The sequence below is a fragment of the Aedes aegypti genome, chromosome 2, assembly GCF_002204515.2.
Source record: "Aedes aegypti strain LVP_AGWG chromosome 2, AaegL5.0 Primary Assembly, whole genome shotgun sequence".
NCBI lineage: Eukaryota > Metazoa > Arthropoda > Insecta > Diptera > Culicidae > Aedes > Aedes aegypti.
The window spans coordinates 45,714,056-45,772,929 of record NC_035108.1 but is presented as its reverse complement, the minus strand read 5'-3'; the positions used below and the strand labels follow the sequence as shown (position 1 = coordinate 45,772,929).

General features: G+C 38.4%; 2 protein-coding genes and 2 long non-coding RNA genes across 4 annotated transcripts; 1 reads left to right on the top strand and 3 right to left on the bottom strand.

The window, feature by feature from the left end:
• Nucleotides 1-6,197: 6,197 nt before the first annotated feature.
• On the bottom strand, nucleotides 6,198-7,115 carry LOC110675507. The gene is made up of 2 exons (XR_002499556.1): nucleotides 6,835-7,115; nucleotides 6,198-6,762 (listed from the first exon to the last, which is right to left on the bottom strand). It is a non-coding gene; the product is annotated as an uncharacterized LOC110675507 (long non-coding RNA).
• A 3,669-nt stretch (nucleotides 7,116-10,784) lies between these two features.
• On the bottom strand, nucleotides 10,785-22,880 carry LOC5570506 (cyclin-dependent kinase 4). Its single transcript, XM_001659144.2, has 5 exons — nucleotides 22,617-22,880; nucleotides 20,942-21,110; nucleotides 20,685-20,826; nucleotides 11,404-11,732; nucleotides 10,785-11,340 (listed from the first exon to the last, which is right to left on the bottom strand). The coding sequence occupies exons 1-5, from the start codon at nucleotides 22,708-22,710 to the stop codon at nucleotides 11,121-11,123; spliced, it is 954 nt and encodes a 317-aa protein (XP_001659194.1). The 5' UTR covers nucleotides 22,711-22,880; the 3' UTR covers nucleotides 10,785-11,120.
• A 5,530-nt stretch (nucleotides 22,881-28,410) lies between these two features.
• LOC5570507 (DIS3-like exonuclease 2) lies at nucleotides 28,411-58,328 on the top strand. Its single transcript, XM_001659145.2, has 4 exons — nucleotides 28,411-28,596; nucleotides 28,715-29,868; nucleotides 43,326-45,461; nucleotides 57,651-58,328. Exons 2-4 carry the CDS (start codon nucleotides 28,720-28,722, stop codon nucleotides 57,996-57,998), a joined length of 3,633 nt encoding a protein of 1,210 aa, XP_001659195.2. The 5' UTR covers nucleotides 28,411-28,596; nucleotides 28,715-28,719; the 3' UTR covers nucleotides 57,999-58,328.
• Nucleotides 58,164-58,581, bottom strand: LOC110675506. Its single transcript, XR_002499555.1, has 2 exons — nucleotides 58,496-58,581; nucleotides 58,164-58,431 (listed from the first exon to the last, which is right to left on the bottom strand). It is a non-coding gene; the product is annotated as an uncharacterized LOC110675506 (long non-coding RNA).
• Between the last annotated feature and the right edge of the window lie 293 nt (nucleotides 58,582-58,874).

Here is a 58,874-nt window from a genome sequence, read left to right as displayed (position 1 = left end):
TAGATAGGGTGCGAAAGTGAGATTATGGAAGAAATTAAAAAACAAAAATAGATTCATATATATTTTAATAAATGTATCTTCATCCAAGGAAGAATTTATTTGACACCTTACTATTTAATCTGTTCATGCATGTACCCCTAAACACGCTCATTATCAAATTATAATAGATAATCTTAATGAGTGATACCTGAATGGTTGTTGCGAAATATTATATTGAATGTATTTTGAAAAAAGATAATATGTGAAAACTTTTGGCGATGTATTTCAGTGATTGAAGAGTTGAAAAATAGTCAGGGTTTACTTGTATTTTTTTATATTTTCAAAATAGATTCAACATTTCAAGTTAAAAAAGAAGACAAAAAGCAAAAAGTGAGCCAACACTTTTTTGATGATCAAACAGTAGCCAGGATAATAGATTTGTTAAAACAAAACAATTGATGCATATGATATTGCATGATTCTTTTATGGATATTCAAGTAGAAGACATTAATTTTGGGATATTTAATTGAACCACTATGATTGACTACTGCACCCTTCAAATTCGACCATTTTTCGATATACTTATGATGGGACATTGATCATTGCTTCTACGTAAATTTAACGTAAACGATTAATAAAAAATAATTAAATTTCATTCCTGGACGAAATCCCTGAAAAAAAACTCCGGAAAAATTTCTGGAGAAAGCCCCGGAGGAAGCATAAAAGCAAATCGTCGAAGGAAAAAATCCTCTAGATGAGTTCCTCTCCCCGGAGGCAATCCTGGAGGAAACCCCGGATTAATTTCTGAAGCAAATTTTCGGGAAATACCTAGGTTATCCCCGGAAGAATTTCTGCACAAAATCCCAGAGGAATTCTTGGACGAAATCCCTGGAAGAATTATTATTGGAATTCTCCTGAGGAGTTCCTGGAGAAAATCCCCAGAGGATTTCTTGGAGGAAAAAAAATTAAAAAGGACCTCAAATTTGAAACATAAGGCAACTTTAAACAAAATGGTGATAAATTGTTCGCCACGTGGATTTTTTATTGTAAAGATGTTGGTAGCAAAAGAAGAAAATGTGAAAACTAATATCTAATAGTAACGCGAAAAAAAATCATGAATTTCAGGATCGAGAGGACTCCAAGGTAAAAAACCTAAAATTTAATTGAAAATAACATTTTATGCTGGAGCGAGAGGCCACCGTGGCTAAAAACATTTAATTCTGGAGCGAGAGGTCTTCGAAAGAGGAAAAAACGGAACGAGAGGACTCCCATACTGAGAAAACTAAAGCGAGATTACTGCGAATAAGAAAAATATTTGGATTGTAGTTGGTTTGGAGTTGATATGGAGTTGGAATTGAATTGGATTGAATTTAGATGGGATTTGGATTGGATTGGGATTTGATTTGGAGTGGAACTGGATTGGATATAGATTGGATTTGATTTGGATTTGGTTTAGGTTGTATTTGGATTGAATTTGAATTGGATTTGATTTAGTTTGGATTAGGAAATGTATTGGATTGCAATCGATTCGGATTTAGATTGGATTTGGATTGAATTTGGATTTGATTGGAATTGGTTTGGATTTGGATTGGATTTAGATTTGATTTGGATTTGATTTGGATTGGATTGTAACAGGATTTTAAATGAATTTTGATTGGATCGAAATTGAAATGGACTCGAATTTGATATGGATTGGATTTTGATGGAATTTAATTGGATTTGGATTGGTGTCGGATTGAAATGGATTCGGAATTAGATTGGATTTGGATTGGATTTGGACTGAATTTGGATTGAATTTGGATTTGGATTGGTGTTGGATTGAAATGGATTCGGATTGGCTTTTGATGGAATTTGGATTGGATCGATGTTGAAATAGTCTCGAATTTGACATGGATTGGGTTTTGATGAAATTTGGCATGGATTTCGATTGGATTTGAACTGGATTTGGATTGAAATTGATTTGGATTGGTGTTGGATTGAAAAGGATTCGAACTGGATTTTGATGGGATTTTGATTGGAATTTGATTGGAATTGGATTGGTTTTGGATTGGAATGGATTGGATTAGATTTGGATTTAGATTCGGATTGGGTTTGGATTGGATTGGATTTGATTTTGTTTGGACTAAATTTGGATTGGACTTGAGCCGGCTTAACTCGAAAGTAATGGATAAAGAACTTTTGTCTGACATAAAAATGAGATGGTTAGTGAGAGTAAACATCCCTGGAGGAATTTCTTAAGGAAATTTTAGGAGGAATTCCTGTAGTAAATCCCCGGAAGAATTTCTGGACGAAATCCCCAGAGGAATCCAAAAATCCAGAGAAAATCCCCGGAGAGATTCTTGAAATTTTCGAAAGAAATCCCCGGAGGAATATCTGGAGAAAATCCCCGGAGGAAATCCTGAAGAAATTCCTGGAGTAAATTTCCGAAAAAAATCTTGGTTCTCCTGGGAAATTCTGGAGGGAATCTCCGGATAAAATCTCTGAAAAAAAAACACGAAGGAATTTCTGGGGAAAATCCTCGGGGGATATCTTGGAAAAATCTCTGGAATAATTCCTGGAGAAAATCGCCAGAATATAAAAGGCCTCTAGAGGAGTTCCTGCAAGAAACCCCTGGAAGAAATCCAGGAATTCGGAGGAAGTTCCTGAGAAACTCCTGGAGAAAAACTTCAGATAAATTCTCTGGAAAATACCGAAGGAATCTCTGGAGAAAATCGCCGGAGGAATTTCTTAATAAAATCTTTGGAATTATTCCTGTAAGAAATCTCCGGAAGAATTTATGGAAGATATCCCCAGAGGAATTCTTGGACGAAATACCCTGAGGGATTACCATCCTCGGTAAAGTTCTTGACATTTCCAGAGGAATTTCTGGAGAACACCCCCGGAGGAAATCCTGAAGAAATTCCTGTAGTTAATTTCCGAAGAAACTCCTGATTCAAGTCTCCAGAGAATCTCCGGATAAATTCTTGAAAAAAAAAAAATAAAATACGAAGAAATTATTAGAGAAAATTTTCGGAGGAATTTCTTAATATCCCTGGAGGAATTAGTATTGGAAATCCACCGAGAAATCCTCTAGAAGAGTTCCTGCAAGAAATCCCAAGAAGAAATCTCCGGAGGAAGTTCTGGAGAAATTCTTGGAGAAAAACTCCAGATAAATTCTCTGGAAAAATCACCGAAGGAATATCTGGAGAAAATCCCTGGAGGAATTTCTAAGGGAAATCTCAGGAGGAATTCTGGACGAAATCCCCAGAGAAATTCTTAGACGAAATCCGCAGAGGAATTCTTGGACGAAATTCAGTAAGGGATCACCAGAGAAAATCCCCGGTAAAGTTGAAATTTTCGAAGGAAATCTCCGGAGGAATTTCTGGCGAAATTTCCAGAGACAACCCCCGGAGGAAATCGTAGAGTGAATTTCCGGAGAAATTCCTGGTTCAATTCTCTAGGGAAATTCTGGAGGAATCTCCGGATAAAATCTCTAAAAATATACGAAGAAATTTCTGGGGAAAATCCTCGGAGGAATTTCCTAATATCCCTGGAGGAATTGCTATTGGAAACCCCTGAGGAATTTCTGAAGAAATTCCCCGGAGAATATCTTGAAAGAAATCTCCAAAATAATTTCTGGAGCAAATCGCCAGAATATAAAGGAGAAAATCCCTGGAGAAATTTCTTAAGGAAATCTCAGGAGGAATTCCTGTAGGAAATCCTCGGAAGAATTTCTAGACGAAACCCCAGAGGAATTCTTGGACGATATCCCCTGAGGGATCACCGGAAAAAATCTCTGGAAAGATTCTTGAAATTTTCGAAGGAAATCCCCGGAGGAATATCTGGGAAAATCCCCGGAGGAAATCCTGAAGAAATTCCTGGAGTAAATTTCCGAAGAAATTCCTGGTACAACTCACCAGGGAAATTTTGGAGGAAATCTCCGGATAAAATCTCTGAAAAAAATAACACGAAGGAAATTCTGGGGAAAATCCTTACTTAACTTCTTAATATCCCTGAAGGAATTGCTATTGGAAATCCCCTGAGGAATTTCTGAAGAAATTCCCCGGAAGATATCTTTGAAAAAATCTCCGGAATAATTCCTGGAGCAAATCGCCAGAATATAAAAGGCCTCTCCTGCAAAGAAACCCTGAAAAAAAACCCCGGAGAAATTTCTTAATAAAATCTTCAAAATTATTTCTGTAGGAAATCCCCGGAAGAATTTTTGGATAAAATCCCCAGAAGAATTTTTGGATGAATTCCCCAGAAGAATTCTTGGACGAAATCCCCTGAGGGATCACCAGAGAAAATCCCCGGTAAAGTTCTTGAAATTTCCGGAGGAAACCCCGGAGGAATTTCTGGCGGAATTTCAAGAGAAAACCCCCGGAGAAAATCCTGAAGAAATTCCTATAGTAAATTTCCGGAAAAATTCCTGGTTCAATTCTCATGGGAATTTTTGGAGAAAATCTCCGGATAAAATTTCTGATAAAAAACACGAAGAAATTTCTAGAGAAAATCCTCGGAAAAATTTCTTAATATCTCTGGAGGAAATGCTATTGGGAATCCCCTGAGGAATTCATGAAGAAATTCCCCGGAGGATATCTTGGACAAAATCTCCGGAATAATTCCTAGAGCAAATGGCCAGAATATAAAAGGCCTCTAGAGGAGTTCCAGCAAGAAAACCCTGGAAGAAATCTCCGGAGGAATTCCTGGAGGAAGTTCCGGAGAAACTCCTGGAGAAAAACTCCAGATAATTTCTCTGGAAAATCACCGAAGGAATCTCTGGAGAAAATCCCCGGAGGAATTTCTTAATAAAACATTCGGAATTATTCCTGTAGGAAATCCCCGGAAGAATTTCTGGATAAAATCCCAGAGGAATTCTTGGACGAAATCTACTGAGGGATCACCAGAGAAAATCCCCGGAAAGGTTCTTGAAATTTCCAAAGGAAATCCCCGGAGGAATTTCTGGAGAAAACCCCCGGAGGAAATCCTGAAGAAATGCCGGGAGTAAATTTCCGAAGAAATTCCTGGTTCAACTCTCCAGGGAAATTCTGAAGGAATCTCCGGATAAAACCTTAAAAAAAAAATACAAAGGAATTTCTGGGGAAAATCCTTGGAGGAATTTCTTAACATCCCTGGAGGAATTGCTATTGGAAATCCCTGGAGGATATCTTGGAAAAAATCTCCAGATTTATTCCTGGAGCAAATCGCCAGAATATAAAAGCCCTCCAGAGGACTAGAGAAACCCCCCGGAAAAAGTCCCTATATCACTGAAAGAATTCCTGGGCTAAATTCCCGGAAGAATTCCTGGACGGATGTCTTTGAAAAAATCTCTGAAGGAAATCCAAGGAGGAATTACTGGAGTAAATCTCCTGAGAAACTCCTGGTGCAATTCCCAGAAAAATTCATGGAGATAAATTCCGGAGAAATTCCCTGAAAAATTTCCCAACGAATTGCTCGAGAAAATCCCGTTAGAAATTTCTTAATGAAATATCCAAAGAATCTGGACGAAATCCCTAGAAGAATTTCAGAACTAAATCCCCAGAGGGATTTCTGGACGAAATTCCCAGAGGAATTGCTTTTGGAAAGCCCCTGAAGAATTCCTGGAGAAAATCCTCGGAGGAATTCCTAGAGGTATTCCAGGATTCCTGGAGCATTTGGTCAGAGGAGTTTCCGGAGTAAATTATGGGAGAAACTGCTACTGAAAATCTCCTGAGGAATTCCTGACAGAATTCCCCGGAGGAATCCCTGGAGGAAATCTCAGGAGACATTCTTTGTGCAAATTCCCAGAAAAAATCCTGGAGAAAAACTCCGGAAAAATTCTCTAAAAATATCTCCGAAGAAATTTTTGAAGAAAAACCCCACAGAAATTGCTTAATGAAATCCCCGGTGAAATTCTTGGAGGAAGTCTTCGGATGAATTTATGGACGAAATCCCTGGAGGGATTCTTGGTAAAATTCACCGGAGGAAATCCTGGAGCTGATTCCCGGAAGAATTGATGGAGGCAATCTTCGGAGCAATTTATGGAGAACGTCCCCGGTGGTGCTTCTGGCGCAATCTCGCCCCTTGGTGCGGGCGCACTGAATGCATGTAGATGTGCCTTCCACAGTCTTGTTGGCGTTGATCACGATCTGCAGCAGTTGGATCTTGCTCGGGAGTGTCTCAAGGCGACACACAAGTTGAGGAATGTTTCCGAATATGCACCGCGACGCGATGGCCAGGCAGCTGTGAATGTACTCTTCGTTGAATGATTGGCCCATTTTGGTAGAGATTCCATTTCCGTTTGCAGCGTGCTGATGATTATCCTCATGCTGGTCATTCAGTGCACTCGAAAAGTGCCGGATTTTCAGGAACTCATTCAGCTGAAGATCAAGAGGTGCGACCAGTTGGCCTTTTCCTTAATTAAGGTACCCAAAAAAGGTACACCAAAAAGCGAAAAGAACACCGCATTCCGAGAGGCATCCGTTTCAGGTCGAAAGTCACTAGCTTGAACTCTCAACTCATCAATTGACGACAGCCGTGGAGTGACCGCTTGCTTTCGCATCATTTGGTCAGTTTTCCGGATTTGCATCTCGGAACGCGGAGTTCGGTTCAACCTTTGTGACCACAGCTAAAAAGTCGAAAGTGTGCCGCGAGTTTTTCGCATCGAACCACCAAACTGGATCCGCCTGGCCAATTCCGATCGATTAATCGACCGTCGGTGTGATGATGGTTTCCGTGTCGTCGCGTTTTCACAAGGTGTGATACGTTTTTATTTCGTGACGCCGCCTCGCTGGTCCTCCCGGAACACGAATTCCCCAATCAGATCTATTGCAGGAAAGGGAATAAATATTGTTAAAAAAACAGCAGCAATTAAATATTGTTCCAATTTTTACTTACCTCAAATGAGTAGGAATTAAAGACGGTGACTGCTTCAGCGAGAAACATCCGAACGGGTAAACAAACATTTGTCAAACCAGTTTTGGAACAGCACAAATCTTGGTCCAAATCTGACCAAAAATAGAACACGCAGCTAGCCTGTTCCAAAAAAATAGACCAGAAAACTGGTATAAAATAAAATTGGAACATTATTTGCAACACCGGTGCAAGCTCCAATTTTGAGCGTGGTCCAAAAATTTGGAACCAACGCGGGATTTGGACCACCGGTGAAGTTGCCCTTAGCCTGTCCAAAATACATAATTTACCCTAGAGTGCCTGTAAACAAGAGTGACGTCATGTTCCAGTTTTGACAGGTCTCCTGCTCGATTGGAACGCGGATTTGTATGGAAATGACAGTTCGCCGCTGTTCCAATTTTGACATTGACGCCACTCTTATCTAGATCCACTCTGATTTACCCTACCTTCTATCCCCCTTGCTAAACGTCCAGAACGCTTTCACGTGCGTATAGTGTATATATTTTTTTCTTCAGGGGCTTTACATAAAATACGTAAAACAATTTTAACGATTTTTCAACCCTTTCCCCCATGGCCAAATTTTTGAAAAATGAAAATTGAAGTCTTATTTTGCACGCTTGCTGGATTATATTATGCATCCGGTAGAAATAAAGACCAACACTTATTTAAAATTATTGTTTGCGTCGCAGCTAATAATGTGAATAGTGCGCTGTGTTCACAAACATCGTAAGAATGCAGCGCCACACTAAAAAACTGATTTCAAAATGCGGCGAGTTGAGGCGCGTCGCAAGTCTCACTGGCGCGATCCGGTTTGGTGGCGGTGTGACAATATCACAAAAAAGTTTGATAAATCATACTTTTTAATTCATTTAAACATCAATTAAACCAGCGTTTTATACAACTTTGGCGACCTGTATCTAAAAATTGTGACGTGCAGGGACATTTCTGAGAATGGCATCAGATTTAGTGACCCCAAATCTACTAGAGACATATAATTTAATCCTTGAGACACGCAAAAAAAAAATTGTTTCTTACGCTGTGTTATTGCAGAGCATATAAGAAACAGGGGTTAGAGGAAATACGTAAAATCGATGACACACGGCACAATGCATAATACCGTACCAGTGTCCGCCTTGTGCAATGATCGAGAAACGGTGGTGGCGGTGGAAGTAAATCGTTGCAGATAGAAAAAGTGATAGACCCGTTAGTGTGGAGGTAGTTTATGGTTGAGATGCGTTGATAAGTTGTTGAAAAACTTTAAACTCATGACGTGTGACAATGATTCGGTAGTTTTGAGCTAAAAGTGCTGCAGAGTGCAGAAAGTACATGATGGAAAATTACGGTATGTGCCGCAGACGCATAAATCATGAGTGATACTACACGGAGAAAACGGAAAACACATATTTGAGTTTTTTTAAACTTACTTTTGAGTTATTTTTCTCTCCCTATTTCATTCGCTCTTTCTATTGTTGTCAGAGAGCGAAGAGCAAAACAACCCAAAAAACCGAACCTTTGTGCGTTACCTCAAATTTGAGTAAGTGACATAGTACTGGAAGTTGAGTTATTTGATCTGCCGGTTGAGTGAAAAGAACTTAGCCAGTAGGTATTTTTTCGAATGGCTGCAAATGAAAACAACTTCTACCCCATCAACTCAAAATTAGGTTAACGCACGAACCCCCGGAATTGAGTGGAATGAACTCACTTTTGAGTACTTCATTTTCTCCGTGTAGAGTGCTTGTAAACAAGAGTGACGTCAATTTCTAATTTTGACAGGTCACAGGTCTCCTGCTCAATGGATCATTGAAGGTAGTTTTTGCAAGTGCTCACCGCATCAAAACAAAGGCGCTGCTGTATATATGATTTAACATTGTGACAGCATTGCTGTTCTGTCAAACACACAAGACTACGGTGGCGCTATCTATGCTTTCCATAGCGGCCGTTTTGGTTATTTTAATGATCCATTGGAACGCGGAGTTGTATGAAAATGACAGTTCACAACTGTTCCAATTTTGAAATGAACGCCACTCTTATCTGAATCCGCTCTGAGTGATACTAAGCGTGCATAGAAAAGATTGTTCTTAACACACGCTACTTTGTGCACTGATTTTAAAGTGTCTGTTTGTCTGTAGTTGCGCTTTTTAGCGATAAGCAACCTGTTAATGTTATCATAATTAAACTGGATCTTTTATGAAAGTTTATTCACTGTTTTTGGTTCAATACAGTAAACTTTATTTGCAAAACATCTAGTGTTAAAAAATCGATTCTGGATATTAGAAAACTAATTATGGATGGAACGTGCCCTTTTATTAGACAGACATCTGCAGACAGTGAATTAAATCATCGCGGAAATGAGACGGAAATGTGAATTTTCAAGCTACCCGAGCATTCGTTTGCGCCTTTATCTGCGAGAAACAGATTTCGTAAACAACTATTAGGGCCCTAAAGCCCAGTCCCAATATTAGTGCCAAACGCTTAAGTTTGGGACAAAAACACATGTTTACTCAATTTTATAATGTTTTTCGTTTGTCTAAAGCCCAGAAAACATTTTTTTTTAAGTTTTCAATAGATTTTGTTACACCCCTTGGCTTAATCTCAAATTTCGGGTGTATTTTGTTTTCCGTGTCCCTTCCGAAATGTCAGATAGGAACAACCCCAGTGTTAAAACTAAAAGCCCTGTAGTATTTTTGTCGACTAATCGAACGTCAAACATGATCAAAAGTGTCAAGGTTCATTTATGGACCCAATTTTTAAATTAAAGTTTAAATATGATATAGCCGTTATTTGAGCGGGAAAAATTTCTAAAGTAGCTGCAGTAACATGCTCTTCCGTGTTATAAAATAAAAACAAGATTTCATTAAACATTTTAGGATTCTATTGTTGATCTTAGTACTAACGATAAGTCAAGTTTGATGCGATCATTTTCAATGATCCAACGTTCTCGGCTATGAACTTATCGCGATAATGGCCTGATTCGCTACTCATTCTACAGTAACGCACATGCGCTAGTGGCTATGCACGAAAAATCGCTAGAAGGTAACGCGAAAAATATGTGTATGGTGAAATGCATCTAACGAATTATTTTTCAAAATTGGGAACTTTTTTCGAAAAAATATTTGGTACTGGTTGTACGTAATGATAATGACTATCACGCCTACCAAATATTTTTTTGATAAATGCTTTCATTTACGAGAAAATTGAAGTTAGATGCTTTTTCCCATACAAAATTAAACGAGAAAACTTCTGCTGATCAACTGTGGACAAGAGCAAAGCAAGAAATTCATTATAACAAGCTAAATAACAAAAACTTTTGCCACCGGATGGGATTCGAATCCATGTGGACAAAAACTTTTTCAGAGCGCGCGCACCATAACCACACCCCCAAGCTAGCTGAACAAAAGGGGAGAAAATTTTGGTATAGATTATTGCACGCCTGACATAACCTCGAAAGTCCATATAAATAAATGTCAACAATTCCAGCAGTTAATGTCAACTCCATATAAAAAATCTAAACAATTCCAGCAGTAAATATCAAAGAGCAAGATAGTCAATTGAGCGTGATGGAAGAGGGGAAGAGAAGGAACATTTTTCGTGACGTCACCATGCACTCTTCTATATAAAAGCAACATGCGGAAGGGAAGGACAAACAACGAAACAAAGAGTAGAAAAGGAAGAAGCCAACTTCTCGTTGCTGGTGATAATATAAATTCGCTGCTGTAGTTCTCGTAAGAACACACTCGCAATGCTGGACGGGTTTGATATTATCGCACGTCTCTTTTCTCCGAAAAAAAACGGCTTGAGCGATAGGCTTATAATTATCGCCGTGACCGATAATTTCACTTCCTGTCTGCATATCATTGATTTTACGTTTGATAATTTTTTCAGGAATTTTGATAGGCGAATTTCTCACATTTTCCATGTTTTCAAAAACGTTCATGTTGGTTCGTACAAAATTATTATTTCACTCACAATTTTCAACTGTAATAAATCAACTAAATGCTATAGAAAAAAAAAGTTTAACCGTGATTCAAGGCCATTGTTCAATCTTACCCTAAATGTGTCCCTCCCGAGATCCATTAGGAGAAATCACTCATTTTCGTGTGTATGAAACCTCTCAATTTCGCTGAAAGTCTGAAATCTGTGCATTGTTACTTAACTCTCTAGTTTCGGTTACGTTTATGGCAGTTCTGATTTGTACCACCACTTCTTAGTTGCTAGATCTACCGTAGCGTATGCAATCGAGTCGAATTCGATTGGTTGCCTACTAGTTTGCATCACATCGGTTCCTGTGTGAAGTAGGGATGCTGAAGACACTGCAGCGCGGACGGTCTCTCCCGCGGGTTGAAGGCCAGCATTTTCTTGAGCAGATCGTTGGAGAAATCGCACAGCTTCGGGCACATCTGGCGTGGCTCTCGCTGCTGGGTCGGTCGAAAATTTTCCCGCGCCACCGAAATGCCCCGTGGCCACTGGCTCTCCGAAGGTCTTCCCGTTAATCTGGAACGGGTCAACATATTAACTATGATTTTGGACAAAGAAATAAGCAGAGCAGATACTAACTCGAATATTTTCTCCAACTGGTTGCCTTCCGACGTGCCCGGAAACAACGCAACCCGTTGAAACATTTCCGCAATGATGCAGCCCGAACTCCAGATATCGACCGAACTGTGGTAGGGCTCACCGAGTAGCACTTCCGGAGCGCGATACCACAGCGTTACCACCACGGTTGTCAGCTTCATCTCGAAATCGTACGTTTTGGCCAGTCCGAAATCGGCCAACTTGAGCTGACCCTGAGCCGAGATGAGGAGATTCTGCGGTTTCAAGTCACGATGGATGATTCGATGCGAGTGCAGGAAATCGACTCCGGTGAGAAGCTCGCGGGACAAACGCTGCAAGGAAACATAAATACGATGTGTGTTAGAGAGCGGTTCGTCGCTGGTATTCCTATTTAAGTCACCATAAGGCTACCATCAAGACATTGGGCGTTAGTAAGTTGTAAAGTAACGTTGTAGCACAGACAAACAGACGTAACACTTAGAACAAATCGCGATCAAAATCATAGTCACGAGGACATGTACGCCCAATGCTAAAATCGGTGTGTTTGGCCGACGAGCCAACAGATGGCGTTAGTGTGTAAACGTCAAACGCGAACAAAAACGATGCGAGCGCTGCGGGTGGCGGATTAGCCACCTACCATATTTTTGAATCAACCGTTAAAAAGGTGGTCGATGGACAATGATGAGAGTGTGACGTCTGTTTGTCTGTGGTTGTAGTTAAACTATATTCTTGTTAAAGTTGAGTTAACTACATTCTTGGAAGTAAATGCTACATCTGGAACACGAGTAAAACATGATTGTGTAGTTCTACTTCACTACACCTCTCGAACATACTAAATCTGAATAACGCCTTGGTATAAATAAAGGTAAATTTATTTTCAAAACAACCACTTTGACTGAAGCATGTTGTGGAGTTGCAATCATCATCCATAGGCATATATGTATAACATCAACTTTTTTCGATATTACAAACTAAAGTTTTTGAAACTTTGGGTGTTTCTGTATAAACCAAGCTGTTAAATATACTTTCATACCTGCCTATTTGCCTTTTCAAAGCTCTGGGCAGCAAATTAATCTGCTCCAACTGACTTTCGAAAACAGACTAATAATAAGTAAATTTGTTTTGCAATTGGTTCAATGCAAAACATCGCTCTGGCAGCGTCCATTTATTACGTAACGCCAATTTTGGCAATTTTTAGACGGGGGCCGTAACGCTTTTTGTATGAAAAATTTCAAATTTTTGTGTGAGCCGTAACGCTTGAGCCAACTCCCCCCTCCCCCTAGTGTGTTACGTAATTTGTGGACGCCGCCTCATGGAATAATTCGCAAAGCAATTCCAACGGCAGAAATTTATTTGATTAGTGCTCTTCAAGACATTTCTCAATTCAATACCCTGATAGTCCTACTTGTTTTTCCTGTTCTAGAAACCCTTCTACGATTGATTTGTTCTTAACCGATTCAAGTCACCTGACGGATTTCACGCCAACTCGACACGCGATTGGCAGCACCCCTTCAGAATTCAATGAAACTTTCTGGATGTCAAAAGTATGTAAAACTAAGATACTTTGCATATTTTGTTTTTTTCAAAATCGATCTAGACTAACATTTGGAAAGGGTCAAAGTTTTTTTTTTACTTTTTTTTATAAACTCGTATAACTCGAAAACGGTAAGACCTACAAAAAAGTGTTGTACGGGGGACTGCCGTGCAATTTCCTGACGTTTTAGAGAAAAATATTGAAAAAATAAAAACACATTTTCTACACTGAAAAAAAATGATTAAAAACTTAAAAGTCGATTTAAAAAAAAACACTTTTTTGTAGGTCTTACCGTTTTCGAGTTATACAGGTCTATAAAAAAAGTAAAAAAAAAACTATGGGACTTCGAAGTTAGAAAAACTTTTTTCCCTTAAATATGCCCAATTTGCAATGTATGGATGACTTTTAGTAAATTTAATTACGAGACTTTTTGCTTAAGGATGATCAAAATCTGAAGTGGCCGTTTTTTTTAAATCGACTTTAAAGTTTTGAATCTTTTTTTTTTCAGTGTAGAAAATGTGTTTTTATTTTTTCAATATTTTTATCTAAAACTTCAGGAAATTTCGCAATAGTTCCCCATACAACACTTTTTTGTAGGTCTTACCGTTTTCGAGTTATACGGGTTTATAAAAAAAGTAAAAATAAACTTTGACCCTTTCCAAATGTTAGTCTAGATCGATTTTGAAAAAACAAAGTATGTAAAGTATCTTAGTTTCACATAGTCTTCACACTCAGAAAGTTTCATTGAATTCTGAAGGGGTGCTGCCAATCCCTTTGTCGAGTTGGCGTGAAATCCGTCACCTTTGTAACCAACTGGTTACTCACGCTGATTTGGATTCTGATCATGTCTCTGTTACATTTGAAATATCCCATGAAGCAATTCTCAATCCTATCAGCTCCACTTTTAACTATTTTCAAGCCGACTGGAATCCATATGAAACATATATTGATAGTAATATTGATGTTAGCATTTCTTTGCTTGAAATTGACAATGCTCTCGAACTTCGACTAATTTCATTGTTGAAGCAAGGGCATTGCGATTCGAAAATATGAAGTAAAATTCGAATCTGTGATTATAGACGATATAGACGGAGATCTTAAACTCTTGATCCGTCTTAAAAAAAGGCGATTTCAACGCTCTCGCGATCGTGCTATGAAAGAAATAAAAAAAGGTTTTTCTCAATTAACCCTCTAATACCCAAATTTTTATTTTCGATTTAAGTATTATTTTTCGTTATCTAAAATCGTTCTAAACACGTTTTGGGCATTTATTTATTTTTATTCGCAAATTTTTAAATTTTGGTTTTTGATTTTTATAATTTTTATTTTTGAACATTCCTAGCTTTTTTCATTTTTTCTTGAAGCCTTTTCTAGTTGTTGATTTTTGGCAATAAAAAAAATTGTAATTGTTACGGTATTTTGGAAAATATTAAATTTTTAATTTTTTTTCGGAGCGTATTTTATTTTCCGTGTAACTAACGGAAAAACAGGTTTGAAATGATTTTAATACCACCAGGCTCTTCGTTTGTGATAGGTTAGGGGCGGTCCATTAATTACGTAAGGGGTTATGGGGGGGAGGGGGGGTTTGAGATTTCTTACACTCCGTACAAATTATTTTAAATATTCATACAAAACATCTTACCATGGGGGGAGGGGGGGTCTAAAAATCACCAAAATTGTCTTGTGTAATTAATGGACCGCCCCTTAATCGTAGAAAAATATAAAAGGTACGATTTTTTCTCTTAACACGTCAAATGAAGCCCAGGCATTTGTAGGTTATATAAGAATGCAATTTTTCAAACAATTTCTTAAAATACAAAAAAGTTTCAAAAGTCATAAAAAACTTTTCTTATATGCGTGTTATGAGTCAAGGTATAAGCCAAAAATAAAATCATTTTGAATTCCGAGCTACGAAAAAATACACAAAATTCCAAAGTGTACCCCGTCTAAAGGCGGGGTTGGGTATTAGAGGGTTAAGAAACAAAAATAAAATAAAATGTCTCAATTGGACCTTTTTTGGAAATTATCAAAAAAATTGAAAAGAAAACCTCAGAAGCCAATTCCTGCCTTGAACGAGGAAAACAAATTATTACTAACCCAAAAGGTCAAAAGCTTGCTATGCAGTTTGAAAGCGCGCATAATTTTAATTTAGGACTCACTTGTCTAATTGAAAATCAAGTTACTCTGGATTTCGTAAGTATTCTCAATCAAGAGAACGTTTTAGAAAATTCCTGGGAGACTTATTTGAAAGAAGTAAGAATTATCATTAAAAAATCAAACATACGAAAGCCCCTGATGATGATGGAGATTTCTATATTCTCATCAAGAAACTTCCAGAAAGTAGCCTATCATTCTTGGTTGATATATTTAACAAATGTTTTCAGTTGGCATATTTTCCTAACAATTGGAAAAATGCAAAATTGTACCAATTTTAAAACCGGAAAAAAATATGCAGAAGCTTCCAGCTATCGTCCAAAAGGATTGCCTTCCTCCTACAGTAAACTTTTTGAAAAGGTAATTTTGTACATTGACATGGTCCAAATTCCGTCCGGATTTCGTCATGGACATTCGACCACTTCTACGTGTAACAAATTTGATTCCTTCCAACAAATCTGAAGGGTATTATACTGGTCTAGCTCTTTAAAGACACGGACACCGTCTTCAGCCATTTAGCTGCACAGACTGTAACTTAACACTAGACAACGGACAAGCATGCTCCAATGGTACAGCCGAGAAACATTCCTCACGAAAAGTTTCAATGGCTGCAGCGGGAATCGAACCCACACCCCATGACACGATACGCTCATTGCCTGACGACACTAACCGCACGGCCACGAAGCCCATGGTCTAGCTCTTCTAGACATAGAAAAAGTATTCGACATTGGTTGGCATGAAGGCCTGTTTGTTAAATTGAAAAACTTTATTTATTGTCAAAATAATCCAAAGTTATCTGCCAAATCGTACACTTCTGTTTAATTATAGAAACACCAAGCCTGAAAGACTTCCTGTAAAAGACTTATCTTTATTTGAAACCTTCAAGTAGACATGTTGTCACGATGAGAGGGGTTCCAATCCCATGATCAGATGAAGCTAAGTACCTATCTAGGGCTGATGCTAGATAAGAATTAAACTTTCAAAAATCAAATTGATGGCATTAAAGCCAAATGTAACAAATATGTTAAATGGGTCTATCCGCTTATTGATAGAAAATCAAAACTTTGTCTTAAGAACAAGCTTTTGATATTCAAACAAATTTTCAGGCCAGCTATGTTGTATGCTGCACCATTATGGACTAGCTGTTGTAATACCAGGAAGAAAGCTCAGCAGAGAATTCAAAATAAAATTTTGAAAATGATTCTGAAGCTTCCTCCCTGGTTAAGTACCAATGAGTTACATAGAATATCCAATGTTGAAACATTAGAACCAGGGCTGGTAAGTTTCATAACCGACTTGCGACACTGACGAAACAAGTCCTCTCACCGTCACTACATGAAACTATATTTCATGCGCTCACATCGTCACGTCGCAATGACGGAGCTCTCATGAGAGCAACTTTAATGTTGTTTTGCTATCAAAATTTCTATCTCATTTTAATGAATTTCGGGAAGTAAATGTGTTTGATAAGTGAAATGGATATTATTCTATTATTCCAACAATATAAATAACAATCATACCAGATAATGAATTAAAACTTATCAAGTTTACGATTCTGTCGCGAGCCGTAGCGACGGAAAAATGAAAGATAATTTGAAAAAAGTCTGTGTCATTGTCTCGTCGTCCGATGACAGTGAGGAAAGTATGTATTGTGCTTATTCTGCGCGGCGTGTGAGGTGACACTAGTCGAATGAGGTGACAATTGTCGACTCGCTCTTATTTGATTAACATTAGTCGTCTCATTAAAAAATGTTTGGCCCGCCGTACAATATTGTTTCAGAGATTTGGCTCGCGGGTCAAAAAGGTTGGGCAGGCCTGCGTAAAGGGTCAAACACAATGCAACGGCATTACTGCAAGAATGGCAAAACGGCAACACCGATTTTAATGACATGTCAATGGGGGGTCTGTAGCCTTGAGGTTACGCTTCCACTTCATAAGCGGAAGGTCATGGGTTCGATTCCCAGCCCCTCCACAAAAAACCCGTCCAGCCACCAGAAGACGCCTCACGGAGGACCGTGCTTTGGGGAGTACCTCCATCCTCCGTCAGTATCAGATGGTGACTGAGACAAACTGACCCTCTTCGCAGGCAGCTAGCCTCACTAACAGCAGAGCTCTCTCCTACCTGCTCGGTGTGAGAGTAAAAGAGTAGGAGAGAGTGAAAGTAAGATGTAAATATAGATAGGTTGAAAATAGATCTGTATCGATAAAGAAGAAGCTACAGATCAACTGATTCCGGCACAGTAGTGGCCACGAGCACAGAGTGCCTTAAAAAAAAAAAAAAAATGACATGTCAATGTTTTGATCAATGTCGACAAAGTCAGATTCAACATGCCGTTTTGCCGTTGTACCGTGCTGCCGTTCACATTGTGTTTGGAGCTTAAAGACGTAGCTAACGTCAAAGCGTCAAAGCGCGTACCTGCGGCTCCCCTACTCCGGGAAGTTATAAACGAGCGAGTTGACCGTGCCGCTGAGATTAAACGGGAACTTCAGTCTGTTGGATAATATTAGCGCGATTAGACGTGCTTTTAAAAAAGTAAAACGATTATGGTCCAAAATAATCGCAAGTAGTTTGTGGACTTTTGAACATATTTGAGGAAGTAGACACGACATCCATAACAAAGCTGGAGCGACATACAAACAAAGCACAAAGCAGTGAATGTTGTTGAAAGAAAATGCATGGAAAATGAAATCGAATTTGACCCAGCGATCATCTTAGTCGATTTTGAGATGGGCAATAGGGGTGATATGAACGCTGTCTGACATGGTGCTTCCGGACACAGTTTTGTATGGGTGTGTTTTTCTCACTTCATAGGCTGGTGGAAGCGCATACAGCAAGTTGGGCTGTCTGCCAAGAGCACTAAAATGCTATTGGCGGTCCGACAGACTCAAGGCTTCTTAGATCCTGAAGAAGTTTCTGAAGGATTTGCTGCGATTCGTAAAAATGTGCTCGAAAAATATGGAACCGTTTTTTTGAGTATGTGACTGACAACTACATATATTCCTGGTACAAAGAAAAAAAGGCGATACTGCTTGCGCATCAAAGCCGCGATCCCCGCCGGCGGTTTGGTCAATGTGTAATATACCACGAACGTCAAATGCAATCGAAGGTTACCATTCTTCTCTTCTTCTTTCTGGCATAACGTCCCCACTGGAACAGAGCCTGCTTCTCAGCTTAGTGTTCTTATGAGCACTTCCACAGTTATTAACTGAGAGCTTAACAAAAACGGTTTAATAATGCGAGAGAAACTAAAAATTTGATTCTTTTCTACCACGACCAGGGACTAGCGATGACATTGTGTGCAAAGCAAACTATGTACAGCTGATAACAGCTTTAACTAATGGGTTACATGCATGGCCAGTAGTGTGGGACAAAATTTAGATTCTCCCTCCAGTCCACTTTTTGGATTGCATTTAGGTCCCATAACAACTGTGCAAAGTTTCAGCTCGATCGGAGAAACTATATTTTAGCACCAGCCGTTCAAAGTTTGTATGGAATTTACTATGGGAAAACTTACTTTTGCAAAGAAAAATCGCCAGAGGTCGCCCATTGACCTCTATAAAAATTCTGAACGCATACCTTGATAGGTATTTTTACGATGAAGAATATTGCCGAAGACCGCGAAACAATCCGACACTTACGAAAAAAGTTATTCAATGAAAACCTATTGGCAAGGCGACGTTGATTAACACGTAAAGGAATAACAATAATAACAAAATCGGGCAAAATTTCCGAATAGTCTATGCTTAATAACTTTTTTCACAAGCATCAGATTGATTTGCGGTCTTCGGCAATGTTGTTCATCATAGAAATACCTATCGAGATCTGTGTTCAAAATTTTTATAGAGGTCAATGGGCGACCTCTGGCGATTTTTCTTTGCAAAAGTAACTTTTCCCATAGTAAATCCCATACAAACTTTGAACGGCTGGCGCTAAAATATAGTTTCTCCGATCGAGCTGAAATTTTGCACAGTTGTTATGGGACCTAAATGCAATCCAAAAAGTGAACTGGAGCGAGAATCTAAATTTTTCATATAATCGTGTCCCAGGCTAATGGCCAGGTTTGCTACTCATCACATAGTAACGCACATGCGCTAGTGTCTATGCACAAAAAATCGCTAGAAGGTAACGCGAAAAATATTTGTATGGCGTAAAGCATCTAACAAATTATTTCTCAATTTTGGGAACTATTTTCGAAAAAATATTTGGTACCGGTTGTGCGTGATGATGGTGGCTATTACGCCTACCAAATATTTTTTTGATTATAGCTTCCTCTTACAAGAAATTAAAAGTTAGCTGCCTTTCCCCATACCAAAATTAAATGAGAAAACTCCTGCTTATCAACTGTGGACAAGAGCAAAGCAGGTAATCCATTGAAAATAGATAAGAATGGACAAAAAATACTGTTTTATTATCTTTTCTGGGGAATAAAATTCTGACCCAACAGCCCTAGAAAAGGCAACACAAAAACACATGTCAAAGATAAACGAGGTTCGTCGCTGGTTTTCCGATTGAAGTCACCGCAAGGCTACCACTAAGGCATTGACTAAACGTAAACTTTAGTCTTGCAACATTCGCTAATCGTAATAGCAATCTCATTGAGTTTGCACACAAACCTTGGCAAAAACATCCTTCGTATTGGCATTACGTCGCAACTGGGACAGAGCCTACCTAACAGCTTAGTGTTCAATGAGCACTTCTACACAGTTTTTAACTGAGAGCTTTCTTTGCCAAAGTTGCCATTCTCGTATTTGTATGTGGTTCCCAGGGGAGTGAAAGAAATTTCCATCGTGAAAAGATCCTGGATTGAGCCAGATTTGAATCCAGACACATTCAGCATGGCTTTGCTTTCTAGCCACGAACGTTACCACTAAGCTAAGGAAGGCAAATTAATGCAAAATGTATTAATACTACCTATTAATTATATTAGGCTTATCAGCTCAAGCTGAGCCATGCAATAGATTATTAAATGAATCAAAATGAATTAAATTACACATAAATACAGTCGACACTCCGCATCAGTGTTGTTCAGACTCATTTCCCCGAAAATAACATTTTCCGAACTACGAAGCCACGAACTATGTACTACAACCATGCTCTATCCTCCTAAGATAGAAAAGCAGATGGTAGCAGAGTACTGCACACAAAATCGATCAATTTTGATCCCAGAGAGCCACAATTCAAGTTTCGGTGAAATGAAATGAGTGAGTGAGTGAAAGCGAATCATTTCACCGAAACTTGAATTGCGGCCCACCGAAATCGAAACTGTCGGATCCCATATGCAACACTCAAGCCCAACCACCTCCCCCTCCATCTCAGGAATACAACGCACAGTTATAACAGTTCATGGCTTCACAATTCGAATTTCGGGGAAATGAGTCTGGTCAACACTGCTCCGCATCTCAATATATTTCCCAATGACGTGATTTTTTTCGGTCGCTTCATTCTGCATTTATTTTTTTTTTCGTTAAAAATTAAGTGCTTATGAGGAAATTAGAATTACATACAAAAGAGTTTCTATAAATTTCGTTAGAAATTGTGTGTTTATGTAGAAATTAAAAATATTCAATGGCGTGTAAATTGTAATTCAATACCTACTTGAATGGTCATCCGGGGCATTCCACCGGGAGGAAGCCGTTTAATATAGTCATCCAAATCCTGCTCAAGATGCTCAAACACCAGAAACAGAACCAGCTGCCCTTCGCGCTCCAGACGAGGTCCGTGGCAAACGTCCAGCAATCTGAAAAATAGAAAATTGTCTATATTCCCAAGCCTTATGAATCTTACTAATATATGAAGGGGGCCCAAAAGGCGCCATTTCTCTTAGTACAGAAAAACGAACTCTAGTTTCTTACTTGACAACATTCGGATGCTGGAAGGCGTCGAGCTGCTTCAGCAAGGCGATCTCTCTCAGCGTCGACATTGGCACTCCATCCTCGGTCAAGGCCACCCGAACCTTCTTCAGGGCCACAATGTTGCCTTCATTGCTAAGGTCACGTGCCTTGTAGACGGTGCCATATGCTCCTAAAATCAAGATTAAAGGTAACAGATAATCTCTCTTCCTATCATCACCTTATATCAGTGGTTCTCAACCTTTCTGGTGCTGTGACCCATTTTGAAGCTTTACAAACGTCTCGCGGACCCCTAAAGATGAATGTTCTTCAAATCAACCAAATGTAAGAATTCTGCTATGATCCTTTGGAGAAGTCCACGAATAATTGAGCCAGGAATGTAGATTTCTGGCTACTAGCATATTTTCAAAAGTATGACAAGGAACCTCCATAAACAATGTTGACTAAATTTAACAAAAAATAAGTATGACAAGTAGGATAAACCACTGAGCACCTTCATCATTCACTTTAACATTGTGGATTTTTCTCCATCCAAAGGTATGATACTCTGCAGTAAATCCCATTTGTATCCGGTTTAAGAATAGAGTAAAGAGCAATTTAAGACAACAACGATGGTGAATTTTTCTCGCCCGAAACTTTGCAAAAATAACAAGCATACACCAATTTTAAAACTTGTGAAAATCAAACAAAATTAATTCTTATTTTAACTCACATTTTTTTCCCAAGGGAAAAATAATTAAAAAAATATTCATCCTCTTTTACAAGAAATTTTCGGACTTTTCCCGAAATACGGTTCACAGTATTTTCATCCATCTTTTTGACAAGTTCATCCCATTTAGTTTACAGTTTGTCGATGTTTTGTCGATACTTCCATTCGCCCTTCGCTTCCGCTTCACAATAGCCCAAACTCTCTAAATCGAGCTGAATTGGGGTCAATTCTTGACAAAAATATTCCCAGGAGTCAATTGAAGATTTTATCAGAAATAATCAGCTCTGGATGCGCCGAAATTAATACTTTAAGAGACTTGCTAATGGGCTTCTATGAAGCTAACAATCTGCTATGGGGAGAATTAAACAAAAATAACTTTGTCAGATATCCGTTAGGATTCTTCGCAAAAATCTACCAAAGATCACCGCCACAAAAACAAATCGAAAATTTTACTTTAAAACTTAATGATAGATTTACAAGACTTCCGCGAATGTTTTTTGCAAAAGCGGTGAAAAATCTTGAGAAATTTTTGGAGGATCTTGCCAGGAAGCTAGCAAAATCTGCCAAGAATCAAACTATTTTCAGGATTACACTGAATTAAATTAGGGCGGATCCGCGTTAAGTAATTATCTCTGGTTTGCTATTTTAAACTGACAGAATGACATTGCAGGTAAATTCCCAGTATTATCACAGTTGCAAGCAACAGAAAAAAAGGTTACGGCTTAAAAATATTTAAATGACGCAAAACTTGTAACTGGGTAAATATTAGGAACAGATTCCTCAAATTTATGTATTAATTAAGAGAAACGACGCTTATCCTCAATGGCTTCGCGGCCCCCTTGAGAGCTCGTCACGGCCCCCTAGGGGTCCGCGGACCACCGGTTGAGAAACCCTGCCTTAGATACAGGAATTATATCCTTCGCAATCCTTCCGAAAGGTAAAAAATGCCCCCACCTCCCCTCCTCTCACCTGTGCCAATTACATTCAGCTCCTCGTAGTTGGTGCTCAGTTGAAACATCGTGCTCACGGTGTGATGTTGCTGCGGCTGTCTCGTTGGTGCCATTTCCGGCGCGGCGTTCGAATTTACCGTTATTTCCGGGCACCGCGGGAATATTATTCCGGAAAAATGCGTACAAAAACAAAGAGATAAACGCTTGCGCGAACCAAGTGAGCGTTGTTTTGGTGCGGTTCTCTTTTTAGCTGTCAGAACGATTGACGAGGCGCGCGAGATTTCCCCTCTACGGGTGATGGACTGGGAACTCGAAATGGACCCTACACCGTCGCGGGTTCGAGGCTTGACTTATCTGAGACAATGATCAACCGACAGCATGTCGGAGTTAAAAAAGCTAGGCGCACTCTGCTGGCGAGTAGGGTAAATTTTGAGTGCTAAAAGTTGGCACGCTAGAAATGAGCGCTACAAAATGTGTAAATTTAAACTTTTCGACTTAAGAAACATATTGATACTTTTAATCGATCAAACTTAAAAAAATAGCTGGCATTTCATACTTGTTTTCATTTTAAGAATCTAAGTTTTCCAGTACTCTCGTTCAACGTCTCTCTCGAGAGAGTGTGAGTGAACACTCTAAACCGTTTCCACTGATGATAGGTTAATTATTTCGAAGCTAAACGATCACCCCGACATCTGGACGCCAGGAGTAAAATCAAGAAGAGAGTGGTAAATTTTAACTTTGAAATCACAGTATTTTTCAATGGGTTACATACATGGCCTGATTCGCTACTCACCGCACAGTAACGCACATGCGCTCGTGTCTACACTGAAACAAGCATTGAAGTAATGAGAACCATGAACAAGTTTTTAAATTTACTATTCCAATCACGATTGAGTAATCAAGAACGCTTTTTATTTGCGTTTTGTTCCCTCTTAATCCAACCGCATCGATAGCCGAGCGGTAAGCGTTCGCGCTTGACAATCGCAAGATCCTCGGTTCGATTCTGGCCTGCTGTAAGATTTTAACCATGATATAGTAATTTTTACTATCGAAATGGTGCCATGGTAAAATTGAATGCACAAAATATTTGAAATAAAAGCAAATTTAGTCTGCACAAATCAAGTGGCCGTTGTGTATTTAATTTATATAATGCCAACGACTATCACGCCTACTAAATATTTTTTCGATTAATGCTTCCATTTACGAGAAATTTGAAGTTAGATGCCTTTCCCCATCCAAAATAAAACGACAAAACTTCTGCTGATCAACTGTGTAGTGTGTACGCATAGTATCGCACATGCACGTGTGTGTCTATGCACGAAAAATCGCTAAAAGGCAACGAGGAAAATATTTGTATGGCTAAATGCATGTAACGAATTATTTCTCAATATTGGTAGCTATTTTCGAAAAAAATATTTGGTACCTGTTATGCGTAGTGATGATGGCTATAGGCAAATTTAATGCGCCACCATCATAGAGGTCGCTAGGGAAGAAGGAGAGAAATGTCATTGAAAATGTTTGTTTACGTTCTAAATTCAATTTTTTGACCCAAAAATTAGCTCATAATCAATTAATTATTAAACTATTTTCCATTGGCATAATCATTTCGACCCTTTATTCTTGCGATACGCGTGATTTCATAACAAATTTAACCACAAACAAAGAATCCGGAAGTTTATAACCTATGTAGCCAAACACCAATTTTCCAATTTTATCCCACTAATCGTACATGAGCACTGACCGGATCTGTACATTTTCGAAGGAAAAAAAGTTTATCATGTTTTTCAATGCTCTCTGATCGTCTACAACATAACTATTCCGAGAAAAAGTGTAATATGTGTGCTCTTTCCTATGCTGCACATGGTGCGTTCTCAACCCAACCTCTTTTATGACGGTTCTCCTACTAGCCACCAGATGTCGAAGCGATCGTTCAGCTTTGAAAATATTAGCCTATCACGCCTACCAAATATTTTTTTGATTTAAGCATTCATTTATGAGATATTTGAAGGTAGATTCCTTTCTCCATACAAAATAAAACGAGAAAACTTCTGCTGATCAACTGTGGACAAGAGAAAAGCAGGTAATCCATCACTAAAGAAATTTCTCGCCGATTCCTTGCAGAAATTTTGCACACCAACTGACTACCGTTTATACTGATATTTCATTCCAAATGCGTATTGCGATCAGAAAAAAAGCGTTTTCTTGGTCGGTTCCTTGGGGATGGTACACAAATTATGTGACGCTAACTTTTTAGACCCCTCCCCCTCTCCTTGTCACACGTTTTGTATGAGACCTTCAAAAATGTTGTAAGGCTTGTTACTCTTGGATTGACCCCCCCCCTCGAAGCGTGACATAATTTGTGCATGAACCCTTGTAGGAATTACCCGTGCGTTAAGAAAAGACAAGAAATTAATTTTCAGCAGCGAATCAGGGTTACAGCAGTGATTCGGATTGTACGGCCCACAGTGGTTCACATTATTCATGGCAAACATTACGCATAGAACTTAAAATGGAAGCTTAAAATGGCTTAAAAAAAGCTTAAAACGGGTAAAAACGCCTTAAAACGGCTAAAAAGGGCTTAAACGCCTAAAACAGCTTAAAACGACTAATAAGCGGTTTCTTCACCACCGCTTAGGCCCTAAACCTGGTTTAATCGTATGGGTAAACGTGGTTTACGGCTTAAGCGAAGGTGAAGAAATCGGCCCTAAAACACCTTTTACCGGATAAAATCGGCTTAAAACCGGTAAAAACGGCTTAAAACTGCTAAACGCTTTTAAACGACTTAATACGACTAACGAATTCAAAGCCTCTAAAAACGGGTAAAAACTTCTTGAAACGGCTTAAAACGGCTAAGAGCACGGATCTGGAGAACCAAACATCCGTTTAAGCTGAGTTTTCAGCTCAAACAGATGTTTGGTTCTCCAGATCCGTGCTCTTGAAAATTTGAAGTTTGGCTTCGATTCATCTTCACCTTAACCGTCTTAAAACGGCTTTAAACTGCTTTAAACGGCTTAAAACGGCAAAAAACGCCTAAGAACGCTTTAAAACGTCTGAAAACGACTTGAAACGGCTTAAAACGGTTTTAAGTTATTTCAAAGCCGTTTTTAGCCGTTTTCAGCTGTTTTAGCCAATTTAAGACGTTTTGAGCCGTTTCAAGCCATTTTAATGCCGTTTTTAGCCGGCTTAAGACGTTTTAGCCATGTTAAGCGATTTTAATCCGTTTTCAATCGTTTTAAACCATTTCAAATCCGTTTTTAGCCGTTTTAGCCATTTTAATCCGTTATCAGACATTTTATCCGTTTTTATACATATCAAGCCGTTCTAAAAATGGCTTTAAAACGGGTAAAAACGGCTTAAATTGGTTTTAAACTGTTTAAAACGGTGAAAAACGGCTTAAAACGACTCAAAACGGCTAAAAACGGAACGGCTTTTAAACTACTAAGAACTGCTTAAAAATACCTTTAAACGGCTTAAAACGGTTAAAAACGGGTAAAAACGACTTAAAACGCCTTAAAATGTCTAAAAATTGTTTAAAACGGATTCAAACGGGTAAAAACGGTCTAAAACGCCTTAAAGAGGCTTTAAACAGCTAAAACATCCTTAAACGGCTTTAAATTGCTTTAAACAGCTTAAAACGCCTTAAAACGACTTGATACGGCTTAAAACGGCTATTTTTAGCCGTTTGAAGTTATTTGAAAGCCGTTTTTAAGCCGTTTTTAGCCGTTTTAAGACGTTTTTTGCCGTTTTCAGCCGTTTTAAGTTATTTTAAAGCCGATTTAAGCCGTTTAAAGACATTTTTAGCCGTTTTTATACGTTTCAAGCCGTTCTAAAAACCACCTCAAAACGTCCTAAAATGGCTTATAACGGCTAAAAAATACCGGGTACCCCCGTTGGTTTGACCACATTTTATCTGAACACTTTTTAATTTGTACCCCGCTAATTTGCACGTCGTTCAGATTAAAAATGGTTCAAACGTCATTTAGCTTATGGAACGGAGTAAAGTGAAATGGAACGGTGTGGAACGGAACGAAAAATCAAAACAAAACAGTGAAAGAGGTGACCAGAAACACGTTTCTAGGGTGACTAGATGTTCAAATTAAAAATGAACCCCGATGGTTTGCATGAGGTATCGTTCAAATTAACGGGGGTGTCCGGTACTAATAACTGGCTAAAACGGCTTAAAATGCCTTAAAACGGCTTAAAATGCCTTAAAACGGCTTAAAATGCCTTAAAACGGCTTAAAATGCCTTAAAACGGCTTAAAAGGCTAAAAACGGCTTTAAGACTGCTAAAAACGCCTTAAAACTATTAAACGGCTTAAAACTCCTTAAAACGTCTGAAAACGGCATAAAACGGCTTAAACGTCTAAAACGTTTTAAACGGCTAAAACGGCTTAAAACGTCTGAAAACGGTTAAAACTGTCTAAATCGGCTTAAAACGGCGTATAAAACCGTTTCAAAACGAAGTTTTAAAACGAAGTCAAACTTTGAATTTTCAAGTGCACAAGACTGGAAAATTTGACAACAGTTCGCGTTGAAAATCAATCAAATTACTTGCTAGCTGGTGGTGACCAATGGGATAAATTTTCAACGCGGAGCACTGTTTGGTTCTCAAGTCTTGTGCTCTTGAGAATTTGAGGTGTGGCTTCGTTCTATAATCACCTTAAGCCTTTTTAAGCCGGTTATAGCCGTTTTTAGACGTTTTATGGCAGTTTAAGTCGTTTTAAGACGTTTTAAGTCGTTCTAAGACGTTTTAAGCCATTTTAAGACGTTTTTAGTCATTTTAAGCCGTTTTAGCCCGTTTGCAGCAGGTTTAAAGCCGTTCTAGTCATTTAAAGCCGTTTTAAGACGTTTTTAGCCCATTTTAGCAGTCTTAAAACCGTTTTTAGCCGTTTTAAGTCGTTTCAATGCGTTATAAGCCGTTTCCACCCGTTTTTAGCCACTTGAGCCGTTTTAAAACCGTTTTAAAGCAGTTTTAAGCCGTTTTAGCAGTTTAAAGCAGTTTTTTGTTCCAAAGAAAATTCCATAAGAAATTCCGAAGAAAATTTAAAAGGAAATGTCGAAAAAAATTCCAATGGGAATTCCGATGGAAATGCCAAGGCAAATTCCGAAGAAAATTCCAAAAGAAATGGCGAAGGATGTTCCAAAAGAAATACCGAAGGAAATGTCGAAAGAAAATCCAAAGGATATTCCGAAGAAAATTCTAAAGGAAATTCTGAAGAAAATTACAATGAAAATTCCACAGAAAGTTCCGATTGGATTACCTGCTTTGCTCTTGTCCACAGTTGATCAGCAGAAGTTTTAAGACTGGTTTTGTAATAGAAATAATAAACCACAGAAGAATAATGTCGCTGGTGTTCCCTTTGTTCTCGCTCAGAAACATGTTGGGTACATAAGTGTCAAACTGCACACATTTTCACGTTATAGCCCCGCCTATCTCCGCCAGCAAAAGATGTTCCTGCTGCGACGCCAGCGACATTAATTTTCTTTGGTTTATTACTTCTATGAACCAATGCATGAGTTCACTAATTTGACGTTTAAGCGGTGCCAAATTCATTCGTTGCCAAGGTCACGTAAATAACACGGCACCGCTCAAACGTCAGATAGTGAACTCGTGCATCGGTCCATTGGTTTTGTCGAAACAACTCAAACCTGTTAAGAGCCGCGTTTCCGTGTGTGATGATCAGTCCCGGATGCTGTCATTCGACTCTCACTTCCTACTTCCAGCATTTTCGGTCAAACATTCCAGTACCACTACTGTCTTTTGACAGTTTTTAACTTTTTGGTTAGCGTTAGTGTTCGATCGGGGCAAACAAATGATTTGACAAAAAAAAAAAACATCTGAGGTGAGATTTCTGCGAGTTGCTTGTGACAGTGTGTTGGCAAACCAGTACACAAATTCACTATAAATCGAATTATTTCTGCAAACTTCGGGCTTTTGATTGATGAGTAACAAATAGCTTGAGTAATTTTTGAATAAATCTTCAATTCAGCTTCAAAGGTATGAATAATTATTGAGTTTCGTAATGAATATTGAATTTCATAACATTGTGCGCCGCATTCTTTGTCATGCACCTCTTATTGTTTACTTTCACTTCTGATCTCTCCCTCGATTTCAGAAACGATGTCCGATAAAGAATTTTTGCGTGAAATCAGAGAAGAGATCAAAAGTAGCACTACGAAAATGCTGCAGCAGAGTGATCCACCGCCGGAGTTGAAACCGCTGCCGGATGACCAATGGCTGGCTTCCGAGGGGCCAAACGCGACCGATCCAACGGAAGTCGATCCTGGTTTCGAATTCGTCGAGTTGGTTTCGGCGGACGAAAAATCGGCGAAGGTCAAAAGCAAGGACGGTAAGAAAGCTACTAAGAAACAGCAAAAGTCGGATGCTTCCGTGGAAACAAACTCTAAGAAGGTTGGGAAGAAGGAAGAGTCGAGTCCTCTGAGTCCGGAAGATCTCAAGAAGGAAATCTCCGAAAAGCTCGAGAAAGTTAAGGAAAAGCTAAAGGTGAAGAAAGAGATCTGTAACAATCTGGATAGCGAGAAGCATACAGCGACGAGTAATGGATATGTTGAGGCTGATGACGAAAGCGGAAGCGTGACGTCCAGTCAGAAGAGTTCCAAGATAAGCTTAAAAGTTAAGGAGCAGGTTGTAGACGATTCGGACCAACAGAAGCAGTATGACGAGAAAACTGCGGCCATGAAGGATAGGATCAAAGATTTACAGAACAAAATCAAAACCTTGAGCATGGATTCATCAGGACCTTCTGGCCAGAAGAAAGAATCGAAGAAAGACAATAAGAAAAAGAAACCGGACCCGGAACCTCCACTGAAGAAAGCAGACAGCACATCGACTTTGTCCAGCGCTTCCAAGCCGTCTAAAAAGGAACCCAAAGATAAGAACAGCAAGGAGAAAAAAACGCCAGCGGCGGAAGCTGGTGCTGCACCTTGGGGCCAACATTTGCCACCGCAGCTCACTAGACCGGATAATCTGCTGCTGCTCACGCTCCTCACCCTGGATCCGAAGCAACGGGACGATTATCTGATGAAAATGGGCAAGGAACGAGCTATGCTGGTTCCGTCGAAGAAAAAATCCTCCACTGCAGACAAGTCGGCTGGAGCGGTTCAGGTAACCGCGAAAGTGACTGCATTTGCTGCTGAGTTGAAACGGGCCGCCCTCCTCTACTGCTATGGGCCAAAAATGGCCACGGTCAATGTTGGGGACATTAGCCGTCCGTTTATAACGGTGCAGAGCGTGCAGGAGGTGAAGAAGGTAAGATAGGATGGGTCGCACAGTGCGCCCCGCTATACCGTTATTATCATCATATATTTATATATTTTACCTATATACATTCCCAGAGTTTTCTGTCTGTCAGTAACGCTCTGAAATGTTTCACGATAGAAGAAACACTGGCCGGACTCGATTAACTCCTTTTTTTTTTTAGTTTTTTTATGCAGAAATTTGAAGTAATTTAAGGCTAAATGGTCCGTCATTCATTTTGGCAGCCATGTTGACACTGGATCTCGCAATTTCAAAGTAATTAAAATCCAGATCTCATAGGTCATATTCGTCTAGAAAAGTATTACTTTATGCACTTACAGTATTGGACGAAACATTTGCTACTTTTTCGATTTTCCATACAAAATGACCAACTTTAGTAAGCTATATCTCAGTTATTTATGGACCGATTTGAATGAAATTTTGGCAGAACATCAGACATAACTTGAATTTCACACATATTTTTGAGTAATTTTTGCAATCACAAGTTTAAAAGCAGTAATGGTTAGTAAGACTAACTGAGATCTAGCTTACCAAAGTTGGTCATTTTATATAGAAAATCGAAAAAGTTGCGAATGGTTTGTCCAATAGGGGGCCTATGGCCGGACAGCCTCTATGCCCGGACAGTTTGAATTTTCCAAAAAAGAATAATGATATTAAGATTTTAGTATTCCAGGATTATATCAAAACACATTTTTGCAGTGTATACAAATTATGACAGTAGCTGTTGAAAGTTTTACTCTGACACAACCTACCAAAAAAATGTGAAACGATAAAATTTCATACAAGTGTAGCCACAAATGTTTCTTATAATGTAAGCTGAATTGTCTCCGTACGTTGACCAGTAAGTTTTGCATCAATCACAAAGCAAAATTCATTAGAAAATGTCGAATTTCAAAGAAAAGCAACCTTTTTTGTAAACCATTGCAAGTCCTCTATGGCCGGACACCTCTTGTCCTCTATGACCGGATAGTGAAAATGTTAACCTAACAACTGGGATCTAATTCATAATTCGCTTTTTTCATAAATGTAGGGTACAAAAAAACAAACAACAAAAATAAAGCATAAACAACAAAACTTTCGGTCCTTAAAGTGCTGTCAATATAATGCTTTTAAGACAAATGAACGCACAAGAAGAAGCCACAAGATATGATGTACAGCATTTCTCCATAACTTGATAATGAAAGGACCATCGATTCGGGAGATATCGTGTAACAGAATAATTACTAAACCAGTGCAAATATGCGATTCAAGGGACCATGGCGGTAGCCATGAACACTAAATTTTACCATGGTTCTCTTACTAGATATTTGGGTTTATTCTACGAGTGGCGTGAGGTGACAATTGTCGGTGTCGTATAGCGAGGTGACAATTCTCGACTCGAGTGAAGTGACTCTCCATTTGATTTGCACGGCGAGTCACTTCACTCGAGTCGACAATTGTCACCTCGCTATACGACACCGACAATTGTCACCTCACGCCACTCGTAGAATAAACCCAATTGAGATACGAAGGTCGAGTAAGGGAGAGTTGACTGTACCTAAGAGCAATGTTGCTGAACAGCGATCGGAAACGCGAAGCACGATGAATTTTCGTAGGCATCAAAACAGAATCTGCAAATAATCACTAACAACCGTTCGGGCGCTTCATTCGTTCGTGTTTCATTTTCGGATCGCTGTTTCTCCCGACGGTATCATCGGGTGATTTTCCATCGCTCGGTAATGTGAACGGTACGATCCACGCTGCCTGTTCTTCGCGAAGAGCAGGAAAATATTCATTTCGATCATCTTCAAACGGGCTTGCAACAATCACGCTAAACTTGCTCTGCTCAAAAATGAGTGCCGAGCGCACAAAATTGGCCTCTGTTCGTGCAGCACAGATTCTGTGCAAAGGGGCTGTACACAGTTTTGTGCAAACGGTGGTAAACACTGAATGAGTGAAATGAGCACAGAGGAGGAACGCTTGCAATGCGGAATTCAGTTCCAATTTTAAAGTTTTCTAGAGATTTTTTCATTTGAATAGCCGAAGTGGAAGCAAATGGGGAAAAAACTTTCGCATTTGCGACCATCTTCCGGCTTTTTGCTAGAAAACATCTCAGAAAACTCCCCATCTTACCAACGGCCAACTGTTTGCTGCCACGCGGGATATCATTGACAGTTCCGTTTCCATCGATCCCCGCACAGCCGAAGGCCAACATGTCGGCAACTCACTGAATGAGAGCGACCTACACAGAATTTTCACTCAGTCAGCCAGTTCTGCATTGGTTGCTTCATTATGTGTAGTTTTAATACATGCGCTGCGTGGAGCTGGCTTAGCGTGGAGTGTTTGCTTGACTTTACGAAAAGAAGCAACCTTGCAATGAATCACCAGAATGAACAGCGCGTGGATAAATGAATCCTACGAGTGGAAAGGCTTCGCGAACCACTTATCGGTGTGTTCGTTTTGCTTCTTCGGCGTTGCATCCGTTCGCTTTTTGCGATGCTCTTCGTGACTCAAAAATGAAAAATGAATTTTGGCGAATGTTGGATCGCGAAGATGCGTCGATCATTATTCACGAAGAAGATCCATCGCAACACTGCCTAAGAGCACACTTCAACCTTCGAGCTGACAAAGAAATTGTGAAGAACTATAAACGCGTTGAATTCCCGAAGACATTTTCATCTGAATACGAGCAACCGCTAATGAAACAAAGACGGCGATATATGGCGAATCGATCTATGGCGCTGATCAAGGAGTTTATGGAACTGACCTATGATCTCGCAAATCTGTTTCATACGCTGTATATCATGCAAAGATTGAACCCACAAGGTATGTGCTGACATACGAAGCACCCCTTGGCCTTTCTGTGGGTTTGGTGTAAACTTTAATGGTGAAAATAATAGTGTCCGAGCATAGAGGACACTTGGGTTTATTCTACGACTGGCGTGAGGTGAGAATGGTCGGTGTCATATAGCGAGGTGACAATTCTCGACTCGAGTGAAGTGACTCTCCATTTGATTTACACGGCGAGTCACTTCACTCGAGTTGACAATTGTCACCTCGCTATACGAGACCGACAATTCTCACCTCACGCCAGTCGTAGAATACACCCAATTGTGTCCGGTCATAGAGGACACTTTTCAGTGCACACCATTTTTGGTACATAATGTAATCCACCATAAAAACCCTCCCCTTGGTTATGCGACCTTGTCGCGATGGGAGGGCCTAATCCATTAGCCCATATGATGGAAATCAAAGGCGTAACCTGTAGTGGTGGTATCACATTTTGGCATTTTTTGCTTGAAGTCGCGTCATAATTCATATGGCATAGACGTAATAATATCTCGGATGTAATCCAACGGGCATTCTGCGTCATTGATAGAATTGATGCCCATTTCAAATAACTAATCTATTCGAAGTGGACATTAATACTATTGGTGACGATCAGTTTGCCTTTTGCTAACCAGAATGATCCGTAGCCACTCTCACTATTAGCTAGCTAGACACATCGTTATCATATACGACGTAAGGAATATTACTCTGAGGAAAATGACTAGTAGATTCACTGAGTAGAAATAAGTGGCGACAATCGTATTTTAATATGGTTTTTACATTGCCATAATAAGAAATACCTCTTTTGTAACAACGGTATAAATAATCTAATTCCAGCTTCATTTTCGCAAAATTTACAAGTAGAAAGTAGGCGTTGTGAAGCATTGCATTCGCCACCGAAAAGTGAATCTTGTAGGAGACTGTAATAGACGACTAAGGTAATTTAACCCTTAAATATTCACTATAAAAATGACTATGGAAAGTAAGACGCTGAGATCGATCATTAGGGTACACTTGCTAGTTTCGAGAAATTGAACAGACAAGGAAAGTGATTTTTTTCTTTAAGGATATATGAACGTAATGACCAATAAATACCTTTAACAACAAAAAATGAAATTAACTTGAACTACTACTAAATAGCCTAATTTTGTTCAAACTTGACGACAATTGACATTTAAGGCCCTAATCTTACGTAAAAGACAGGAGTGATCAGAATAGCACTTAAATGACAAATTATTCAAAACCATTTAGACTTGACAGTATAGGTAATGACACGACTACACTACTATTTCAAACAAAATTCTGATGGAGCTGCTGATTTTCACAATGCTTCCTTCTCTCAGAAGCACAGGAATATGGGTGTTTTTCAAAAACTACCACGTCACAATACGAATAAAAAACAGTGTACATGTGGGCACCATAGCCTAGTCCATCTGAGTCCTGGTAGAGGGAAAACATGGCAAAAGCCAGAACGAGGGTTCAGCCTTTACAAGTTAAGCAGTCAGGCAGCTTCAACTGAAAACCATACAAAAAAAAAAAACAACAAAACAAGCCCTGTCTAGCGTATCCTTCCAGCTCTGGCCACCTTCTGGATACTGAGTTTGCCGTAGAGTGGGTCGAGCTCGTGATTTATCCTTCGCCGCCATACACCGTACTCCCGCACGCCGCCAAAAATCGTCCTTAGCGTCCGGCATTCGAAAACCCCAAGAGTTTGCAAATCTTCCTCGAGCATAGTCCGGTGGACTATTAGTCCACGTTTCATGCCCGTAGAGGTTCGGTCATACAAGCGCTCGACCGCAGTTTTTTCTGAAGCCCATAGTAGGCACGACTTCTACAAATGATGCGCCTTCGTATTTCACGGCTAACGTTATTGTCAGCCGTCAGCAAGGATCCAAAGTGGTCAAACTTGTCAACCACCTCGAATGAATCCCCGTGGTCCCTGTCGCGCTCAGTTCCACCTACTGTCCGGATCTCGTAAAAATCATACCCGGCTGTTAAACCTAGATCTCCTTCTAGTGCGATATTGAACAACAGGCACGAAAGGTCATCCACCTTGTCGTAGTCATCGGCGGGAATCGAACGGAACTGGAATGTTCGCCTGAAATCTTCACACAATGTTGCACACGTTGCTTTAATCATCCTTGTGTGTTTTCACTGAAAGCTGTTCTCTTCCATGATCTCTCATAGCTATGCACGGTCCATACTGTCGTATGCCGCTTTGCAATCAATAAACAGGTGGTGCGAAGGGACCTGGTACTCACGGCATTTCTGGAGGATTTGCCGCACAGAAATGATCTGGTCCGTTGTCGAGCGGCCGTCGATGAAACCTGCTTGATAACTTCCCACGAACTCGTTTGCTATAGGTCAGAGTGGTCCGCGGACCCTTAGGGGTCCGTGAAGACTTCTCAGGGGGTCCGCGAAGCCGTTGTAAATAAGTGTCATTTTTTTTGCAAGAGGTCATTGTTAGTGTAATATTACTGACTAAACAATTGTAATGCATTTCTGTCAACATGAGATTACAAGTATAACTTTACCTCACCAGATTTGTATTTTTTTCTGTGCAAACTAGAAAACTAAATTAACTTCATTGAGATTCTTCATTGTTTCCACTCAAACCATTGGCAGAATCTTCTCGAATCTAATAGCAGGTTTTTTATAAGATTTTCAGCTGATATTGATAGTAGTAATTCATAAAAAATACGAAAATTCTGCCAACATTTTTGAAGAGGTAATAGTTGAATTCTTACAACGGCTGTCAAACGTTTTTAAGAATATTCAAAATAGCTTGCAGAGGTGAATTCTTCTCATATTTTAACTACAAATTTTGTAAAAAATACGACATTTCTCTGAAGTCTTGATTGCAGGTACTCCTGTTAATATTTTAGAAAAACTTATGGGGGTAGTTTTTGTTGAAATTTTCTTACCCAACTGATGTCTTGTTAGATTTTAATATGATCATGCAGAAATTTCTTATTGAACCCTTAGTAAGATTTTTGATAGATTCCTGGCAAGATTTTTGATCTTGGAAGAATTTTTACATTATCTGTGCTGGATTACAGACAAAACTTTTGTATGTGTCTGTCAAGGATATCACTTGTAGGGGTCCGCGGAAAGTTTGTAAAAAATCAAAGGGGGTCGCAGCTTCAAAAAGGTTGGGAACCACTGTTATAGGTGAAGATAATATTTGTAGGCGGCGTTTAGGATAGTGATTGCACGATAATTGTTTCACTCCAGTTTGTCGCCCTTTTGTAGATGAGGCATATAACGAGTAGTGTTTGATACTTCGACCTTGTCGATTGCTCCTGCGGGGGCGGGCGATGAGGGCAGCATCAAACATGGCGCGCGCCGGTAGTACAGTAGTGAAAAAGTGCGCGGTCCTTTAGTAGTGTTTGATTTATTGATCGTGTCGCTTGCTCCAGCGTGGGCGAGTAACGAACACTTGTTCGGCGTACAATGCGATTATCTAATTATTTCGCGAATCCAGTTAGGCGTGATTGTGATTATATCATGGATCGCATCACCAAACATTGGTGACTCCCAGATCTCTACCTTATACCACTAACCCAATATCCTTTCCATGACAACTGTGGAGATGCAGAGGTGATCTCGCCCAAGTAACAATTTTAGTTTTACGGATTACTTCCAGGGTGCTATAAATAAACACCAATAAAACCACGGTCTCATCGCATCCCCCATAACCTCTTGTAGATTAGAACGTGACTAGTTGGCCCACTCTGAAAGAGGCTATGAAGTGTTTAATTATGTCGCACGAATAAAGCAAAATAGCATTTATGGTAGCTATTTTGAGGCCGCCTGTTCTAGATGAATGTTGCTTCATCTTGAAAATGATTTGAAGTGATTTATTTTGATATAGTGCTTAAATCTCTAGTGCCGAGTGAGATTTGCTGTGAAATGTGATGAAAAAGAAGTTAAATTGCGTGTCCATCCTCTGAAAGTATTATATTTTAAGTTATTTAACATTTGCTAAAAGGAACCACCAGGAGGAGAATAAATCATATTCAACATTTATTGGTTTGTTTGGGCAGTAGTTGTGCTTCAAATTATATCAGGTCAGTTTAATCATCATACCATAGCATCTTATGAGCGAATCCAGGGAGATAATTTGATTTGAAAATAGTGAAATTGTGGCAACCGGAGTGAAATTAATACGGTGGAACCATAATTGATAGATTGCCATCGACAAATGCTGTTTTATCATCATACAAATAAGGACACCTTGTTATGATTCGGCATTTGTGGGTGTAAAATTGCCTTAACAAATGCTGATTGAAGATTATTCAGCTTTTTTTCGCTTTTTATGGTAACTAAGCAGCATTCAACAAAGTTTGACATTTCGGGCGTGCTTTTTGGAGAATATACGCAAAAAAATGAAAACGGATATTAGTTTTGCATTTTCCTATCAGGAATAAGTGTTCCTTAGTGATAACGCAATATAAGACTTGTCACTGTCTTAAATTTGCAATGCTAATGGTGTTTTCGCATCTTATGAGCCCAAATACTGATTTGGGAGGTGTAAATAAGGTATGCCATCAGAAACCAAGTGGACGTCATGTAGTTTAAAAGCAGATTTTATGACAACAAGGTGTATTATATGAGTCTTTTATCAAAGCCGTAACAAATAAGAGTCGTTCAGCCACGGCAAGCAGTTGAAATAAGGTATTGTATGCTGCAATACAGCTGGTTTTGTAGCCACAATTTTTGACTTTATGTTTTGGCTCTAAAAGGTCTTGAAAACAGCCAAAAGCCGAATTACAAAATATCATCTTTTGGCTACGTTAAATGTCGCCTCTAAGTATTGTAGCAATCACGTAACTGTCATAAAACATTAATAAATCCACACGAAAGCCAAGTTGCTGTTGAATTGTTACTTGGGCGGTCTCTAGTAACAACGGTTGTCGAACTAACATACCTTCCCTTCCCCGATGACCGTAAGGACGTGGCCGGCGCCGTTATTGATTTATGAAATTTGAGCTCTCGATATGTTCACATTGAAGAATGGTAAGCTAATCCCAAGCCCCATTCATTAAATCTCTGTGCAACTTCGATTGTTGTGGTCAATCACGGAGTAGCAACTACGAATTGTACGGTCATCTATGCTTATGCTTGTGCTTTATGCTTTTGTAGATGAGGCATATAACGCCTTGCTTCCACTCCGATAGCTGTTCCGTCTCCCAGATTCTGACTAGCAGCCGATGCAAACAAGCGGCCAACCTCTCCGGACCCATCTTTATGAGCTAGGCTCCGATAACTTTCTTTGCCAGCGGCGTTTTTGTTTTTGAACTGTTGAATTCGCTCTAACGAAGGTACGGTGCTGCCATCTGGAAAAAGTTTACTCTGTGCGTGAAGCGTCAAAAATTTTACCCGGCAAGGTATAGGAAATGAAATTTCAAATGCTTATATAAAATTACCTACAATAGCTATTTAAAATCTTTTCAGTACATGTTGATAAACTTTAGAACGGCTACATTATTAACACATTATTTTGATTTTTATATTTTTTCCTTAATATTCTGCGGATTCTATAGCTTATCATAAATCTAACCCCGTACATTTAACAGAATTTAATTAAATTAGGTTTGATTTTTTAGAGGCATTTGAAAATTGACTTCCTATGTTTTGCCATGTAAAATCGGAGCTTCACGCATAGGGTCAACTGTGGTAATTGCCTTCGTCATCGCGAATGACATCCTTAACACTTTAGTCGTCGCGCTGTTGTATTTTGTACAACAATGGTGAAAAACCTCTCTCATCGTACACAGCATCAGCGTGGTGGTTCTGACGGTGACAAACCGCGCGACGACTGAAGGGTTAATTTCCCCATCGTGGGAGCTGGTTGGTTTCCACTGTCCGCCGTGTCTTCGCTGTCCTGACCTGCTGTGCTAGTGTTCACTGCGCAATTCAGGTGTTCATCGTAGTGCTGTTTCCACCTTTCGATCAGCTCGCGTCCGTCCGTCAAGATGCTCCCTGCACACTGAGAGCAGCATTGTGGTAAACATTACTATGTTGATGGTTTTAATTTAATACATAACATTGCATGCTAGTCCGTTGTCTAGTGTGGTGCTTCCTTCAAAGGGCAAATCGTCCACTGGAAGCATTAACGTGTCGGTGTCTTTTAAAAAATGCTGCAAAATGTAAATGTGCTGAAAGCAATTTAATTTGAGTTTTGAAGTTTGATTTGACTTATTTAAATTCCAAATAGATCGTTGTTTTCATCACTATTGATATTATCAAGGCCAGAATTCCCAGTTAGTGAAGAATTTCATAGTACTAGAACACCATATAAGATCGCTAAACGTTACCTAATCATGGAAAGGCTTTTTGCTCTATTATTTTAAGTAGATGCTGTTGATCTCCCTTTGCTCCTATCCGCAACCCGGTGCACGCGCCTTGTTGGGTTTCAAAAACCTCGTTGAAGATAACAAACCGTCAATGGCATTCCCAATTACTACCCCACGTTGCACATTCAAGGGTCTGATTGTGCTCCTAACCCACCCTCAGTTCGTAATCTTCTCGCCAGCTGGAAATCCCGAAGTGAAAGTAATTTTGATGAGTGATAGCCTAGTGCAGCCCAACTGCATAGTACAGTAGTTTAACCAGAATCTTTAGGTCAGAAGATAATTTTGTAATAAAAAGGTTGCCATTGCTTTGAAATTCACTCAACATCTAATAAAAAATAACAAACAACAGCGATCAATTATCAAAATTCATCGCTCCCTGGAAAATATAATCCCAATCCCAGGGAATAATAAAACTGTTTGATATTACTCTAAAATCATTAAAAAAAAAATTTATGTCCGCGCTGGTGTTAATCCTTCACAAGCTCAGAAAATCAGACAAGAGGACAGAGGCATTATCACCACGATTTTGTTGTTTAAACTACCATGCTCATGGTAAAAATGAATGCATTGTTCATTAGAAATTAACGATCTTGTATTTATCTCTAATACAGGACAATAGTGCTGATGACTCCAAATGACAGTAAATTTCATCCATCTCTTGGCATAGTAATTTGAACAACATTGCAGTAACTGTAAAGACAAACACACTTTAACATAATTCTGAATAGTAATTTTAAAAACCACGTAATGGTTGTAATTACTCCAACATTAGTTTCAGTGCACATCTCTGCTCGCGGCACGAAGCCATTGTGGGATGCGTTGAGCTTTTGATAGAGCATCCGCATTTCCGCATATTGTCCCGGAATAGTCGGATTTGCTATTTCTGCTTCAGTTTGTGCGCTGCATTCTACTCATTCAGAACCTGCCTACATTATTTTTCGAACCAATCATTCCGTCGACACCGCATCACTTACTAGACGTTGCTCTCAGCTGCATCGTTGATGGGTGCTTTCACTGTATTCCAGCAGTCCTCAAGAGGGGCTTGATTCAGCTCATTCTCTTCCGATAAAGCAGCCTCGAGGAGCTGCGCGTATGCAGTTGCGACATCCGGTTGCTTAAGCCGCTCTAGGTTATACCGGGGCAGCCGTTGGTACCGTACGCTGTTGACTTTCACTTGCTTCTATCATCCACTCCTAATATATCACAGTTGATCTATCAAAGTTCATAGCATTTGCTAGAACCAGAGACGGACAAAAAAAAAACCGTTTCCCTACGCTTCTATTCTTCTATCGTTATAGCACGCCTTTCCTTACGCCTGATACATAAGCAGTCTGCTAACCAAACAGTAAGCCTCTCTGCTATAAATTTACCACCCCTACACCTTCCCGCATAACCTGTCGTAGATGCAGGGGTATATCCGGTCTACTGTGGGAGCCAGTTCAATGCATCATCAATTCCTCCCCCTTCCCCACATTGCACAGTAGGACGGATTTGGGTTTTAAGAGGAACGATAGCACTCACACCTTCAATTGAGATTTTACGTCAAATTGATGTTCTACAAAGTTTTTCCTATTTTGAAAACTTTTTTTTTGTCGGGACGGAAATTGAGGTAGCTGCTTACGAAAAAAGATATACATCAAAACTTTTTTCTTTCAAGGAATATCGGTATAGTTTGTTCTACAAATTTTAAGATTCGTTAATTTATGTAGGGTAACCCATCAAAAATAAGTATTTGTGTTTTAATTTTTTTATTTCAAGTTTCTCAGCAAAGTTGTCTTTTTATCACCTTTAGACCTAATTGAAACGAATATCACCAGCATTTATACACTGAGGCTATCTGTTAGTCCCAAACAGTCATCTGGTTGGTTCCTTGTGTAACCTCGATTCTATAACATTCCCCAGAAAACCATTCCCCCGAAACCCATTCCCCAGAATTCCATTCCCCAGAATTCCATTCCCCAGAATCTCATTCCCCAGAATGTACCATTCCCCAGAATTTCACTCCCCAGAATGAACCATTCCCCAGAAAACCAATCCCCAGAATGGAGCATTCCCCAGAAAATTATATACCTACTTTAAAGTTTTGAAATAATCTATTTAAAAAACTTGAAAATTAAACTCCATACAAAGTTGTTTACAAGTACATGAGAAGATTAGAATTGGTGCTGCTAATTATGAACACTTTACGCATAATTCAAATTTCATTTGCAAATGAACTATCACAGTAGTTTCACTTTTATTGGCACTTATAAAAACTGATAGATCAGTCTATGGGGAAACACAATATCCAATATTTATTTAAAAGAATATACAACTCATCACTACTCTGCGCAAAATAGAGCTACACCCTTCTTTCGGTATAGTAGATTCCAAATGTATAATTTCACCACATGTATGTCCAATTTTTATCAAATGTAGTGATGTATGCAGCTTTTCATCAATGTTTTAAGAAGGTGCATCATCTCTTACTTTTTAGGGCTACACCGATTAGAATAAAGACGTTCGTAGTATCATATTATACGTTCCGATATAATGATTACGTAAACTCGGCAGAATAAAAACTTACTGTTCTGCACATTAAAATGATACGCCCTTCTTTGCGTCAAGTCTAAATTACAAATGACTTGTTTAATTTTGCACAAAATAGTGATACACCCTTCTTTCAGTCTTATCCTGTTGACGATATAGACAAAATTTTCCGTAAGGATACCAAATGGCAAGAAGGCATTTGGCATGATTGATTAAATGATCAAGGACCATTTGGTATAATGGTCATTTGGCCAATGACCATTTGGCATAACATGAAGAACATCCTTTTTGAAAAGAAGGAGCATAAGTATGGCTGGATGGCAAATGGCTTTATACCAAATTATTTTATGCCAAGTGACCTTTTGCTATATGGGCTCTCCATCGATATATTTTGCCTATATCATTAATGAGATAATACTGAAAGAAGGGTGCATCACTATATATGCAAAAATAAACATATAGTCTGTATATTTTATGGGAATGTATTAAAAAAGGGTGTATTATAATAATATGCAAAATACTCATGAATAGGGGGATTAGGGGCATATTGGACACATTAGGTAAATGCTTATTTTACATAGAATGGAAATATGTTTCTTTGCTCTAAAATAAATACACCGCTTCCTCTGCTTTGCTTATAAACTAATTTGAAGCTGAGAAAAAAATATAATAGAATTTCAGAGGACAAATGAAGCAAAGCGTAAACTTTTATACCGTCAAAACGTTCATATACAATACAGATTTCGTACAGTTTATAAAGTTTTGCTGAAATATGCATATTCCCAGCTAGTAAGGGGGTGTCCATTTCGCCCCGTGTGTTCATTATGGCCCTAACCCTCCTACCTACATATTTGTTTTGTCACATCAGACCTTAGCCTGTCACATAAGTGACTCTTCTTCCTCTTTTCTGGCGTTACGTCCCTACTAAGACAGAGCCTGCTTCTCAGCTTATGAGAACTTCCACAGTTATTAACTGAGAGCTTACTATGCCAATGACCATTTTTGCATGCGTATATCGTGTGGCAGGTACGAAGATACTCTATGCCCTGGGAAGTCGAGAAAATTTCCAACCCGAAAAGATCCTCGACCGGTGGGATTCGAACTCACGACCCTCATCTTGGTCTTGCTGAATAGCTGCGCGTTTACCGCTACGGCAATCTGCGCCCCACATAAGGTGACTCACGCAAAGCAATAATTAAAAAAGAAAAAAAAATGGATATTCATATAGCTTTCTGGGGAATGGTGCATTCTGGGGAATGGAATTCTGGGGAATGTTACATTCTGGGGAACGATTTTCTGGGGAATGGTTCATTCTGGGGAACGGAATTCTGGGGAATGGTTTTCTGGGGAATGTTATAGAATCGTAACCTCGATTATTCTGCTCAATCACTGAGTAGCAACTACGAATTGTACGGTCATCAATGCTTATACTTATGCCAAAAATTGTGTTGCAATCGATTACACGTGCTGTGGACAGTTCGTATCGAGTGACCCATATACTGGTTGAAAACAACTTGAACACAATTTTGAGCGTTTTTGGAGCTAATTTCACGGTTTATTTTGAATTGTCTCATCATAAACATCAAATCGAGATTTCGCGAGATTCCTCCCAGGGCTTTTTTTCAAATTATTGGTCCCTATGTTGAGTTTTTATGAACCATTTTGTTTAATAATAACGGTTTACCGGGGCATCGCGTGGTTGCATTAATGAATTGAATAAGTTACTTACAGATTTGTTTTTTTCCCTTTCAGGTTTGGGAGTTTCGAACATTCGAGGAAGAAGTGACGTATCTCCTGAACAATGGCAAGACCACCGATAAGAAGGATTTCAAAAAGGAACTCACATTGGAGAACGTTTCCAAAGCGGAAAAGAATAGTTTTCTCACGGAGCAGAATAAGGCAGCTTTGGCAGAACTGGTGGAACGTTTGGTCAAGGACGGTGTCGGTTATATTGTCGAGGGAGTCGTTCGGATTAATCAGAACAATAATGCCCAAGCCTTCGTCGATGATAACACCCGGGAGGCGAATGTGTTCATCAACTCGGTCATTTTGCGGAAGTGCGCCATGGACGGCGACTACGTCAAGGTGTTCGTGAAGCACGGAGATTCTCAAGAGGCAGGAGCGGCTAACTCTCCACCGAGTGGTTCAGAAGACAAGAATGAATCGAACGACGAAAACGGAGGAGAACGCCAGCAGAACAATAGGGGATTTGTGATTGAGATTTTGGAGAAACGGCACAGTCGGTTGTGCGTTGGGACATTTATGCCATTTAAGGAAAAGGTATCTCAATCCCAGTACATGAAGTTCGCTCCTCGTGACATGAGGGTGCCTTTTATGAGAGTGTACAAACAAAACTGGCCTGAAGCGATTTTCAAGAATGATTTCAAGGAAATTGAATCGGTTATCTATCAAGCGGAGATCATTGAATGGCACAACGATATTCCAATTGCAAACATTATGAAATCAATTGGAAAATGTGGGGAGTTAGAAGTCGAAAGTCAAGCCATTTTGGTGGAGTATGACCTGGACGTTTCACCGTACTCGGAGAAAATCTTGAACAGTTTGCCCGGATCGGAGTTCCAGATACCGGAAGAGGAGCTGGCTAAACGAGAGGACCTTCGAGACGAATGCGTGTTCACTATTGATCCACTCACGGCAAGAGATTTGGACGACGCATTGAGCTGTAAGATACTCAAGAATGGAAACTATGAGATCGGCGTCCACATTTCGGATGTGTCATATTTCCTGCGGGAAGCCTCCGAATTGGATGAGTTGGTTAAGCTGAGGGCCACTTCGATCTACATGGTAGATGGAGTGTATCATATGCTACCCAAATCGTTGTGTTTCCTTTGCTCATTGCTACCAGGCGAAGACAAGCTAGCATTCTCCGTTTTCTGGGAAATCACTCCGGATGCTAAGGTACTTAAAACACGATTCGCCAAAACGGTTATCAATTCGTGCACTCAGCTAGCGTACGAACATGCTCAGATAATGCTGGATAAGCCAAATCAAGATCTAAAGGTGGAAGACTTCCCACAGATCCGTCACGGTTACACTCCAAATTACCTCAGCCGAATCGTCAATCAACTGCAAAGCATTGCAGTTCAATTCAGGGCCCGTCGGATGGCAAACGGCAACTTGAAGATCAACCAACCGAAGTTGTCCTTCTCGTTGGATCCCAACACGGGAAAACCCACCGACTTTGCCATCTACGAGCTGCGTACCGCGAATCAGATGATCGAGGACTTCATGCTTCTCGCGAACGCCTCGGTTGCAGAATTCACTCACGCCAAGTTTGACAGCACATCGGTTCTGCGAAATCATTTCGCGCCTCAGGATTATCAAATGAAGCACCTGGCAAAGCAACTCGCCAAACATGGCCACAGTCTGCGGATCGATTCGTCCAAAGCGATTGCCGAATCCGTCGAGTCAATTGTGGACGCCAGTTCGGATCCGATCGCTGCCCGTGCTGTTCTGAACATTATGATCGCTAAACCCATGACCCGAGCCCGTTACTTCTGTTCGGCCTTCGCGTCCGATCCCGAAGAGTTCCATCACTTTGCGCTGGCCATTCCCATGTACACGCACTTCACCAGTCCGATCCGGCGGTATGCCGATTGTCTGGTGCACCGTGTTCTCGCTGGCGCGTTGGCAGTCGACGAAGTTCCTACACGATCGCCGGACGAACTCAGCAAACTGACCGGCATCTGCAACATCAAAAAGTACAACGCCAAACTGGCCGGGGATGCCAGCTCGCTGTTGTACTTCAAACACTACCTAAAGCAACGAACATCACTGGAAGCCGAGGCTGCCGTACTGGACATCGGTCCTCAACAAATCGAACTGGTGCTAATCGAAACTGGTCACGTCATCAAAACTAGCTACAAGGTAACATCACTCGATTTTTTGACATTCCCTAGAATAGCATACCCCTGAAAACCGTTTCGCAGGATTCCACTGGTCAGAATCTCATTGCACAGCCAAAAACCGAATCAAAACTGTAACTTCTAGAAGCCGCTGGTTTCAAACTTACTACCTAATTCCATTTTCATGTAAACATCCCGCAGAATCGATTGGTGATAGTCTCATAAGGACCTTGGGAAATGAATATTTTGAACCTTTTTCATATATATTTAGATGAACAAAATATACCGTCAAACGGGGTGACTTGCAACACATTGTAATTTACAATTAAATTTCACTAAAAAACACAAATTGCAAAAGAAAATTTATTTTAAATCGGTGCTTCAATACGTGTGACGCACAATTCAAGTAGGGGCTACGATTAAAGCTGTTATTATAAATATGTTTATACAATGAACATATTTTTTCTAAATGTCTTGAAAACTGATACTTGATGGAGGTTCAAAATCGTGACCTGAAAACATGAGATAGATTTAATTTACAAAAGTAATACTCTACATGTTGTTTCTATAATTAATAAGTGATAATATGACGAAATTGTAACATCAACTTTTTAATAAAAATCATTTTTATATAAATGTATTTATGCGGGGTGACTTGCAACACTTTATTTCTAAGCAATTTAGAGTTTTATAAAAGTTAAAAACTTTTTTGTTAGGTCTACTTTAGAGTAATAATTTATCAATCAACTACAAACATTCGTTAAAAATATTGTTCAGTTAAGATATTGGACCTTGATGATTTAACGTCTCTTTTTCCCATACAAAAGTAGTTCAATTATTTTCTTACAAAAAGGTATTCATAACGCTCTTGTACTGGTTCGAATGCTTTATATACATGAATAACAATACTTAACAAGTGTGACTAATAAAATATATCAACATTTTGTTGGAAAAGATTAAATTAGCATTGAGTGTTGCAAGTCACCCCACACAAGGACATTAAAAAAAAATCACCTTTTTGATGACTTTTGATATGACAACATAATTCGATTCAATCTTTTATCATCTCATTCTGTAGACGGGCCGGCCATTCAAAGTTCTACAAGGAATTTAGATTTTAAGACGACGTTTAGATCATGGTTTTGGTTGATTGAAATTGAAAAGTGTTGCAAGTCACCCCGTTACGGTATTTAGACCTGGGAGAGTGGCACATATACAACACACGAAATATGAAACTACACTTCTCCTAACTGCAAGATAACTTTCGCTCACCAACGGGGGCTTGGGAAAAATCGCAAGTTTTCTTTTGATGTGTACCCTTGGTCTCTCTTGACAAACATGAAAAAAGGGCCATAGTTTTATGTGCATTTAATTATCATTTTGATTGGGAAAAAGTAACAAGATGCGTGTTTCAATACTTTCCCTCCCCTTGGTTATGCGACCTTGCCGCGATGGGAGGGCATAATCCATTAGCCCATATGATGGAAACCAAAGGCGTAACCTGTAGTGGTGGTATCACTTCTTCTTCTTTCTGGCGTTACGTCCCCACTGGGACAGAGCCTGCTTCTCAGCTTAGTGTTCTTATGAGCACTTCCACAGATATTAACTGAGAGCTTACTGTGCCAATGACCATTTTTGCATGCGTATATCGTGTGGCAGGTACGAAGATACTCTATGCCCTGGGAAGTCGAGAAAATTTCCAACCCGAAAAGATCCTCGACCGGTGGGATTCGAACCCACGACCCTCAGCTTGGTCTTGCTGAATAGCTGCGCGTTTACCGCTACGGCTATCTGCCCCCCAGTGGTGGTATCACATTTTGGCATTTTTTGCTTAAAGCCGCGTCATAATTCATATGGCATAGACGCAATAATATCTCGGATGTGATCCAACGGACATTCTGCGTCATTGATAGAATTGATGCCCATTTCAAATAATTAATCTATTCGAAGTGGACATTAATACTATTGGTGACGTTCAGTTTGCGTTTTGCTAACCAGAATGATCCGTAGCCACTCTTACTATTAGCTAGCTAGATACATCGTTATCATTTACGACGTAGGGCATAGCTTCCCAAACTTTTTGGTTGCGCGACCCACCTATCCAACAAGCGTATTCTTTGCGACCCACCAGTGAAAAATTGTACAGAAACATGTTTTGTACTGAAGCTTCTGAGGTCACTTATTACTATGATGGGAATGAGATTTGATCACAATATCACAATACCACACGTAATTGACGTTGACATGCACTATGTTTGATTAAAAAAACAGTGAATAAAATCATTTATTTTACTTTTGTACTTGCAACTGCTCGTTACAAGATTTCTGTCTCAATATAGAAAATTCTTTTAACAACAATCATCATCAACATCAATCAAATTTCCATATAGAACTGATTATATTCTAGCATTTTTTTTTCAATTAAGTCACACCTCCATGAGTCGATGTTCCATTGCTCAATATTGACTCACGGAACCACACGGGATCAATATTTCGATTATAATTGAAGTTGCATGCACCACCAATAACTATTCGACCTTGAAAGTTTGCTTCACATACTGAAAGTTTGAAAATATTTTGTTGGAGAAAATGGAATACTTTCAAGTTTAAGGATTGTTTTACAAACTCAATCCAAGAAAAGACAATTTCGCAGCTAAAATTGTAGGCATGTGAATTTTTTTCGACAGAATATTTTTTATCCTTCTAACCACAAAATCTTAGACCGAATGCTGAACGTTTTCGTAGAAATATCGGAGAAGCATGCAGGTTTGATGATAATAGAGATTTTGAAACCGTGAACCATATTGAAAATTAAAAAAAAATCCTGAGTACTATAATGTTCATCACATTCGATATTTCCATGGGCCAATATTCTCTTCGACTCATGGAAGTTCGAGTATGGCTTATTAAGAAAGAACGATTAAAGAAGGCTGTATTGGCGACGTTCTTCTCAGCCTTAGACCTTAACCTTAGAATAATATAGATAGTGCCAACTGACTGAATTCCCGATCATTGGAAAAAAACTTGTTTTGTCATAAAGTAAGAATTTAAGTTTAAGGAAACATAGAAAAAAACTTTGGAAATAAATTCGTACTTTGGAATTTTTTCGCGACCCACCAAAGACTAGCTCACGACCCCCCTGGGGGTCGCGACCCACAGTTTGGGAAACTATGACGTAGGGAATACTTAGGAACTCTTAGGAAAATGACTAGTAGATTCACTAAGTAGAAATAAGTGGCGACAATCTTATTCTAATATGGTTTTTACATTGCCATAATAAGAAATACCTCGTTTGTAACAGCGGTATAAATAATCTAATTCCAGCTTCATTTTCGCAAAATTTACAAGTAGAAAGTAGGCGTTGTGAAGCATTGCATTTGCCACCGAAAAGTGAATCTTGTAGGAGACTGAGAAGCCTAAGGTAACTTTACTCTTCAATATCCACTATAAAAATGACTATGGAAAGTAAGACGCTGAGATCGATCATTAGGGTACAGTTGCTAGTTTCGAAAAATTGTTGAACAGACAAGGAAAGCGACTTTTTCTTTAAGGATATATGAACGTAATGACCAATAAATACTTTTAACAACAAAAAATGAAATTGACTAGAACTACTACTAAACAGCCTAATGTTGTTAAGACTTGACGACACTTGACATTTAAGATTCTAATCTTACGTAAAAGACAATGGTAATCAGAATAGCACTTGAATGACAAATTATTCAAAACCATTTCGACTAGACAGTATTAGTAATGCACTACTATTTCAAACAAATTCTACACTACTATTTCAAACAAATTCTAATGGAGCTACTGATTTTCATAATGCTTCCTTTTCTCAGAAGCAAGGGAATATGGGCACTTTTCAAAAACTACCACGTCACAATACTAATAAAAAAAACAGTGTTCATGTGGGCGCCATTGCCTAGTCCGTCTGAGTATTGGTCCTGGTAGAGGGGAAACTTGGCAAAAGCCAGACCGAGGGTTCAGCCTTGACAAGTTAAGCTGTCAGGCAGCTCCAACTGAATACCATACAAAAAAAAAAAAAAAAGATGCGTGTTTCAATACTTTGTATTCGATCAAATTAAAAGGTGCTACCGTGACATTGCTTTTGGGTGTGCAGGAATTGGTTTTCAACCAACCATGTCAACTTTGTTGAAAAAAAAATCGCTAAAATCACTAAGTTCCTTAAGCAATACATTACATGAAATCGACGTATATTTCGAAGAGGGGCAAGTTAGGTCACCTTGTTTTTAAAGTCATTTGTGTTATATTTTAGAACTTGTCAATTTGAATTTCCCGCTGAAGAACTATTTTAGACATATATAAAGCTAGAAATTATTATGTAAATTCTCTGGATTTTTATTTATAAAGCACAAATATTTTCAAAATATGACTATCACTGAAAGTCTATGGGTTACAAATCAATCATCTTTTTGTTGATTTGTTTTTCTTGTTTAGTCAATATGTACGTAAAGGTTGAGTAAGCAGAAACATTATTGTGAATATTGCATATTAAATATTGTTCAGAGAAAATATAATTTAACAAAAGTTGACCCATTCTAAACCCAGGGTTCTAAACCTATATTGGATTAGGGCAGTTTAAAATTTAAAAATGTTTGAGAATCCAATCCCCCATATGTTACTTACCATCCTTAGCATACAAATAATGTTCTGTGAAATTTTCAGCTTTGTAGGTGGTGATTTAAAGGTGGCCCAAAGACAATGTAGGTTTATATGGAAATAACTATGGAGAAATTTTGAGATTGCTACTTAAATTACAGTACTAACGTGTTTGGAACATTTATCAAAATTTCTTCATAGTAATTCCATATAATCCTTTATTGTCTTTAGGCAACCTTTAAACAGGGTGTCTACTACCTGGAAAAACCTGGAAAACCTGGAATTATCAGGGAATTTTATTCAACCTGGAAAAAACCTGGAATTCTCAGGGAATTTTGGCTACACTCAGGGAAATTATTTTGAAGCAATAGTGCATGGTAGAATATGTCGTTTTTGTGAAACAAAATCTTTTCAATCAAAAAATTTTCGGCTGCGCCGCTCGTTGACATGTTTAGTCCTTCTAACGATTTTTATTTATTCAACATAAACATGTTTAGTAGGGCGCGGCTTATTCTTCAAAAGCTCTCAAAACCAAAAATTCGTGTGCTCTACTGAATTCAAATCACATTATAAGAGAAACCTCAAAATCTGGGCCAAAAATATTAACATTTAAAGGTGGCGCAAGCGTTTTGAAGGTGAATTTTCATGTTATAAAAAGTGACCTTCAGTGAAGTAAACATAACTTTGTTATTTTTCAACCAATTTTGAAACTTTTAGCACCATTATCTTCCGAATTAAATTTATAAAAACTTTGTAGAACACCAAATTTGTTCAAAATCTAAAATAGTCTAAGTTAAAAATATTTTTATCCAAATTTTTCCTCATTTTACTAAAAATTATAAATCGATTCCGAATATTTTTACATGTTTTCAAAGAAAATTTAGTTGTTTTCAAGCTGTTCATACAACACATTTTTCTAAAAAATGGTTTTGACTTAGCTATTCAACAAAAACTACCCAAAAACATGATTTCTCAATTAAAAAATCAAATATCTTTGGATTACTTAAATTTTTTCGCCGGAAATTGTTTTTTTTTTTCTATAAAACCTAAATATATAAAGCATCTTGCCTTAATTACGAGATGAAAAGTGCATATATTTTTTAACATTTGCGGACATATGTTTGTTTCAAAATTATTTAAAAATCGTCAATTTTTAAAGGTTTAACAAATGAGAAAAACTAGTTTCAGCTTTAGAGATAATATTTACCTGGCAAAAAATTTGAAAAACTGGCATTTTTCCTTAAAAAATCATGTTTTCGCTGCATAACTAGGTCAAGACATTTTTAATGAAATGTTATGTATGAAAGGTTTGAAAACAATTGAATTAGCTTCAAAAGCATGTAAAAAGATTTGGAATCGGTTGAGTAATCATGAAGTTATGGTCAAACAAAATTGAAATTTTTAGTAAAATGAGGAAAAATTGGGAATAAATTACTTTTAACTAAAACTTGTTTTGATTTAAGACAAATTTGGTGTTCTACAAATTTTTCATAAAATTAATTTTGAAGGTGTTGATGCTTAAAGTTTTAAAGTCGGTTGATAAATAACAAAGTTATGTTTACTTCACTGAAGGTCATTTTTATTAACCTGAAAATTCACCTTCAAAACGCTTGGTGGCGACCTTTGAATGTTAATATTTTTGGCTCAAATTTTGAGGTTTCTCTTTTAATGTATATTAAAATTAGTAGAGCTCACGAATTTTTGGTTTTGAGAACTTTTGAAAAATAAGCCGAACCCTAATGTTTAGGCAATGAAGCAAAATTTAAGAATGCCAAGTTGATAAAGGCTAGTACAGTTCTAGTTGGGTTTCGTTCATGAGCATATGAAACCTAGTTGAAAACATTCCAATTTTTTTCAAAAATAAATGTTTCGTTTATTATACAAAAATAATAAACTTTGTAGGTAAAGAGAAAAAAAAAGAACAAAAATACTATATTTTGAAGGTTAGCAGATTTTTTTCATAGTCTTGTCTATTTTAATCTTACTATTTTAATGCAAGTCTCTATTTTTGGTTAAGGTCTGTAAAGTCTTTATTTTTATCAAAATGGCCACTAAACTCACATTTAATCTGCTTGCAGTAAATCCTGGTGCAAATCTCTAGAGACTCAAGAGAAACCTACAAAGACTATTATACGATTATTGCACAAGTTCCTAATGATATTTTTCTCAGATCCCGAGGAATGCTTCAGGAATTCTTAAGAATTTCTTAAGAATTTGGCCCAGAGTTGCTAAAGCTTTCCACCGCTTCCACAAAGGTTTATTCCAGAGCTTAACAAAAATAACTTGCAGTCATTTTCACAGAGATTATCCTGAAAAAAAAAACCTAGCGTTTATCACATGATTTCCTCCAGATGTTTTCCCACTGATTTTTTGTAACTTCTAAAAAATTTTGCACAGATCCTAAAGGAGCTCTTCCACTAAGATTTATTTCAAAGTTTTTGAAAAAAAATGTTTCGACATTTTTCCAAGAAACCCTGTAATAATTTCTACGCCATTTTTTTTCATTTATTCTAAGCATTTTCATAAAAACCCTTTTTTTAATTTATTCACGATTACACTCAAGAATTGCTCCAAAAATCCTTCAGGCATTGTTCGGTGAAATCGGAGTTATAAACTTTTAAACTTTCCCAAGAATTTCTTGATAAATTAAACTTGGGATTTCTTATAAAATTTCTCCCGAAATTCTCTCGGCATTTTTCCATCATTTCATCAAAATATGATTCCTGTGGTTCCATTTCTTGAATAATTTTTCAAATGAAATTTTCAAGTCTCAATGGATTCTTCTCAACTTCATCACCAGTTAACACTATAGTCACAGACAAACAGACGTCACACTCTCATCATTGTCTATCGACCACCTTTTAAACGGTCTATTCAAAAATATGGTAGGTGGCCAGTTCGCCGCCCGTTGCGCTCGCATCGTTTTTGTTCGCGTTTGACGTTTACACACTACCGCCATCTGTTGGCCCGTCAGCCAAATACACTAATTTCAGCATTGGGCGTACATGTCCTCGTGACTATGATTTGGATCGAGATTTGTTCTAAGTGTTACGTCTGTTTGTCTGTGCTATAGTAATTATAAAAATTATTTCCTTTCCGAATTTCGTCAAAAACAAGCCTGTAAGACTTTATTCAGAGATTGAAATGTTTTTTTTTTCAGTTATGTTAGCAATTTATGAGGAGAATCTTAGAAACCGCTTCATCAAGAATCCAAAATTTCGACATTCCTTGTGGATTTCTCAAAATTGTCTACAATAAATCTGACAAATTTCTTTGATCCTTTCCTGGAGACATCCCTTGATCTTTTAATACTTTATCAAAAAAACTTGGAGGAATTTCTGAAGGAGGTTAGAATTCTTGAAGATGATCTAAATCAATTTTTTGGAAAACTTGTAGATTCGTTGAATCATGAAACGATTATTGGACGGATTCCTGATCCTTAGAAACAATCCAGATCGAGTTCATAAACGTATCTAAAACGAAATTCTTGGCAGAATCACTCACAGAATTCGCTAAACATCACAAATCATACTCCTGGAAATATTATCGGTGTAATATGTGAATAAAATTTACAGCACAACGAGCAATCGTAATGGCACGAGTACGTTTTAAATGTTCATAAAACTGAATATCATTTTAGGGAAATCTTTTTTTTTCTTAAGTTCAAATAGATCGTTGTTAATATCTGACTTTGACGATGACAGGCACTTTCAGATCATTTGATAACAATTCTTGGTTTTCGGGGAATTATTACAAAATAACCAATTTTTTTCTTGAGTTGTTTACACACGTAAAACAAACAGATATTTTTTTGAAAATACTTTTCGTTAGACTTTTTTAAAGTATTTCAAAGCCAAACTCCTATCTTTGAAAATTAATGTTTAATCATCTAATATTAAAAATTCATCAAACACCTATGGATTTTAAAGAATTTCTTGAACCTGGAATTATTTTCCAGAACCTGAAAAAACCTGGAAATATCAGGGAATTCTATGTCTATAAATGAGTAGACACCCTGTTTAAAGCACCACCTAGAGAGCTGAAAATTTCACAATACACTATTGTTAGATGCTAAGAGCATATGGGAGATTGGATTTTCAAATATTTTTTTAAAATTTGAATCGTCCTAATATGCTACAGAAATTATCTAACCAATTTTGTTTTTCTCGATCAGCAGTTTCACTCATTCGTTCATATCTCCATAATCGTAAACAAGCAGTTGCTGTTGACGATAAGTATTCTGAATTTGTTAATATTGTCTCAGGAGTTCCGCAGGGGTCCGTTTTAGGTCCAATATTATTTTCCCTTTTTATAAATGACCTTCCAAATGTAATAAAATTCTGTAAAATGCATATTTTTGCAGATGACGTGCAAATTTATTTATGTTCCAACAGATTGTCAATATCTGAAATTGCTCGCTTGATAAATCTAGATTTGAAGAATATTTACCGGTGGTCTGAGCGTAACCTTTTACCCTTGAATCCAGAAAAATCACAAATTCTGTTCATGACTCGATCTCGCAACAATACGGTTTCACCACCCTCCATATCCTTGAACAATGTTCCTATGAAGTACGTTGACAAAATATCCAACTTGGGTGTAATTTTCCAAAGCAACTTAGAATGGGACAGCCATATCAATTCTCAGTGTAGAAAAGTCTATAACGGACTACGTCATCTTAAACTGACAGCTAATTTTTTACCAACAGCAACTAAACTTAAATTATTCAAAACCTTATTACTGCCTCATTTGGTGTATGGGAGCGAGTTTTTGCTTAACGCCTCTTCTCGGTCTCTCGGCAGACTCCGCGTTGCTGTGAATTGCTGTATTAGATGGATATTCAATTTGTCGTCGTACTCTAGTGTTTCACACCTTCAACCGCAATTGCTTGGATGCTCTTTTTCTAATTTTGTAAAATTTCGTTGTTTCATAACATTGTACAAAATCATCAACACAGCAAAACCTCTATATTTGCATGAAAAACTCCAACCTTTTCGTAGTATTCGTGAGAGGAATTTCCGTATATCGCGCTATAGAACTTCATACTACAGAAATACTTTATTCGTGCGTGGCATTGTTTATTGGAACCAGATTCCGGCTCAAATAAAAATTTCGCGGTCTATCAACGAGTTTCGCAGGGGGTGCATCTCATGGTTGAACACAAGTAACCAGTAGTTTAAATTGTATCTAGAACTAATAACTTGTTTTTGAAATAGTTGTAAGTTAAGAAATGAATTCGTCACATACATATTGTTTTTTTCTGAATGTAGAATTAAAAAAGGTAATAACCTTACTCTACATGTATTGGTATGGAAATAAATAAATAATATTGGATGCTTCTCGTCAAAAGTTGAGCGTCAAACTTTATGACTTTTCATTCGTCTATGGATACAGTATGGCCCATAAAAAAATGCGAAAATCGTCATATCATGTTTTATGGTAGTTTTTACATAAAAAATGTGATTGAAACATAAGTCTTATTCATTACTCGTATTTTTCAATCTATTAAGACTCAGTTTTTCGCTTTGTACAAATTTTTTAGCTGTTACTTTCACCTTACCAGAGAGGAATTGGAAGCATACCTTCAAATTTGATGATGCGGACGTCGAGTTCAATATCTGTGTGATGAAAGCTTCTAAAACATCAACGATGGCGTGAGATTCTTCACAGGCCTTGTCTCCAGCATACGCCCATATCAAATGATAGAATTGGTTCTTACCTGGGTAATTGGAGACTTAAACATATTTTCGAAAAAACAGCTCATTATGGAGAGCTTTGATTGAACTTACATATAAATGTGATAAGCGGCTCCGTTTCGCTCAAAACCTATGAGCTAGTATTGATATAAGTTGTCTCTAACCGTAGGAACAAATTTCATCCTCAAAAATCTGTTATAGGCCTCCGTATTTATTTTATTTATTCAACTTAAACAAAAAATAAAGGCATATCAAACCTATAAGACGCAAATGCCCTCAAAACTATGACCCTGGCAAAATATTTTATTGTGATCATGAAAATCACGTTCTCTAAGAACTTCTCCATCCTCTGATACCAAACAAACTAAAATTTTCAACAATAAAGTGCGATTTTTGAAGGTGGAAAGTTTATCACCAGAGTATACGACAATCAGACGCTGTTTCTAGCTTTGGGCGGTCAAAACCTTTGAACTTATTTGCTTTATTACATTACTTAGGACAGTAAGAAAAATATGACAAAAATTGTCCTGGATAGCGAAGTTGTGTCAGAATATACTACAATAATCAGAAATTACATTCACTATCAGAAACAATGAAAATAACGCTTGTTGATGCTATATTCACGTTCAAACAATTCTCGCATTTTTTTATGGGTCATACTTTATATACCGTGCTGCATCAATATCCGGACGCTTAAGAGGCATCAAATGTTGCAACTTAATTTTCGACACTTTATTATCTCATCTAATTATAGTGTGGTTTCCATACAATTAGTTTAGGCTCTAATCTTCATGAAAACGATGAAAATTTTAAAGAAAATGGCAAAAATAGCATGTAAATCGCAGATATAATGAAGCATGTCGTGTTCCTAAACCCGGACACATGAATCGATAAGCCGGACACTTATGAATCAAAATCCGGACAGCTTCAATAAAATTGACCATTTCTATATGAAACTCATTTGAATAAACTTTGTAATCGATAGAAAATGACTTTTCTGAAAACACAGTACTTGCACTTGCTATATCATATACTATAACAGCATAACTTTGGAAAAAAAAATGATTTTTTTACCTGCATTCTCTATCTGCGGTTCGATGCGTCATCTATGTTGCAGCACGACTGAAATAATCATTGTTTTATCAGTTTTTATGTGTATGATTATTGCCTTATCACTGATTGTATTGTTTTTTTTTTTAACTTTAACTTTAATTTTCCTACGAATATGCTTCACAAATATTCGTTTATACTGCAAATTTATGACGATATCACTTTATGTCCGGCTACATAACCACTGGCTCACTAAGCCGGACAGCATATTTTTGTTCTTAAAATAATTAAATTACACATATAATCACCACTTTCACTTATAAAACTTTAAAATCTATCATCACATTCAGCATCCCGAACACAACTAGTAGAAAAAACTACCATTTATCCACACTTTCACAAATGAACCAATGCCGGTGAATTAGTCCAAAACTACACAGCTAAAACTTGCACGGCGTAGAAAAAGTGTCAAACTGAAGCTCCGAATTTGTTTTTATTTTTAATATATTTTGGCAAAGCTTACTAGATTGCAAATTATTGTTGGATGGCGCAATTAGATTAAATCTATGAATACGTGAAAATATTACCAGATAATTGTAGATTTTCATTGTTAAAAAAATGAATATTGATAGAGTGTCCGGATATTGGTGCCGTCCGGATTTTGATTCATCACGGTAGTATTCTGATGATTGGTTTTCTGAGAAATGATACACTCTTGAGAACGACATACTGCGAAAAGAGTTTTCGAGGGAATTGTTATTTGTGGAATGCTGTAGATTTATTAACTACATTAAAAACACATACCAAAAACCCTCACCGAAATCGAATTCTCGCCCTTTTAGCAACTCTCCAAATCGGTCGATTTCAAAATCACCGAAGAGGCCAAACCGATCCGGCACTGTATCCTCATTTCCAAGGAGAAAAAGTTCGCCCCGACATCGTTGATGCTGTTCTCGAAAGTGCGCGTTACGGTCATCGTGATGAAGGACGCCCTCGCAATCCGTACCATCCTGCCGGCGACGGTGGCCACTGAGCAGAACGTGGCGGATGCAACCGTGGCCATGGAGGAGGGTGATGGTGCCGTTGCAGAAGCAGCAACGACGGCGAATTCAAATGCGGCCTCCACTTCCATAGCCTCGGATGCAGAGCAGGATAATGCCAGCAAAGCTACGCAGCCAAGTGAATCGTAATGGAATGGGAGGGGTGTGCCATCCCCGCCTTGCATCTATTTTTCTAAGGAGACTGACTGATGTAAGTATACATACACCGATGCTTTACCTTGTTCCGTTCCGTGGTTCATTAGCTGCATAGCTCTGTGAGATATTTTGTTGAAGTTTTTTTTACTACCTAATATAATTCTCTACGGACTTCTTTGTTGCATTCACATATTATACTATTAGTTTTATTTGGTTAACCAAGGATGTTATTATTTCTCGGAAACAATTTGATTATTTGTATTGAATATAAAGTTTCCATTTTGACAAAGAAGTGTTTAGTAAAATGAACTGTATTCTTCTGAAGGATATCATACATTTGTTCGTTGAAAGAAAGCCTACAGTTCAGAGCTGTTGTCCACTTGTCCAGCACAGCTTCGTCGTGGTCGCTCTGGCGTTGAAAAATCGTCTGGAAGTTTTTTTTTTATTTTATTTTTTTGATGTACAAGGGGGTCAGGGGAAAAAACTCACACCTTCCATAATACACCGGGGTTTTGGAGTTTGGGAAGTAGGCAATGCAACATCTGTGACCAGAAGGTTCGTTAAGTTTTGCTTCTACTCTAGATTTCCACTAGGGTAACAGTCGTATTTTGGACCCCCTAAGGAAGTGATTTTAGTTTTGTGTCCTAATTAATTGATTGCACAGCGTAACAATGTCAAAGAACATGTCAAAATGTAGAGAAAAACTTCCTCTATGAGATAAAAATGCCCAAACGGTCATGTAGGATCCAAAAAACGTCGAAATAATTGAACTGTGAAGCACTGTTTTTCATTATTTTGGACACACCAATACATTTTGGACCCTCAAAGTATATATTTTGGACCCCCGGCATTTTTTTATCGTTTGGCGAC

Excerpts from the sequence above, each read along its gene's own strand:
- LOC5570506 (XM_001659144.2), bottom strand. The coding sequence starts at position 22,710 with ATGGCACCAACGAGACAGCCGCAGCAACATCACACCGTGAGCACGATG. Across the intron at positions 21,111-22,616 it reads GCTGAATGTAATTGGCACAG|GAGCATATGGCACCGTCTAC; the intron begins GTGAGAGGAGGG and ends TCTTGATTTTAG. Across the intron at positions 20,827-20,941 it reads CAGCATCCGAATGTTGTCAA|ATTGCTGGACGTTTGCCACG; the intron begins GTAAGAAACTAG and ends TCTATTTTTCAG.
- LOC5570507 (XM_001659145.2), top strand. The coding sequence starts at position 28,720 with ATGTCCGATAAAGAATTTTTGCGTGAAATCAGAGAAGAGATCAAAAGT. Across the intron at positions 29,869-43,325 it reads GCGTGCAGGAGGTGAAGAAG|GTTTGGGAGTTTCGAACATT; the intron begins GTAAGATAGGAT and ends TTTCCCTTTCAG. Across the intron at positions 45,462-57,650 it reads TCATCAAAACTAGCTACAAG|CAACTCTCCAAATCGGTCGA; the intron begins GTAACATCACTC and ends TCGCCCTTTTAG.